Genomic DNA, 62,562 nt, shown 5'->3' with positions numbered 1-62,562 from the left:
CCCCGCCAGGCCGCAGCGCCCTAAACCTCTCCTGTCCAGGTATTGTCCTCATTGTCTGCCCGGATGTAAAGAGACAAAGTGTGAGTCCGGTTATACATGCCCCTAGATCAACACGCTTTGCATATATACAGTAGAAAGATTATCTAATTCGTTAAATAATACTTATTAGAGCTAAAGGCAAAGGTTCTCATTAGTAACTCGCAAAAAAAAGGTTATCATTAGTTGTTCAGTTTATGGCCGGATCGTTCATAAGAAAATCTTGGTAAGATTTAAGCAGCTATTGCAATATGTCAGTGTGTTTCGGCCTACTCGCCTCAATTGATTGTAACGCCACTAACGTTCTCAATCTATCAGAATTTTCATTCTTGTGATTAAGTCACTTTTTAATTTCTAACCGTTAGTGTACCTGAGTTCCATTCATTGCTCGCAAAAGAAAACTGAGGTCCATTCATGTTAATCAGTCGTTGGTAGATGGATCCGCATCTGGCTAGCTCTTTTCGCCTACCGAGGCCGGCCATGTGGTCTCGGCTCTCGAACCACTCGGTCGAGCGACAAACTCACATGCTCCCCACAAGCTCAATGCTCTAAAACGCGTTCCCAAATATTAATTGCCACTAAGATGAGGTTATGGTCGATCGAGGCATCCATATGGTCCACCATCACAACGGGCAGAGAGCCTGTTCATCTCAACACCATTTTAAAGCTGTGATTAGGGGATCTTTCGAGGGGTAATTAAGCTCCATCGCATGCTTCCTCTGGAGGCCTAACGTGCATTTGGTTTGAAATACTGGTTGTAAAGATTGGAGAAGCGTTGAACCCTTTGGTATCGGGCCGCTGTATATATTGATAAGTTGTCGTGGGTTACAAGTTTTGGGAGGTCGCTAGGAATCCTCAAGAGTTCGTACACGAGGAGGAAAGGAGATTACAAAGAGAGAAGGAGCCGGACAGAAGAAGAGATAGATGAGTTTGAAAGATAAACGAATAACTCTATCTAACTATCTAACACTGGTTACTTAAACTCTAGTGTTGTTGGGTCCAAAAGACACATGCATTACTAATCTGCAGACAAAGTTTTGCTGGAGGATTGAAGTTTATCGTGAGTTCGGAACATGAGTTCATGATCCCCTGCCGTGGAACTTGACACTAGTAGAAAAAGGGGCTTTTACCCCGGTTGGTAAGGGCCTTTTGTCCCGGTTTTCGAACCGGGACTAAAGGGTCGTTACTAAAGCCCTAACTCTTTAGTCCCGGTTCTTACATGAACCGGGACAGAAGGTCCTCCACGTGCCTCGTCCAAACATTATAGTGTGGCATGAAACCCTTGTAAAGCAGGTGGATGTGAAGGATTTTCCGGTCAGAGTAAGACTTCATATTCCCACATGTAGGGCATGGACAACACATAAAATCATTCTGCTTGTTTGCCTCAGCCACTTCGAGAAAATCATGCACGCCCTTAATGTACTCGGAGGTGTGTCTGTCACCGTACATCCATTGCCGGTTCATCTGCGTGCATTATATATAATTAAGTGTGTCAAAAACCATTACAGAACATCATGAATAGATAATTAAGTGACCAAATTAATAGAAGTTCATCATCACAATAAACCAAAGTACATACATAGTTCTCATCTAACAACATATATATAGCTCTCCGGAGCATCTAATTAATTAAACCATACATTGAACTATGTAAAACATTTCAATGCGAAAACAAATACGATCATAATCGCAACCACGGTAACAATTGATCCAACGGCATAATGATACCAAGCCTCGGTATGAATGGCATATTTTCTAATCTTTCTAATCTTCAAGCGCACTGCATCCATCTTGATCTTGTGATCATCGACGACATCCGCAACATGTAACTCCAATATCATCTTCTCCTCCTCAAATTTTTTTATTTTTTCCTTCAAGTAATTGTTTTCTTCTTCAACTAAATTTAACCTCTCGACAATAAGGTCGGTTGGAATTTCCGGTTCAACCACCTCCTAGATAAATAAAATCTATGTCACGTTGGTCGGCATATTTGTCATAAATAATAAATGAACCAAATAGTTATAAAAAGATAATATATACCACATCCGAATCATAGACAGGACGAGGGCAGACGGGGGCGGATACCAAAACCATCGCACTATGTAATAAGAAGGTATAATTAAAGTAACAAAATTAGACAAGTATCTATCTAAAGTAAGAATTTTTTTTCTTTCAGAAAGAAGATAAGAACAAGAGGCTCACCACGGTGGTGCTGGCGACGAGATCGGCGCGGGCGATCGACGGCGGTGAAGACGGGGACGGGACGTGACGGACCGCTAAACCTAGACAAATCTCGGGGAAAATGGAGCTCGGAGGTCGAGTTTCGAGAGGAGAAAGATTAACTAGTGTGGCTCAGACATTTCATCGAACACCTCATGTGCATAGGGGGTGAGCTAGAGCACCCAAATGCCCTCCCCTCGCCGGCCAGAAAAAACAGAGCACTGTAGAGTGCTCTGCTGTGGCGATGAGGTATATATAGGAAACACATTGGTCCCGGTTCGTGGCACCAACCGGGACTAAGGGGGGGCATTGGTCCCGGTTGGTGCCACGAACGGTACGCATGCTCCCGTTTAGTCCCGGTTGGTGGCACCAACCGGGACCAAAGGCCTTGTGCTGCCCCGCGTCAAAATTTTAGTCCCACCTCGCTAGTTGAGAGAGCTCGAGAGTGGTTTATAAGCGCTGCTGCGCCCACCCTCTCGGGCTCCTCTCAACTGCAGGCTTCCGGGCCTAACCCTTCTCTTTGCCTGTGGGGCCTATTGGGCCTTCTGCGGGCCTGAATCCTGGCCCATGGATGGGTTTCAAGTCGTATTCAGGCCGTGGTGGCCCAGTAGGTGACATAATTTTTTTCCCTGTTTTTTGTTTTCTCTTTTGCTTTATTTATTTTGTTTTGTTTCTACTTACAACAAAAAACTTATTTATTTTATTCCATTTTGTTTCTAATTACTTATGTATTTTACTTTATTTCTTTTGCTTTATTTATTTTATTAAGGTTTATTTATTTTATTTACTATAGTTTATTTTATTTAATTTTATTAAGGTTTATTTATTTTTATTTAGTTTATTAAGGTTTATTTATTTTATTTACTATAAAAAAAATGAACATAGATGCGCCTATAGAGAAAATTCAACCTAAATTCATAATAAATTTCTATGAAATTCAAAGAAATTTACTCTGGATTTAGGTCAAATTCCCTGTATAAGGGCATCTATTTTCACTTTGGGAGGAGCTCAACAAGGCAGAGAGGGACGGGCTTATAAACTGGTGTGAGCGCCCTTCGGTTGGCGAGGTGGGACTAAATTCTGACCGCAACTAGGACCAACCCTTTAGTCTCGGTTTGTGGTATGAACCGGGACTAAAGGGTGAGCCTCTGGTCCCGGTTCAAGCCACCAACCGGGACCAATGGTGGTTGGCCAGGAGCGAGGCCCATTGGTCCCGGTTTGTCCCACCAACCGGGACCAAAGGGGCCGGACGAACCAGGACCAATGCCCCCACGAGGCCCGGCAGGCCCCTGGCCGCACGAACCGGGACCAATGCTCACATTAGTCCCGGTTCGTGACTGAACCGGGACTAATGTGAATATTGCCCTGTGACCAAAGCCCAGTTTTCTACTAGTGCGATCAGGAGAACCTCGCTTGGTTCTGAAGTCTGAACTGATGAACTTTGCTGCGCACCTAGGACTGGAGAAGAGAACTTATCTTTCGACACCTAGGAACGCTGTGTTCGAGGAAGATGAAAACGTAATTGACAAAATGTTCATGCAAAAGCAAAACTCATATACTATCCACGAGTTTATCTTGTCCTTTCCAAAAAAATCTTGTTCGTTTCCACTAGCTATATCACATGCTCGACACTTGACACAATCCCCAACGACCCAGAACGTGCATGCAGGAAATGTTGCCGGGTGGGTTTTGTTGAGGCAACCCACATGTTCTCAATAATCAAGCGGAATGCCGGAAAAGGCCCCAAGATGGGATCTCACAAGAACAGAAGCTTGCGGCGGCGGAAAAGTATTTTTGGTGTGCCCTCTGGTATAGGGGGGATATTTGAGGATTTATAGTGCAAAGATTAGGGCTGGAGGGTCTACGAGGGGCCCATAAGCCAGGGGGCGCCCCCCCACAGCTTGTGACCTCCTCATAGGTCTTCTGGCCTCCTCTCCAAGTCTCGTGGGTTTCTTCTGGTCCATGAAAAATCACCATAAAGTTTTATATAATCAAGGATAAAACAGAAACTGGCACTGGGTTGTAGGTTAATAGGTTAGTCCCAAAAATAATATAAAATAGCATATTAATGCATATAAAACATCCAAAACAGATAATATAATAGCATGAAAGAATAAAAATTATACATACGTTGGAGACGTATCAAGCAACCCCAAAGCCGACCATCTGGTAGGAAGTGACCGAGATATTCTCATGGTTTGAGGAACTAAAACATATGCTAACATTCTGTGTTGTAATAGATGATTTCAGATGATATAATCATAAAGTAAAGCAGACAAGAATTGGGTCAATTCAATATGATCGTTCTTCTAACGTCTACCCTCAATGTTGTTTTAGCACTATCTATATACTTAACGATATTTTAAGATCCGGAAAACGTGATCATCAACAACACTTGAGCCAGTCTTAGAGGCGAGACCGGGAACCTATTGTTACCATTTATTACTTCACACATGCATAAGAGTTTTCCACTGAATCGCATATTCCAGGACCATAGCAGTTATAGCATGAAATATAAACTCTTAATTATGAATAGTTGAACTATAATAGTACAATATTATTGTCTCTAGGGGATATTTGGAACACTGGTGTCGACCGAGGCCGCTCGCACCCTAATTGCCGCACGGCTCTGGCCCCAAGCTCGCCGCCGGCCACCACCACAACCTCGTCGTCGACACAATTTCCTTCGGGCCAACCACCCCTCCCACCTCGGCGCCCACAACCCCAAGGTGAGCTAACTATGTATAGCCCCCCCCCCCCCCCGCCCCCCTTTTCCATTTATCTCAATATTTTTCTACATATGAAAAATCAATATATACATATGTCATGACATGATGGATATGGATAATATATATGCATCTATGGATTGTATGAAAAGTTTGGATAATTTTCCGCAAAAAAAGAATATCTTTTGATGGATATATATAGATTATATATAGATTTTATATATATGGACGTTTATGGATATATGTTTTTATTTCTTGTTTGTAAATGAATGCAATGCATGTATACTTTGAGAGAATACGTATAAAATTTTATATATGCATCAATGGATTGAATGCAATATGCACCATGTATGTTTATGAATATGATTGTTATATTTTGTTAATGTGTGGATCGATATGCGTGAAAATATTTGAAAATGCTTTATTTTTTGGTGATCGATGATTAATGACATGTGGTGTGCCAAGTATGCATGTCAAAATGCATCTTATAAATGCTAGTTTTGTTTACGTGTGCTTGATGGTGGTGTGCCAAATATGCATGTCAAACAGGATATGACGGCGTGCCAATTATGCATGTAGGAGTGCGCGGAAAAGTTTTCAAGTGGGTCATTGTTCAATATCGATCTGCTCTTTGAGGGCTTCCAACATTCAGGTAACAATCTCTCTCTCTCTCTCTCTCTCTCTCTCTCTCTCTCTCTCTCTCTCTCTCTCTCTCTCTTATTCTCTCTATCTCATATTCACTCGGGTGCAGAATAAGTTATTCTTCACCCGGGGTAATCTTACGATCGCTACCTAAATAAATTACGTTTAGAATATAAATAGTTACATGCATATTGATTCAATATGTAAAATTTGGTGTAAAAAACAAAAATATAGGTTATAAGACCAGAAAAATAACATTTTATGTATGTTTTACACTAAGTTTTTACATTCGTAATTTCACGTAACATAAAATATTTTTTACAGTGAGTACATATTTTCTTGCGTTCTCTTTTTATGTATGAAATAAGGCAAAATTTAGGAAACGTAAAAATACGGTGCATTGATGTCAAAATAGAGAAGGGTGAAGAATTATATATATATATATATATATATATATATATATATATATATATATATATATATCATCACCCAGGGTGCAGAATAAGTTATTCTTCACCTGAGGTAATCTTACGATCACTTCATAATTAAATTACATTTGGAATTCAAATAGTTACATTCCCTTTGATTCACTACGTAAAATTTGGTATAAGAAACTAAAAATATAGGTCATAAGACAAGAAAATTTGGAGTTCATGTATATTTTACACTACGTTTTTACGTTTGTAATTTTACATAACATAAAATATTTTTTACGGCGATTATATATTTTCTTACGGTCTCTTTTTACGTCAGAAATAAGACAAAACTTACGGAACGTAAAATTACGGTGCATTGGTGGTAAAATAGAGGGGGGTGAAGAATAACTATTCCTCACCCAGGGTGACGAATAGTCCCCTATTTGCATAAAGTTGTAATCATTTATGTTTAAATTTTAGTGCTTTTAATTACAATTTATATAATGTGTTTGTTTTGTGTTTGTTGCACAGATTGTCCCATGCAATGCTAGGCTAGAGTTCAATGAATTAACGGAAGAGAGTGTGCCATTTGTGTGTCTTTGGGTCACTTACATCATTGAACTGTAGAAAGGACTGATAAGGACCCGTATGGGAGGCGAAGGATGGGTTCTGTTCATTACACATAACGGTCTAACCGGTGGAGAGATGACATGTTTTTCCTTGACTGGACTAGTTCCCACAATGCATGTTGTCTATCTCGCCGATTCAAACGATGATGACCCACTTCAATCTTACGTCTTCAACAGAAGAATCGGGCTCAACCATGATGAGACTGGCCACCTCCTTGACATACAACAATGCATGTTGTTCATCTTTGCCAAGTGCCTACGACAAGTACTCGGCAAAGTTTCCGCCACATGGCACCCGCCATCTCCGTCCGGTGCGTCAAGTGTCTTTTTTTTTTGCCGAGTCCCCGTGTTTTGGTTCTCGGCAAACCTAGCTTTGCCGGCAGGATTCGGGCCGAGTACCTTGGGCCGAGAACAATACTGGGCAAAGGCATCGCTGAGTGGGAAACGGCTTTCGCCGAGTATTTTCGGCACTAGGTAAAGTTGTAAATTCCAGTAGTGATTGGTGGTGTTGATGATTTTCAATCACGTTGGCTTAATTTACAGTAGAAACCGATGAACTCTGATTATTCTTCCAACTCTAGTGGGTGCGAGATTGTATCGCGAATGGTTGTATGTATCTCCAAGTAACATGCATTAACTCATTAGTCATCACACGCATGAGAAAGTTATTGGAACTATTGTTGTACTCTAAACTAATTCATCAATCTTATCCTGTCAACGGCTTGTAGTTCATGGGATGCAGAAGCAAGTGGCACTTGGCAGGAAGTTGGGCGTATGAGTATCCTAATGGAGAAATGAGCACACATTCTGCTCTGTGAGTCCTTTTATTTTTTTGTAAGTACCAATTTCTGCTGTTTGCATATTTTCATATATTGTGAATCACACGGTCCATCACTTTCTTTTCTACCAACACTGTCCATCAAAATCAAAACAATCTTGATAGCCCAAATTCTGGAGTGCTGGAAATTAAATGGAGTAAGAACAAATTATCCGTGAGTTAATTGTTTCCTCTACAGTTTATGAATGCGAAGAAGGTTGCATGGAGTGAAAACTTATGTGCAAAGTTAGGCCAAAAGTATATGCAAAGTTTATATTATCGAATTGTTGCAGTCTCAATAAAGGGAACAAATCGAGCTGCAAAGGAAGTAGGATAGATCAGTTACAAAAAAAATAATACAAACTCCCAAAGACCATGATGACCCCTCCCCCCCCCCAACTGTATGAATTTTAGTTAAGGATGTAACCCTGCTTTCTATTGAATAAAGAGGTTCTTTAGGAGGTCCATAAAAAAGTAACTCACAAAGGCCTGCATATCCCACGTCCTTCTGCTGAAACCATGTCCATGGCACTGCATATTTATCTTCAGAGCGAACACACTTTCAGATAAGTGACATATACAGCTAGAACTAAGACTGGAGACCAAACAAGTTAAATGCTTGTCTAGTCAGGTCGAGTTGAACATAAACGCCACTCACAAGGAGCAACTATGTACGGAGGTTCAAAGCCCTGTGGTACAATTAAAGCTAACGCAAATTAGATATGCATCGATCATGCTATAGAATTGTTAAGCAGTTAACAAAGTTATATATTAAAAAAAGCATACCAGGAAGATAGAAGAATCAGATATTGTTGTGACAATCTCCTTTGCTAATCTACAGCTCATCCTGAATGTCGTGCATTGATAGCTGGAACAGAAAAGATTGCTGATTACATCTTGGTTGATTTGTAATCTCTCCGTTGATTTAAATCTGTTGCTTTCAACATGGAGTAATGGACACGATCTCCAACATGCAAGTTCATTAGCAATTTAAGTTTTAGTGGACATATTCAATTCCACCCATCTACATACGAAGTATATAATCTAAACATTTTGTAAGGCATCGGTGGAAAAAGTTTTAAAGCTGACTTTGCATTTCACAAGATACCAGTGGTGAAAGTTTGAGTCCAGAAGTACATTTTTTTCAGAACCATTGGGAGTAAGTACTAAGTTATTTTTAACTTCAGTAGTTATGCAACATGGAGTTGACTTCATGCAGACTAAAGGTAAATCAATACAAGTTCACAAAAAAGCCGAAAAAGTGAATAAACGGCTGTGTGCATCACTTGATGCAGAGGCCGGGGGTAATCCTCCTTTTGGAAAAAAAGGACTAAAGGTAGATACACGAGTTGCCAATTTCAGTTTATTCAGAAATTCTTCATTCTCACGCGTAAAAGGTGAATACTACAAAATCATTTAGACCTTTTTTTTGATGAGTTCTAGCCAAAATGTCCTAGCTACTCTGTTGAGCAGTACCCTAGTTACATTAGACTGAAGAAAATTTTATTCGAATGGAGTATAAATTAAGTGCCGTACAAGGTATGCATTAATTAAACACCTACCTTCTTCTTTCAATATAAACTAGTATTTGGAAGAAGTTGTATTATTACTAACTTATGGTAGCAAATAAATATACGAAGTACATTTTATGTATCCAATACCTGATAGTATAACATACATGGGCTACAGGTGATGTTACCTCGTTAATAATGTACCAATCCATACTTTCCAACCCTTGAAGCATATCAATAATTTTCTTCACCGTAGGCCTTTTTGTCCGCTCAGAATTTACGCAAATTAGACCAATCTGAATGCAGGTTTTTATTTGTTGGCAGTCTGCTTCCAGAGATGTATATCCTGGATCTTTTTCCAACCTATTTCTCCATATTTGAACTTCCTGTGAAATTCAACACATTGTGGATACATTACTATGCAATGGTATTGTTATATAATGTTCTGCAAATGGATCTTTTCATCTTGAAAGTTCAAAATCATTTGTATTACTCGCTTGATGAAGTCCTTGGAAGACCTTCTGATATCATGTGGGTACGGGTACTCCCTATGCCCCGTAATTACCTCCATGATTATGACACCCAAACCGAATATGTCTGCCATAGGTGTTATTACACCTCGTAGCAGGTATTCTGGTGCCATGTAACCACTGCAACGTAAAATGAGTTGGTGAATATGAACTGACTGTCAAGAGAAAAGTAAAGAAACCATTTCCATCGTTACCAAAGGGAGATAAATAAATGAGGGGGTTCACTTACAGTGTTCCACTAGCGACTTTAGTCTGCATAGTTTTTTCATCACACAGTCTTGAAAGACCAAAGTCAGTAATTTTTGGTACAAAATTTTCATCCAGCAATATGTTCGCAGGTTTTAGATCCAAATGAATAATGGGGACATTAGATCCCTCGTGAAGGTACATGAGACCAAAGGAAATGCCCTCAATTATTTTGCAACATGTGTGCCAATCAAGTACAGAAGACATGCCTGCAACCATATACATATACAAATTAAAGAAGATCATTCAACAGATGTTGTCTCAAATATCTTGTTTCTCTATGAAAATACAAGGGCAACTTCATTCTTCGTATACTCTCCTTTTTATTCATATATAAGAACAACAATTTTTAGTAACTAATAACGTGAAAGTGAATGGTGCCCATGGTGGCATGTAACCAGCGACTATGAGCTATCAGACCCATGAAAGTATAAATGGATGGAGATGGATCATCATAAATTACATACTTAAAGGATGCAGATTAATCTTACAGACCTGATGGTACCGGGATGGACATGTCTATATGCGCTTCTTAGTCTTGTAATGGCCCATAGTGATTTCAAGTTGGGAGAGGTGCGGCAGAAGCCGTGAACCTAACAAATGATATGTAGCTCATTTAGTGGTCCCGGCCATTTTTGGGAAGTGCTCCTGAGCGCTTTATGGTTTAGGAAGCTTCTGGGTGGTCTATTTTTTTACTCCCTCCGTCTCATAATGTAAGACGTTTTCTGACACTACGGAGGGAGTACTTTTTTGTGTTTTGCAACGGGCTTTTCTAGTTTTCTAATCTGCTCTTATCTTCTATCTTTCCATTTATATTTCCATTTTTTTTCTTTTTTGCTGTCGCTGAACTTTGCAGACATTCTTTCATCCTGTGAATTTTATTCAAATTTGTGAACTATTTTAGAATTGGTGAATTTTTTTCCGTTTGTGAACATTTTTTGAGTTCACAAACATTTTTGGAATCCATGAACATTTTTTTGCAATTTTATGACAATTTTGAATTCACAATTTTTTTTCCTAATCCATGAACATTGTTTTGAATTCTGAAACATTTTTTGAATTCATGATTTTCTAAATTCATGATCATTTTTCAAAGTTCAAACCATACATAGTGGAAAAAAGTACAGGAAAAAAAAACCGTACTAGGCTGTTGGAGCTACCCATCGAGTTGTAGCTGGTAGGATTGGGCGTTCGGTTTTTATGGTTAATACGGTTTGGCTTATTCGGATTTCTATAATTTTGGTTTTGAGGAAACGACAACCGAAATAATTACACAAAATTTAGACACCGAACCATATTAAGCAAAATATATCGGTTCGGTTTGTTCGGTTAACCCAAAAACCAAATTTATGTCCACCCATCAGTTTAAGTGTCATGACTAATGAATATCAGGGTGTGCATTGTTCCTCAATGCACAAAATAACTAGTTTCATGAGGCGTGCATACAGTGACGGAGCCAGCTTCAGAAGAATGGGTGTACAGAGTTACATATTAGTGTTATCTAGTTTCAGAGATATGGACTTTGTTTTTAGAACGTATCAAGAGATTAGAACTTGAAGAAGCCAGCGAAGTAATACTGCTTAGCGGCCGGCAGGCCGGATGTCGCGGCAACCATATATCAGTGTTTGTAACGCAAATATTAGTTAAATACGACTGTGGAGAAGCTATTGGCTTGGGCCGATGGGCAAAGTGGCGTGCTGGCTGCTGAGTTTGCACTCACGGGAAAGAACCCACTTACGGACTTATCGGTTTGTTCCGTGAACTAGTAAATGAGCACGTGCAATGCACGTTCATATTAGGAAAAAATTAACTGCATGTTGATATTAGGTAGGATATCAATTGCATGTTAATTATAAGATTAATATAGGAGAGAAGTCCACATTTCAATCTCGAACTAACCACCCGGTTTACTTTACAACCCTGAACTTTGAAACCAGTCAAATTACACCCCGAACTAACCACAAGATCCAATACTCAACCCTGGTCTTGGTTTTGCTTTGGTCAAGCGGTTTTGACCGCAGTCGATGCTGACTGTGGGCTGCACCACATCAGCAGCTAGGGCTGGGAGGAGAAAAAAACGCTTGTTCTCTGGTTCGTTCTATGCGACAACAAGCACCACCTTGCCCGCCGGCCCTGCCGCCCTGCCTTCATCCGCCGCAGCGAAAGGTGACCCTGGCGGTGCACCTCCGCCACCATCTCTCCTGCCCCCGATTTTATCAATCTTCCCTCACCCATCGCACCTTGTAGCACCAACAAACAACAGCAGCTAGCAATTAGCGGCGGCATCGGGCAGCCATTAGAAGATGTGCAACACGCAAACAGGAGAGGAGAGGGGCCCGCGAGGGGCAAGGAGGAACTCGCCGGCTGGGAGAAGAGGCGATCGTGGCCAGGGAGAGGAGGGCTCATCGCTCCCGCGATTGGGGCATCAGCTACCAGCGCAGATGTCGCCACAGAGCTCTAGCAGCAGGTGACGGTGGCGCTGCTCGGGTGGCGGCGCTGCTCGGGATGAATATGACAAGGCGATGCACGAGGTGGCTGGAGCTGGCCCGGCGGTGTTCATCGGCCGCGTCCAGCGACAGACGGTGGTGCATGGGGCGGCGGCTGTCGGCCATTGTGCTGCACGTAATCCGAGGTGCGGAGGTTGAGGAGGCACTGGCGGCGAGATGTGGGAGACAGCCGTTGGTGTTCTGCGGTGTCCGGCGACATGGCGACATGCCATGGGTGCGGCCAGAGCCGAGGCGGGCGGCGCCCGCTTGAGCTCTCTCTCTCTCTCTCTGGCGCGTCGTGGGGCATCGAGAGGAGACGAGGGGGTTATCAAAAAAAGAATTATATAAAAAAAGAGGAGGCGAGGGCAGTGGATGGGATTACAGGTGGGCTGTCGTTCTTTTTTTCATGAGAACAGGTGGGCTACTGTCGCGAGAGAACAAGCCAGAGTAATAACAAGCCCTTGTTTTTAATTTTAACTCATCCCACCCCTAGCAATGCACTGCATTCAAAACCGCTTGACTGAAGTGAAACCAAAACCAGGGTTGAGTTTTGGACCTTATGGTTAGTTTGGGGTGTATTTCGACTGGATTCGAAGTTCTGGGTTGTAAATTAAACCGCGTGGTTAGTTCGAGGTTGAAATGTGGACTTCTCTCTTAATATAGGCATTGATATTTGGTATGGTATCAATTGCACGCTCAACATATTGAGAGCTCACCATTGGAGCAATTTAGGTCGTTGTATTGACATGGTTTGATGACTGAGATTAATTGGATCTGCCCCTTTAGGCTTTTTTATATTGGTATAGATATAGATATGGTTTGTCAGAGGTGGAAACCAAACGCAACACAGAACACCGAATAGTGATCGACTTTCACACCAAATTGTACAAACGAACGCCGAATAAACTGAAAAAATCAGTTAATACTGTTCGATTTGGTTCGGTTTTTCGGGTTCAAAATGCCCACCCCAGCCTGTAGGCATTGATCGGTTGGTATTTTCCGACCTACAACACATCCAGCCATTGTATATGATGGTACCGGGATTTGTACAGAGAGCGGCGTCACATATTTTGAAAAGGAAAAAAATACTATTCATAAGTTTCAATAAATAATTACTCTTGCAAATATATTTTCTCTTGTTTTCCTCTCCTAACCCTAGGTGTCAAGGACAAACTCTCCCCTTCAGACTTCACCGGCGAGTTTGTGGATTCACCTCCCCTGTGCCTGTCGCTCCTGCGGCTGGTGGCGGAGGGGAATCCCGAGGCCTTCGCACCAGTTAGTGCGGTGCCTGTGCGGATGACGGCGGTTCTTCTTCGAGATTGTCTTCTGAAATTCGATCCTCCTCGAGTTCGTCCGTCTAGATGTAGTCGACTGAGCTCCGGCGTAGATTCATGTCGTCTTCTTAGGGCAGTGACGTTAGTGTTTCTCTTCATGTGGCGAGATTTGTTGTTAGATACTTCACATCGATGGAAGGGTCGACGGCGACGACTGCGGCTCTAGGGTGCCAGTCCTTAGGGGAACGTGCACAAAGACTTCCCGGCGGTCATCGACAAGGTCAAGCTGGCTCCGGCAAGGAAGTGACGACATCGGCGTGTTGGCGGCTCGTTCTGGCGGCAGTAGTGGTGGTTTGGTGGTCTCGGAATCTTGATATAATTTTTAAAACATTTGAGATGCTTTGTACTTCCAGTAAGCTTTTATAATATAGGTCTGGTCCTTTTTGCAAAAAAAAATGGTTAATCTCATTTGCATGGATATTTATAGATGTTGTTTACATGTATGTGGTTTGTAGCCTACGAAAAAAAGTCAAAATCTTGGCCCAAAAACAATAAAAGGAAGCCCCATTTTTATACACATATCTGTCGTTCTTATGTACACCACATACCAAAATGTATATTGCTGAAGATTTGTACGCACACACTACACATTTATATGCATATGCACACTTTTTTCAGAATTTTCTAAGGTATATAAACCAAGTTTCCGGCTAACAAAAATAAAGAGCTTTGTGGAGACCGGTCTCGAGAACACATTGTTGGATTTTTACATCGATATATAAGTGGCCTTTATTACGCTCCTATATTACATCTCTCTCTTTTCACCACAGATGAGGAATCAACGGTTTAATGTCACGGGGCACACTGTCCTCCAAAGTACCCAATCCTGACTCAACATGAAACATAGAGAAACGAGAACTATTCCATATATAAATGTCATACCTGATATGTAATTGTCAAGACTTCCATTGGGCATATATTCCAAGCAAAGCAAATGTTTCGTGTCTTGAGCAAAAACGAATTTATCTTCGTAAGGCCGATATATAAGTTCTGTTTCATAGCAGTAGCCCAATAGTCGCACTATATTTGGGTGATTCAGTGTCATAAGAAGATCACCCTCATTCTCAAATTGCTTCTGTGACTTCAGCGTTGACAGCACAAGCTTCTTCACTGCAACCATATTCCCATTTCGCAGCACGCCCTGCATAAAGTATCTTATTTATATGATATACTGTATATGGTTTTGCGGATCAATTATGGATACATATTTGAAGAAAAAATATATTCCTTAACTTTATACCTTATATACCACACCAAAACCACCACTACCAAGTCTGCGGGCATCAGAGAAATTGTCTGTGATGTCTTTCAAATGTTGTAACTGTAGGTGGTATGGATTGGATCCCATCTGCATAAAAAGCTTCTTGGGTTCATGAGGGATTGTGTTTATATATACCATTTACATAAAAAAGAAATAATCCCTTTCGCCCAAATTAATTGACACAGACTTTCTACCAAGGGACCTGATTGCTATTTGTATTTTTATTGAGGTGCTTTGTACCATTGTTTCATGATATTATATTCTGGAGCCCTTTTCGCAAAAAAAAACAATTCTGCGACAACTAATATGGATCGGAGGAGTAGTATATTATTCTGTAAATATTTGAACAACTTCAAATTATATGGAATGTTTCTTTGAAAACAGAGATTGATTCCTATAAAGAGAATTTTTCATCCTTTCAGTCAGAGCAAAGAGAATTTTTCATCCTTTGCAATTTTAATAATATAATTATTTTTCCCACAATATGTTGGTTGTTGCATGATATTACTTCCATCAGTCAGAGCAAAGATTATTCATTCATATTCTGGGATTTAATTTTTGGGGTTGGAGGTATTCTGGGATTTGGATTATTGATTATGTGGATCGCTGAGAACCTTAAAATCAGAAGAGAATCGTCTGCTCAACTCTAGTTCGACTTAGCAAGACCGGAAGACATTAACGAAACGACAACATGGAATGGCAAATAAGCAAAACACGTGCATTCTACTGATGGCATCGAAGCAAGATGTGCTTGTTTAGCGCCATGTATATACCAAACTGAAAGGTTTTCGTCGGTTTGAATGGCCATCTGATAATAGGCTTGGTGTTTTGTCATCTCGTTTTGTTTTCACCGGTTCTGGCAATTTTTAACTTCCTCTATTTTTGATCTTCGAGTGAACTTGTACTTCAACACAGATGTCTTGAATATTTCGTTTAATAATATGGCTGCATGCATCATTTTGATGCAGAGGCCGGGGGTATTGCTCCTTTTTTAAAAAAAATATAGAAAACCGAAAGTTTTTGGATGGGAAATAAGCAATTTTCTCGTACTGGTACAAATCCGCGACCCCATACTGCCTGACAATGAATCTGCTGATAAGAACAAAAATGGAACTTTCATTCACTACATCAGGACACGAGCTAGCTGTTAAGATTAGCATACGCAGCTATGGTATAGGACTGCAAATCGAGGCCTTTTACGGTACACCAAAATATTTTAAGCCGCCGGTTCATTATTCACCATAATTCAGGTAGTATATTCAGATGACATGGGCACTTTTGGCAGTTCATTATTGTAAATCGAGCGGCAGCGAGAGGGAGGCCGATGGTGCTGCCATTCATGCCGCTGGCATGGTGGTGTGGGGCCGCAATAGGTTGGGGATGACACGGTGGGTGGGCTGCCGTGGGCGCGGGCCTGGACGGGAGGGTGCGCGAGAACGGGTTGCTCTCCTTCGGTCACGCAGTCACGCTGCCGGGCACGTCGCCGCTGCAGAAGCGTGAGAACATGGTGCTGGTTCGCGCCGCTTTCGTTTCTCATGATTCCTGGTTGATAAGGTGCTAGCTTGCTTAAGCTAGGTTTCAGAATTGACGGCCAAACATCAGGAGCTATATTCTTACGCAGTGTGGTTGGGTGAGCAGTTTTTCGTAGTGCTACAGTTTTGCATGGCAAAGCTCCCGAATTCCAAGTATCTTATTTGTTGGTGTTGATGGAGTCGGCGAGCAGCAGCCGGTGTCGTCGTTGCTTCGTCTACCTTCGGCGACGGCTCAACAGGATGACCGGGCCTGCCTGCGCTTGTCGGCAGCGCAACTTGAGACTGTCCCATGGGAGATGAGGGCGTACAACGGCAATCGATTAATTCTGTTTCCCTGCTCGATTGATCGTAGGCCCTAAATAGATCGTTTGACGGCGAGAGTCAAAGCACAGACGAACATTAGCAAATGACCAAGCTATCCTCGGACCAATCTTTGAGTGGAACAATATCAGTCGTTGGATCAACTTAATACTACCTCTTAAATTCGGTCGTATGATGTACCGTAAAAAATCTCCTGCAAATCACATGGCTCAGCCAGCCATGCCGTAACATAGGCGACCAATAGCAGGCAGGGCCGTTCATCTACTGCGATTAATCGTGGACTAGTATAATGGCATACCATGAAGTAGTCATACAATTGATAATAAAATAAATTGGTACTCCCTCCGTTCCATAATATAATATTATGGGACGGAGGGAGTACAAAGTAAGCTAATAATTACTAGAGGTTACAAAGGCCTCCAAAGATGTTTGTGGTTAATCACCATGCAATTATTTTGGCTGATGATGATCGATGTGATGTACATACCTGGAGAATTGAGTCTTTGGACTCATCAGGAGGTTGTGATGTTATTCTTTTAATGTCAGCTTCTAGTTCCTCCAGTTCACGGACAATATGCTCTATACAGGGCCTTCTTTTCCTGTCCACATCCACACATCTTAATGCTATCGTAATACATGTACGCACTCGTAGGATGTCTATGTCTTGTGATGGATACTCGGATGTTGTGTGCATCCTTCCCTTCCAGTTTTCGCTTACCTGCATGCAAAATTTGGACAATTAATCTCCCGTATAATGACAGTGCACCAAGATAATGTGCAAAAATAAACAAGTAGAATTGGGAGAAGTCGTATATGCTCATGGAATATATAGATGTTTTTTCTCACGAGCTCAATAAACTTTGTGGGACTGGGAGACACTTGAACATAACGGCGGTAGCCCATGTTTCCTGCCATCACTGCTATGATGGTGCTCCCCAAACTGAATACGTCAAACTTGTTTGATACAATACATTTGTCTATGTATTCCGGTGGCATGTAACCGCTGCATGATATCATAATAAGCATAACATATTGACACGGTTAGTGCAAACACAAATAAAATTTGGTTTAAAAACATCACAAGAACAAACAGCCCACTTAAACCATGCATGATAAATGTCAACTTACAATGTTCCTCTCATCGTCTCTGTTTGATACTCTTCTTCTGTTGAAGCAACACATGTCGCCAAACCAAAATATGTAATTTTGGGTGTCATGTTGTTATCCAGCAATATATGAGAAGGCTTTAAGTCCAGATGGAAAATTGGTTTTTCCTGTCCATTGTGAAGGTGATTTAAGCCCTCACATGTCCCTTGAATGATTTTATAACATGTGGTCCAATCAAGTACACTAGATTCATCTGCCATTACAAGGAAAAGAAAAACAGAAAAATGTGTGGACGCCTCAGAACCATTCATCTTTGAAATGCAAACTAGTAGTACTAGTAATACATACCAAATTGTTGGTCATGATATAATTACCTCCAATATGCTTCTCGAGGCTTCCCCCCTGCATATACTCGAAGCAGAGAAGTCGCTCCTGTATGCTCGCTAGGACAAGTTCCCCTTCGTATTCCATGCATTTCTTGTGTGTATCATGGCAGTAGCCAATTAACCGTATGATATTTTTGTGTCGGATCTTGTTCAATTTGCGGAGTTCATTGCGGAAATCCTTATCATCAAGTCCTTGCATAGAATGAAGCCGCTTCACGGCAATCTCTTCCCCATTAAGCACCGCCTTTTAAGATCACTTGTTAGCACGACTGAGCTAGCCAGTGGTGGTATATATATTTTTATTATTGCCAAACTTGAGATATAAAAAATAGAACAGTCAGTGTCATACTACCTTGTAAACATCTCCACGCCCGCCCCTGCCTACTATTTGATCCTCTGAGAAGTTGTTTGTAATGGCTTCAAGCTGATGGAGTCTAAAACACGTACTGTCCATCTCCCCAACCACGCTTAACCGATACGATGATCTTAAATCTTCCTGAGAAAGGAAAACAGCCTGAGCTGATAGAACAGGCGTCACATTATAACATAGTAACCATCCTCTCCAATCTCCATTCCTCTGCTCTCCAGATCAAGGAGCAGCGTGGAATATGGCTAGCATGCACCAATGGCTGCCTAAACTTTGCAGACGGGCAGCTATTAACTTCTTAGGGCATCTTTAAAGCTGACCCGCAAACCACCCGCATTCGTCCGAACCCCGTGAGCCCTCTAACGCCGACATGTATTGGTTCGCGGGGCGGTCCGGACACGATTTCTCCCGTAAACCGAAGACAAAAGTAGGGAAGGTTTGCGGGAGTCTGGATCGATCCTAAACCCGTTTCTGACCGACCTGGCCCACCACAAACCGCTCCCCCCTCATGCGCATTTCGGTCAGCGCCGCTACAGAGCGTTAGTGCCCGCATTCATGCCCGGCCAGAGCGGACGCGACCCCTCACTAGCGCCAGCATTGAAGCGGCGCACTGGTCGAGAGAGCGCTACCCGCGCCTCTTCCCGATGCAGGCCACTACTGCACGTTCAAATGACACGACGGCCGCCCGTCCGTCCGTCTGCCGCCCGCATTGATGGCATGCGGTTGCCGAGGCATCTTCTCCGGCGCCACACGTCTGTCCCTCGGTCGTCCACCATTGCTATAAAAGCCGGTACTCCGTCCATAGCCGCTGTCATCCACCTCCGATCCCTCTTCACACCACTCCCACCATGGACCCCTCCCCCGCCAAAGCTCTCCGGGACGGGCTAACGTCGGACCAGAAGATGGAGATGGCCGCAATTGCTTGCGGGCGGCTGGCCTGCAGGCAACCAGAGGACGATGACGACCTAATGGCCACCGCCGCCGATGACCCGACGCCGCCCTCATCCTCCGCGACACCCTCCTCCTCCTCCGTGCCACTCTCGCCGGTGCATTGCACTTTAACCATCGGCGAGCCCCATGCCCATTACATGGACATGGTGCGGGAGGAGCGGGAGGAGGCGTTCTGGGAGGCACTAGCCAACAGCGGCTACAACCACCACGTCCTTCAGGAGCACCTGTGGGCAAAGGAGCAGCTCGGCGCCGGACACGGACCTAGCGAAGCAGGAGTCGCTGCTCCAGTCCTACCGCTCTGCCCGCGACATTTGCCTTGCTCGCTGGCGATACCGGTAGCGGGTGGCGGAGGTGGCGGCCGCGTCCAACGAGTGCGACGATGATGCGGGTGAGGCACTGTTCGGCGAGACCGATGACGAGGAGGATAACGCCGAGGCCGCGCCCCGCCACGACGACCACGAAGCCGGCACGACCGCCAGCGTCACTGGCAGCGAGGAAGAGTAGTGCACGGGGGGTCACCGCCGTTTGGGTCCCAAGAAGGCCTTCGCTCCCCCCTCCCGTCGATGCCAAGCTTGGTGGGCTCGACATCGTTGGCCGATTAGCCCATTGGCGGTGACGTGGAGGCGGACAGCTTCGCTTTCCGAGGCTCCGGAGGCAGAGCTGGAGAGTGTCGAGGCGGAGCTGGAAAAGACGTAGCTTCGGTTCATTGGGTTCATGGTCGGACATGGGGAAAGGGCACCGCGACCATTTAGATTCGGTATTTATTATGCCTTTAGTGCCGGACTAGCACAACTTTGTTGTAAACGTAATGAAATATGTCATGTTTATATGAAATCCAGACGTGTTTGCATGAATTTTGTCTGGTTTGTCGAAAAGGAGTTTGAAATGTATGCGGCTACGATTGGATGACGTCCTCTCACATCCGTATCCGCGGACTGGCCCCTCTGTCCACCGACGGATGTTGGAAAAAAATTGCAGGTTGCCGTTGGAGATGCCCTTAGAAAAGATTGAAACTATGCCGACCTATAAAACTAGATTTGGTAACTTGTTTGATCCTTACATAGGAAGGCGGCCAACTATTTTCCGTTCGTCCCTAGTTTATATATTTTCATTTTGGTTGCATTTCAACGATTTTTTTTGAAAGGGGGGGCCTCCCCGGCCTCTGCATGAAAACGATGCATACGGCCAACTTATTAAATAAATAAATAGGTTCAACAAGGTCTTAAAGTCTGAAAAGGATCACCCGGGAAACCCATTTCTGTTTCAAAAATGCTTGCAACATTGGGGATGGAATCGGGGAGCCACTCCCTGGTCGACGATCTAAAAGAAATAAGGGGAATTTGAGGATTTTCCCAACTTTGCTTGCACTTCTAGGAATTGCCCTTGTTTTCATTAACATTGATCTTTTACCACACCTTTGATATAAGCTTGATGATTTGCCCCTGGCAAGATGGGCCCACTGTAAAATGTGCAAACTGCTCCTGCCCTGCTCAGTCCACACCCCGAGCAATGCTACATCCACGAAGACTTACGTTGAGTTTTACGTAAATCTAAAGCGGGGAACCCTTTTTCTTAATCACAAGTTGACAACTGTCAATTTACGTAACCCTTAACGTAGGTGTATTATTATTCGTCGACACCCCGACCGAGCACATCTGGGCGGGAAGACCTGAGGCGAAGATGGAGCTCCCGCCGCCGCTGTTGCTCCGGCGGAGGTGGCTGTGTCTCTGCTTCCGCTGGCCTTGTTGCTCGCCCGGCGCGGATGAGGCGACGGCGAGGTAGCACGCGGCGGCCCGGCTCGACATACAGCCACCGGTCTGCTCATGGAGCACCTGCTTGGGGAGAGGAGCAGAAGCCGGACGGACGGAGGCACCTCGAGCGGACGTGTGCCTGGGCGTGCTTGTGTGCGTGAGTGCTCTGTGTGTGTTGTGTGCGTGCGCGATGTGTGCTAGGCTAGGCGTACGTTAGTGCTCTGCGTGCGTTGTGTGCTTGCGTGCTCTAGCACCTGCGCGTGAGTGCGTGCTCTGTGCGTGTGCTGTGTGTGCGCGTGCTCTAGCACCTGGGCATCTGGCTGTTGCTGTTGCTACTGCTGCATGCACCGAAAAGGACGCCGCTGTCCGAGCTCGCTCCCCTCGCCGAGCTCGCCATGGACAGCCACCACCGTTCCGGGCTCGGAGCGTGGACGACACCCTACATTCAGCAGCTCGCTAGAGATGCTCGGCAAGGCCGGTGTGGCCGAGGCCACGCGTCCATGAAGATGCACACGCGTCTATTGATGCTTGTGGTGCACAGCACGGTCCGCGCCGCCATGGGTGGCCGGTGTAGGAAGTGCGGCGCCTTCCTCAGAGAGCTCGACTGTTCTACTGGTGTTGCGCTTCGCCCGAGGATTTCGCCCATGGACGAACGCTGGAGCTGCGCCTCAGCACGTGTCATTGTAGAGGAGAGAGGAGGAGCAGCATCAGCTCGTAGCCCGCACCGTAGCATGTGGGGAGGAGCAGCAGTGGCTTACGTCGGAGCGTGGGAAGAGGAGCAGCAGCAGCACAGCACGCCAGCAAGTGGGCTGCGGGACGAACAGATAAGGAAGAAGAGCATTTGGGTCATCCAAATTGTAGTGTAATCTCAAACCGGATAGAAAGGGCAAATCATCAGTTTTAGCAAACTGGTGGCAAATGATCAATTACAAGGAAAAGAAGGGCAAATCCTAGAAGTGCAAGCAAAGGTAGGGCAAATCCTCAAATTCCCCAAGAAATTAAGCATTAAGCAAGATGACTAACCTGGCAAAACGCTGAAGGAGATCAATCGACTTGTTGTTTGCTCTTTGGAGATGTGGATCACACCCCGCAGCAGCAACCAAGCTTATACACCATAGTTTAGATCCGGCTGGCGGGCAGGTAAGGTAAACGCCTCGTTGGTTGCACGAAATAAAACGTATAGTACTAGCCAAACAACGTTGACTTGGGCCCAATCATATAGAGAGGGGTCCGTATTGTGCGGAAGGCGCATGTGAGGCCCACATGTTTAGCCAATATAAGATCATCTCCAATAGAAATACTGTTCAGAACTTCCAAGCAGGAAAACTAAACACTACAATACCACACCCTGGCCATTCGGGCGTCGGCACACGCCGCCGGCTCCCCTATTGTACTTGTGTTATTATATTGGCATAGGTTACATCATGTGTCCATCCCTCATATTATATAAGAGGTCTAGGGTATAGGTGTCTTATGAGGACACGACTACATACCCTGTCTACAAATAGTTTAAATCCACGTCCAACTGTGATCTACCTTGTACAAATATATTCGACACAATTTCAACATGTTGTTTATCTGATTGTTGCTCGTTCCTTAACAATTATTGAAGCACAGTTGCGGACGGGGACTCATTACAAGCTTAATCTTAGTCATATCTTCAAGTTCGTTGAATCGGTACATCAAATCCTCAAACAAAGCCAACGTAACCCTATGGTTGTAACCACCTGCAAACTACAATGATTTACCTACCATAAGACCCGGACGCAGCTGTTACAAACCATTGGTTGCATTTGTGTTTAAAGTTTGAAAGAAATCACAGCCATCGAGGTGTAGCAGCCTGGGAAGTGTGAGGACAAACGGAAAGAGACGGGCTCGGAACGAGGAAGTTGTGAAGGACAACGAATTAGTTAGCCAAAACCAATGGAGCAAAGCTAGATCAACGCCCTAAAAATGATAAATCCATATAAGTTGATAGAAAACTCATTAATTTCTAACCAGGTGACTGACACGTCAGCATAGTGGTCGGGGCACACGGATGCGGCACGAGTAAAGTCTGTTTTAAACCTTAAACTCGTAGAGCTCGTTGGAATCGAACAGCAACGTCTGAATCCCTGAAATTGATACCCTGACCTTTATAATCCCGGTCAAAATCCATCCTGGACAAGTTTGGCGCACCGGGAAAAGATCCATCCCGCACGGGAACACATTCTACTCTCACTGGCACCCCTGCCCCACATACCATGTCCATCTCTTATCCCGGTCCCCTTCCTCCTCTCTCTCTCTCTCTCTCTCTCTCTCTCTCTCTCTCTCTCTCGTGAAATCGGAGATTGCGGCTGTACCTATGGAATCCATGGATGTCCGCATGGAGGGCGCTTGGTTCTGGCATTTTTCATCCTCACGGCCTGCAAAGAAAAAAAAGCCCATGCGGGGTCATCCATGGAGGCCCAATCCAGCTCGTTTAACTCGTCTTATAAACGATCTTAAACTAAAGCCTGGCTCGACTCGTTATTCTTCGAGTTCGAGTCGATTCGAACCAAGTCACGAGCTACTCGTTTAGATCGTGAGCTTCGAGCTTTTTTTTCCAGCCCTAGGTACCTACTTGCCGGCGACCTCGGTCATGGCGATGGACGGCAGGATGTGCGCGACCTCAAGACGCCGAATCGTCGCTGCGTACTCTTTGTTGAACACTATCTAGTATGATGGAGTGAATTGCACGTACCGTCGTGGTACTCGTGGGTTAGGTCCAAAACAGTCCTGGAGCTCGCTAACTGCCTCGCTACAATCCTGCTACTCGCGAAATAGGTCCATCGACGGTCCTGAGCCGGCTCGCTGTACGTACGCGTGCACTCAATTAAAAAAAAGGCCCGTATCCAGCCACATAAGCACAGCCAGACGAGGGTCGAATCAGTTTTTCCTGGACCGAGCGAGACCAGGTCAATTCCCCTGTTCGATCCCCAATTCGTTTGAAATCCCTAGCCTACAACCATGGACGGCGGCAGCGGGGGGAGTGAGTAGCTCCGTCTCCGGCGTCGGCACCGGCGAGCGTTGCATCCTGTGCGGGCGGAGGCTTAGCTATCCCAGTCGTGGCCCGCGACGGCCGGAGCAGGAGCGCCGGTTGCTGTGCAGGCGGAGGCGGAGCCGTCCCAGCCGTGGCCCGCGGCGGCGACTACACCATCGGCGTGCACGGGAGAGCATTCCCGCAGGAGGTGTGGCGCCGTGGAGATCCATGTCTCCGCCCGGAGAGTTGTCGTGTCCTCCTGGCTTACACGCCTGGGATGGACGCGCTGGAGGTGAGCTAGTGCGAGCGCCTGCTGCTAGCTAATGCCGTCGGCGAGCGGAGGGTCGATGTGGCATTGTCGGCTCTACTTGCGGCACTGGAGAAAGAGGGTGTGCTGCTAAGCTACTGTCGGCTCAGTACTGCCGTGGGCGTGTGCTGCTTAGGTACTGCCGAGTGCCGACAGTGCGTGGGAGACGGACTCGTCAAGGGCGTACTGAAGGAGCTCCACGGCGAGCTGATTGCCATCGAGCCGCCCTCTGGTAGGCGGGAGCTGCAGGTCAATGCATGGTTACGTGCCGCCGGCAACTCTGGAGATCACTGAATTTTTTTGAAGTTCAGAACTTTGGCTTGTGTAATGGCGCTGTTGTTAGTTATACTCTTGTTTGAGATGGTGTTAGCTGGAAGATCTGGTCTATGTGTAATCTTTAGGTAATTGCATAGTTGTGATCTGGGCTATGTTGTGTAAGATGGATGAGATTTGTAATCTGAACAAAATATTTCTATGTGATATATGATGTGTTGTGATCTCGTCATATTGGTGCCATTTGCCATCTATGGGCATGTGATGTGCTTTGTCATTTGAACATTACATGGATTATATGATCATCTGATGTACCATTTGGTCATCGCTGTGCACTGATTTAGACATGAAGTTGCAATGTTAATAAAAACAGGGCAATATGTGAACATGGACAGTATTTATATGAACAGTGCATGGGTTATTTGGACATGTGTTGTACCATTTGGCCATTGCTTTTCACTTTCTACAGGATTTAGACATTAACTTGTAATGTTCGTAGAAACTGGGCAATATGTGAACTGAACAGTACATGGATAATATGTGTATGAACAGTACATGGATTATTTGGTCATGTGTTGTACCATTTGCCAAGGGAAATTTGCATTTTTCAGCATATCACAGGAAATTTCAGGAAATAAAAAAATCATACTTTTGCAAATAACATGTCACTGCATCCTTCCTGAAAGACAGTAGTCATTACAGCCAGGGCATCATGATCATGAGCAAAACATGATCATAAACACATTTTAGAAAATAAATATAGTCTCCTGAGCACATCTCACAAAATAAACATAGTTTCAACTACATGGTAATCCAAAATAAACTGAAATTGGCAGATCACATGAACTAAACTACTCCCTCAGATAATCAAACATACTAACTTTTCTTGGCATCTTAAATTGAGTGTTTTGCGGACTGAGAAGAGTTCTTTTGTTGGAAGTGCCTTGTTGACTGTTTGCTTGCTCCATCTGCTCTTCTTTTTGCAGCCATGCCCTGTACCTCTCCTCATCAACTCTTAACCTCATTGCTTCCATATCATCTAGCTTTCTTTTCTCCACAATGGTTTGCCTTGCTGTAGAAGAATGAGCCCTACTAACCTCCTCTTCTCTTGCTGTAGCAGCTTGAGCCCTATTAACCTGTGTTACGACAGGACCCTCCCAAGCCTTTTTCGTTGCTTGCTCCTTTTGGTGTTGATATTCTTTAAATCTCTGCTGCCTTTCCTGCTCATCTTGCTGCATGAAAATAAAGTTCATTTCCTCCCTTGCATATGCTTCTTCTGCCTCTCTCTTCTTGAATTCTTTTTTTTCTTCTGCCTTCTTTTGCTTTGCCTCTGCTGCTTCTCTTTTTTTTGCTTGCATAGCTAACCTTTTTGCCTCTGCACGTGCAAATTTCTCCTCTTGAGCTTTCCTTTTTTTCTTCAGCAGCTATTTTTCTTGCCTCAGCTTCTAATTTTTTCTGCTCCAACATTGCTTTTTTTTTCTCTTCAGCAACTTTCCTCTTTTCTTGCAGCTCTTGTTTTCTCTGCTCAGCTGCTAGCATTAGTTTATTCTCTTCTTCTTTAAGCTTTGCCATGGCTGCATCAAATTTGGCTTGATCCGCTACGTCCCTTGTCTCGGCTCCTGCTTTCAATTTGGCCAAAGCTAACACCTCTCTCTTCCTATGAACATTTCCATGGATTGTGGCAGTTGTCTCGTGCACTCGGGGCTGCATTTGGACATTTCCTTGAATGAAAGCATTTTCTGGTAAAGCAGTTGGTTGCACAATCGGTCTCTGGCTTGATTGTGTCTGCAATGTTAAATATTGCATTTCAGCAATGCATGTTGTATAGATAAATATTACAGAAATGACACTAGAAAGCACATACAAACAAACCTCAGCTATCAATGTAGAAATGGCCTCTGCTTCATATGTAGTACGTTCTGGTTGACTCATACCCATAGTTTGCATATTTTGCTCCTATATTAATCATGACAGTTGCTATTAATTATATATGTGGGAAATGATACATGAAATTAAATAACTAATGAGAAATGGCACATACTATTATATACATTACCTGAGTTAGGACTGGATCCTCATTTTCTGAATCAGAGGAAACCGGTGGCTCAGCTCTAACTACCTTGCCCTTTTTCTTTGGTTTCAAACCAAGCTTAAAATCAGTGCATCCTCCGATATTGTGGCCCGCAGCACCACAATAGCTGCAATGGATAACAGCCCCTCCTCTACCCATTTTTCGCCCTGCCCTTCCCTCTTTCTCTTCTGGTTGTTGTCTCCTATTTTTATTTCTCCTTCCTTTCTTTTTCAGAATTGGTGGAGGAAGTATTTCTCTTCCATACATTCTCTGCCACTCAGCCACATCTTTGCATGGCATGATAATATGCTCATATGCTTTTAAATATGTTTGAATGGAGTAGCATGACTGCACCATTTCTTCTGGAGGTATTTGGTCATGCCTACAAGCAGCCACTCCATGACAACATGGTATTCCAGTCAAATCCCATCTCTTGCAGCTACAAGTCCTCAACCTGATGTCCACTTCAAAATCTGCACCTCTGTCATTAACTTGGAATATCCCAAGTCCTGCTGGGTCAGCCGTGCATGTATTAGCAGCTTCCACATGCCTTTGAGGTCTTTTCCTAATTTTTGGACATACGGTGCCATGCCACTTCCCTGCTTCTTCCTTCTTGGAATAAACTCTCGCCATTATCTGCCCCTTTATGGTCTGCACCATGCTTAAGAAGGGCATTTCTCTTGCTTCTAATATGTACTTATTGAAGACCTCACAATTGTTATTCAGTAGCACATCGCACTTAGGGAATTCTCTTTGATCAGCTCTAACCCAAGTTTTCGGATCTAACTCATCCAATCAGTCATGAGCTTCTTTATTTAAAATCAACATATGGTCCATGTTGGCCCTAAATTGACCTGTTGTAGTACTTCTTGCGCATCTCCATAGTTGGTTCTTCAAGATTTCACCTTTAAAGTTTTTTGTGAAATTCTGCCACAAATGCCTAACACAAAATCTGTACTCTGAGTCACTAAACAGTTCCTTAACAGCCCTAATTAATCCCTGGTTGAGATAAAGCAATGTAAGCATGCCGAATTGATTTGAAAAATAAGATGCATGAACAAAATACATGAGACATATGATCTTACTTTCTGCTTGTCTGACATAATGCTCCATCGGGAGGTGTTGACAATGCCTAGGTCTTCTTTCAATGCAGTCAAGAACCACCTCCAACTTTTTGTATTCTCAACTTCAACAACACCAAAAGCTATTGGAAAGATGCAGTCATTGGGGTCCATTCCAATAGCTGTCAAGAGAATGCCACTAAATTGGGTCTTCAAATGGGTTCCATCAACAAAAAGTACTGGCCTACAAGCAGATAGAAACCCCCTCTTGCATGCATCAAATGAGAAATAACATTTCTGAAACTGACCATCATCGGCAAGCTCAACAAAGAAAGTGATGCCTGGATTGGATCTCCTCAACTCATGCCCATAGTCCCATAACTTATTGTATTGTGCAATTTCATCTCCATAGATTATGTTGTGTGCAATTTTCCTAGCTCTCCCATGTTTTCCCCTCTTCACTTTCATGTTCCATTCTTGTTGCACTAGTGACCCAAAACCCTGAAGTGTAATCTTCTCATCAGCTCTGATCTTCTCCACATACTTATGAGCTATATATCTGGCTGTAAAAGCTTTTACTTGCCACTTTTTGCAGCAAGTGTGTTCATCTTTGAATGTCTTGATCATGATGGATTGTGTCCTGTTGTCATATGATGCATACAAGTACCAAGGGCATCCATCATTGCATTTCGCTCCAAGCCTAGTTTTGTCATTCTTCGGAAAGGTTATGTTCAACCTCTCCTTGCAACTGTACTCCCTAATTGCTTTCCTCAACTGATCAATAGATGTGAAGACCTGACCCAAATGAAACTTGGGCGCATTCATATCTGCATCTGTAAAATGCTTGAAATTGAATTTCATGTCTTCTTCATCTGAATCTGGAAGCTCCAGTTTATCATCTTCAGAAATGTCATCTTCTACAATTTCTTTACTTTTCCCTTTGCATTCCTTCTCTGCACCATTCTGCTTCCTATCAATGAACAAATCAGCATCACCATCCTCTAGATCATAGTCACTGTCTACTAGTGATGCAACGTAATCAGAGTCACATGATTCATCATCACTACACACATCATCTTCTTCCTTTGCTTTTCCTCTCCCTTTGCATGTACTCGTCCCTTCTATTCTACTCTCATCAGCATGACTAGGTGACACAATGCTCTGCTCCAAAACACTCTCATGCTCCTGGTCTGTACCGCAATTCATAGGGCTGATAACATTGGGCAACTCAGTGGTGGGGTTTGCAATAACATCATCCTGTGTTTCTGCAGCAATTTTATCATCATGCACAAGATAAAACATGAGAAACCTATGTCCCTCTCTAACCATAGCCCTGATGCACGTTGTGTCGCTGTCCTTTGATAACAACCGCAGACCATCTTCATTGATTTGCATACCGGGCAGCAAAAAGTATATGTTAATTCTGCCCCTTCTTTCATAACCCAATGCCTTAATTAAATCGCCAAACATGGCCATACATATTACATCAGCTTCACAGTAATCATATGAAACCTTCCTACCATTAACATAGGACCTATTGCCTCCTGTCCCCATGAAAACTCCATCATAAATGAACTCCATAGTGAAGTAATCAGTCTCTTGTGGTGTCAAACACAAAAAAGGAAATTCAATTTTTCAGTTCATCCATACAAAAACCCTACGGTTGTGTCCAAACCCTAAGCAAATCAGTGCCGAATTGAACTAAACTGATGACCAGAAGAATTCCAACGATCGAAATCAACATAATTCCCCTACTCACAACTCTAAAGAAGAAGTAATGGGATGAATCAAACACACCGTATTTGGGTACGGGACCCCTGTTGTGCCGCTGGACGGGAGCCATCACCGCCGGTGACGACGCACAGTTGATATGTCGTCGCCACCGTCTCCGATCACCTCCTTCACTCTCCCTCAATGATCGTTGCGTCGCCGCCGATCGCTGCCGATCTCAACCGCCACCGCCCTGTTCATCCCAGTTCGAAGGCTGTAATGCGGGCAGGTTTGTACTGAAAGGGAGGGGCCGCATTGCAAAGAACTGATTCGGCCCTCGTCTGGCTGTGCTTACGTGGCTGGATACGTGCCTTTTTTTAATTGAGTGCACGCATACGTACAGTGAGCCGGCCCAGGACCGTCGATGGACCTATTTCGCGAGTAGCAGGATCGTAGCGAGGCAGTTAGCGAGCTCCAGGACTGTTTTGGACCTAACCCACCAGTACCAGGACGGTACGTGCAATTCACTCAGTATGATGCATTGCTGACTCGAACGATGCGGCGGGTTAGGCAGGGTGCTTTCACGTAGAGGTTGGCTTTGAATTTTTGAAGTAGGCAAGCAGGTGGATGGATTTTTCAGAAGCTAGCTCACGTACATAGCAACTTACACGCCACTAGCTTGATGGATCTGTACTGGCGGAACTCGAGGAAAAACACGCTCTGAACATGTTGACCGGCACGTGGAGCAAGGCGGGCGACTGAGAGCTGCCGTTCATTGGACGCGCGAAAATGCTGTGCAGACGATGGATCGATCGCACGACAGTTGGACGATGCCACATCCAGCCGTCCACTGGACTTCGATGATATACATGGACGGCCTGATGTGCAGCGTCGTGCACAAATCGTCCGCGCATCGTCGTCTGCGTAGCAACGCTCCCTATGCAAATGGCCAGCGGCACGACACAGGCTGGACCGGCACGCACACCTGACCAATGGCATGACACACACGGGAGAAGTTGGGGCATGCTGTGGTGAACATCGTTGCTCGGGCAGCTCGACGCAAGAGTAGCAGGGAAGAAGATGGATACGATGTGTAGGGCCGCTGAGTAAGTGAGAGAACCTAGTAATCCCGGTCAGGATTGCTTTTTTTTCAGTGCCACAAACAGGACTAGGATGGATGTAGGGTTGATATTGACCGGGATCCCGGAGGTTAGGGTACAGATTTCAGGGATTCAGACGTGGGGGTTCGATTTGGACGAGCTTTATGAATTTAAGGTTTAAAACAGACTTTACTCGATCCGGCACCCCTGTGTGACGATTAGGTACCGTAGCGGGCGCGGCTGAGGCAACACGGCGGTGACCTATTGAATCATGGGGATCTGATCTCAAAAAAAAAAAGGATCTGCCACGGTGCACCGGACGATGACTCGATCTCCTGGGGTGAAATCTCTGCACGATAAGACCATCTCCAACTGAAGATCATTTAGAGCTAGAAAATGCCTCTATATAATACTGTTTGTGCTCCTGACTTGTACTCCCTAGCTATATTGTTACCCTGTGATGATCGTACTTTGATATTATTGTCTCCGGCCACCATCATCCCACGCTATTAAATGCGTCTATATAATATGTGCTCCTGACTTGTACTCCCTAACTATATTGTGTTTGAACAAGTTGCCGCTCGCTGCATGTTTAAAAAATGAATGAATAATACTACTCTTTATGCTGTTGTGACCTGTGAATCAACTATGGAACAGTTCTTCCGGGGGTTCAAAAGGGGCGATGGAACAGGTTCTGATATGGCAATTGTAACCATGAGTATTATCGAAGCTTTAGTGGAAATTTTTGGATGCAAAAGCAAATGAATACGAGGATCCTGATTTCGTATAATATTTTTACCACCAACGAATACCAGGATATATCTCGCCTTGTGTGTAAGCGGTTATTTTTTTTAGCGAAGGCTTCAACTAATACCAGGATATATCTCGCCTTGAGTCACATTAAGTCAATATATATATATATATATATATATATATATATATATATATATATATATATATATATATATATATATATATATATATATATATATATATACTTTGTGATTGAACTGAATGCTCTCTATTCTTTGTTGTAGATTAGAAGGATCCATGGTTTCACTGGGTGGTGGCCGGATTCAAAGATATCGAAGAATTGTAGAGCTTTTGGAATACAAGGATCCTGCTTTGAGAATTCCCGTATGCTGGACAGGGGAACCTCGTCTCTCGCGCCCCCTCCTACCAAATCCTCGTCGCCTCGTGAGGTTGCCTGTGCCTGCTGATGAAGGGGACGGCTGTGCCTGCCGAGTGCGCTTTTGGAGGGGCAGTGGTTGACTGCATTCACACGGTCTTAGTGTTTATGGTAGAATTATGGAGATGCTTCCACGGGACAGGTATTATGTGGATGGTCTCACATTTTTAAAAAAAAAAGCTGAAATCTATTGTTTCCAGTCTCACCAACGTGAGACCTATAGGGGAACAAACAGAACGAAATGAGCGACATCAAATCGATGCTGCAAGAATTTGATGATGCACAAGTCGTTCATGAGAACAAAGAGACAGAGAGTAACGGAGAAGTGCTTTTTTTCTGAAAAGAAAAATGTACCTCCGGCCTTTGCATCTGGGCGATGCATGTATCCATTTGATTAATTATTCATAAAGCCCTTACAAGGTAATACATCGGTAAGCCTGAAGCCACCATCTTGACAATACCTGTCGCTACTCCTATCACCGTGAAGAAGGGGTGCCGAATGTCCGAGCCTAATACCAAACAGACATCGCACCAACACCTAACATCTAAGGCCGGATGCCCCATCCAAGCCACAATACCTGCACTGGATTACACACCGGTCCGACGCACATTCAGTGGGCATCACATGCGCACGCTGGAAGGGCCGCCACCTCCTTCATCCATCGAGCCATCCTCAGATCAGATACTGACGCATAGACCTTGCTACACCTCTCTGTCATCGGCGCAACCACGGCGCCAGACAGCATCGTCCTCCTGCACGAGTACATCACCACCCATCGGACGCCGAGTCTCCACTGCGCCACGCCGCCGAGATCCGCCGCCATCGTTGTGTAGGATGAAGCACTGCTCCACCACCTACTGACGCCCAACCACCAAACCGCCCACATGTCCGTCCAGCCGATGAATGTCTTCAAAGATGATGCCCCCACGGGGGTGCGACGAAGACGTCGCCATCATCCGATCAAGGAGGCCCATCAATGCCTCCAACGAGGGCTACGACGCCCACCTGCGGCACCATCAATCGTAGCCTCCTCCAGATCGGATGTTTCCCTCGAAAATAATGGAGCGAGGGACGCCCCCACCATCGCCTCCAACGAGGAAAATGACACCCACGGGCGCCACCGACGATGGTAGCATCCTCACCCACTACAGCAGCTAGGCCACCATCTCCTCCTTCACTTGATCCGTCGTCGGGAAGCCATTACAGTCCGAATACAAGGTTCTGTGGAGGATTTGAGGTAGGAGAAGGGGGATTTGGGGGAAGAAGATGAACAGTAGAGCAAGGAGGAGGGGAACAGAGAAGGGGTAGGTTCGCCAGATTACAATACCATGAAGGCACCGCTCACTCTCTCGGCCTCAGTGCCCTCTCAAAGCTCCCATGTTGCTGCACCGAAATCCTTTCTTTTCCACTTGGGCTTGGACGGGCAGGTTTGAGCTCCAACTGATGCAAGTAGATCTTGGATATGCCGCCACCGCCGCATGCCGGGCGGCGCCTTCTGACGGTAATAAGATAGAGGGCTGAGGCGAAGGGTCGGGGAATGCGGGAGGGTGTTGAATCGGGCCAGCCGCCCGACCAAGTTTTTTTCCCCTGTTGGAGTATTTGCCCATACGCTTAAACGGCGAAGAAATAGAAAAAGAACTTCCACCTCTCTTTTCTTCATATAAGATTCCCACTTGTGGGGCATCTGTTTAAGATAATGCAGCATCTGAAAAGTAGACAAACGGACAGGAAAAGACATCGGCATGGGGCACCCGAACAATGCTAAAGGCGGCCGCCATGAAAATACCCAAACACACACGTGCAAGAGACCAAACAGTAGAGAGCAAAGAGCAGACAAGCCAAGCCACACCAACCCCGGTGCCACTGCCACCGTTTAGCTAAGGTAAGCTAACATCATGGCTTCGCAGGAGCTGCAAGCTGTTGCCACCGTCCCGGCTCCTGTGGCCGGAGCCGGCGTCGCACACGGCTTCGAGTTCCACGAGGCCAGATGCCATCCAGCTCGGATTCAGCAACGGGACTCTGACCTCGATGGCGCTCGTCCAGTGTTACTCCGGGTTGGCGACGGTGGTAGCAGCGTCGCCGGTGCCGACAACGAGTGTTTTGGCCGGTGCCGCCTTGGTGCCATCGAGGTGTTCGTGGAGGTTGGCACCGGCAAGAACGATGCTGGTGATGCCCCCCAGAGCATGAAATTGTGACGACCGAGGCGGACGGAGATCGTCGGGACGACGAGCGCGGCGGGGATCGAGGCGACGGGGGAAGAGACGATGGCGCCGGCGGTTTGGGCGTCGGACATAGCGGCAGACGACGTCGCAGCGACGGCGCGGATGGAACAGCACGCGGCGGCAGCGGAGCAAGCCGAGGCGGCGGTCGCGGAAGATGGCACGCGGAGCAACAGCGATCGGAAGCGGTGGCGGCGTACGGGCAAAGCTAGCTAGCAAGCAGCTGGATGGATTCCTAGCGCGTACGTGAAGTAGCTCTGATACCAAGTTAAAACACAGGTTTAAGGTTTTGCATGGGTGGTTGACATCCAGCCTCACGTCTCAATATATAGACGATCACAATTACAATTACATATGTATACAAATACGTGTACAAGGACAATATATTAGACCCTACTTTACACGAGATACTCAAATGTGCCTACAACCCGGTCGACTTTCAACTCCGACTCCTCACTTGCCATGTCCCAGACGACCGACAAGCCAAAGTCGGACATATGTGGCACCCAATTGGCATCAAAAAGTATGTTCCTAGGCTTGATGTCCCAGTTGATGATCCGGGGGTTGGCATGACAGTGCATGAGCTCGAGGAGCACAGCGATGGGCATCTTCCAGGACCCCATGACCGGCGATATCATTTTGTTTCCGTGAAGGAACTGTTTGCACGGAGAGGAAAAAAGGCCTTCCGCTATTCTCCAACTTCAGCACCAACGGCACGCAGCAATGACTTCGACCAGTGGAACACTTCACATTCCACATTTCCACTCGCATGTACTCCGTCCATTCTTAAATATAAGTCTTTTTAGTGGTTTCATTATATAGAGACTACATTCGGATGTACATAGACATCTTTTAGAGTATATGTTCACTCACTTTGCTCCTTATGTAGTTTATAGTGAAATCTTTTAAAAGATTTATATTTAGGAACGGAGCGGGTATTTTTAATCCTTAGGATTGGATGACACGACTTCCCAGCCGTAGCAGCAGGTACACGGGGAAGGAATTAAATGTAGGTTTGGCTATTTTGGTTTGGATCAGCATCTCTCGGTGTGCAAATAGACCCAGGCTCCAAAATTCCAGCAAAAAAAAAAATTCTAACCACAGAACTAGAGAGTTAAATACTCCATCAACGAAGAGTACGATGGACCAAAATACGCTGTTCAATCCCTCCCTCTTCCTAACCTCTTCCTAACAGAACAAAATCATCGTATATGGCAGAATAGCTCCTCCCATCGTCTAAAGAGGACACGGCTCGCCTACCGTGGAGCATAATCTCGGTCGTTCTTATCACATGAAACTCACTCGACGAACACCAAAACAGCCCAGTCCACGTACGCATGCAGGGGCGTGCCAAATCCCTCTTGCCTGCTAGTATTGCCGAGTAAGAGTCCGGCAACGCACTGCCATGATCACTGCTACTCCAACAATATCATCGTTACGCCAGACCAATCACTGCTACTCCAAATACAGCATCATCCTTCTTTTTCCGGGTTAGATCAACATCAAAAGTACCAACTTGATACCAGATCTAACTCCTCAAATTATAATCTAAAATCGCAACTTCCGAAAGAAAACGAGATAACACAGATATTGGACGGGCCTCCTATACCCTATGAATTTTGCCTTATGTTCTTGAAAGAGAATCTACACAAACAAAGTGGGCCTGTTTGCTCGGGTGAAGAAGCAAAACCGAGACTACAGAGGTGTGTCCGTCCCAAGCTCTGTCCTAAACCGCCCGCACCAATAGATTACCAGAAGCGGGCATCACTGATCGGGTGATTGGAGCACTGGACTTGGACGTGAAGCTTTCAAAGGTTGGTGTCAAAGCCCTCTTCCAACACCTCAGAACCCTAATCAAGGAAGAGAACACAAAATGAGTAGTGAGCCCCATCATCAGTGTACGAACAGGATTGAATTCATTAATGTGAACAGAGTTCAGTGAGATTGTAGTGTACCAGATCAGAATTGTAGCTTGCCGATGAGACACTGCTGGCACGTGGTGAGTTTGGTAACTAGTCAACTAAACCTGGCTCGTCTCTGCAGATCAACTCATGCGCCATCTCCAGGTTGGCCACGATGTCTGATATGGCCGGACGGTCCTTCCCTTTCAACTTCACGCAGCACCCTGCAGTCTGCGCGACATGCTCCAGCGCTTGCAGCTGCCCTGCCGTTAGCTCCGGCACCGGTCGCCTGTCCAGCAGATCTTTAAAATTACCGGCCTCAATGATGGGGAGCGCGAAGGATGCCAATTCTGCGTTCACACCCAGCTCCTCCTCCCCTTGGAAAAATGGCTTGTTCCCTGTCAGAACCTCGAGCATCACCACGCCCAGGTTGTACACGTCGCTCGTCGGCTTCAGAATTCCTGTGTGCACGTACTCAGGGTCGATGTACCCCATTGTGCCTATAACGTAGGTCTCCAACTCCGACTCCTCACTCTCCAAGTGAAAGGCCACCGAAATGTCAAAGTCGGACAGATGAGGAACCCAATTGGCATAAAAAAGTATGTTACTAGACTTAATGTCGTGGTGGATGATCGGGGGGTTGGCATGACAGTGCAGGTGCTTGATGGCGCGTGGCACGCCGAGGAGCACAGCGATGCGCATCTTCCAGGACTCCCTCACCGGCTACAGGGGGAGGAGCCTTGCTGAAGGTGCAGGTGCTCGAAAAGTGTACGATTCCCGATGTACTCCAAGATGATCAGCCTCTCCATCTCCTTTATCCTCCTGGTTAGCAGGCGCTTCTCCTTTCTCACACACGATCCAAGGAGGCGGACAATGAGTTTGTGTCAGAGCCGTCGTGGAATGTGGAGCTCCGGCTCAAATCGCTCTAGCTCGAAGTCCCGTTGTGTCTGCCTGAAGCGCTTCATGGCCACCACTTGCCCATCGTGAAGCCTGCCCCTGTACGGGGTTGCAGAGTTGCCATCACCAATCACGGTGTCAAGGGCGAAGTTATTGGTGGCAGCCACCATCTCAGCGAACGTGAAATCCTGGGTCGGATGCGGCAGTACCTCCTGAGCCATCACCGTAGACTTTTGAGAAAGAGACCACAAATGAGCAGTGAGCACGTATCCCTTCGTTAGTCGTCCCGGAACACGTATTTATCAATTTCTACATCATTTTCTGTGCACTCCGGTACAAAGCAAGGCCTCGCGGATTCTGTCACTTGGTCATGGGAGACTAATGGGCAATTTTCTGTGTGCTCCGCCTATGCCGCCATGTTTGCCGGAAGGGAGGTGGTGCCAACAGCGGATTTTACGTGGAAATATAGAACCCCGCTACAAAGCCGTTTCTTCAACTGGCTGGCAATGAGAAATAGGTGTTGGACGTCCGACCGTCTCGCTCGGCGCGGACTACCTCATCATGACACGTGCCCTTTCTGCGATCAAGAAGAAGAAAACCATCGATCATATTCCAGTGGCATGTGTGTTCGCAAGAACGGTGTGGAGAGCGCTTTGTTCAGCATTGGGCAAGCAGGAATGGACGCCTACGGCACAAGACACACCGAAGAAATGGTGCGTGGAGAGATCGGCAGGGGTGAACAAGCCTAAGCAAGTAAGAACAATCTTCACTCTCGTGCTATGGGAGCTTTGGAAGCATAGGAACGCGGTAGTCTTCGATGGCACTTCTCTTCTCCGTCTTTAGAGGTGGTAGTCACGAGGATAGTGGCCAAGGGTAGAGCGTGGCAGCAGGCGCATCTGTTAAAGGCAGAATTAGATACCGTGTTTGAGTTGTTAATAGGGTGGGCGAGACGCGAGTGATTCATTATGTAAACCCAATGTAGAGTGCCGATGTTGTAGTGTCTAACACGCTGTAACATCGATGGTGATTTGGGTTCTTCACCCTCCCCTTTCTATAAGATATGATACGCACACTCGTGCGTATTTAAGAAAAAAGATCTACATCATATTTCTCTGGAACCGGCGTTCAATTTCTATTAAAGTTGACACATACCTGCAGCAGCTGGGACGAGTTTGGAAGTGAATGCGGCGGTTCACCCCTCACGGATTCACCTTGTACGAGGACGTTGTAGATTCGTTCAAGGCGCCGTGTTAAGCCGATGTGGCTGATCACCGGGAAGAGGATGAGGTAGGACTTAGGAGTCGATCTTGCTCTGCACCTCCTTGAACCTCTCGGCCGTCCAGGCGGCCATGACGAATTGGTACGCCGCACTCCTCCCCTGGCATGACATGACAAGCTCATGGGCGTCCCACAGCGTGTCGCCCAGCCCGGTCAGCGGCTGCGCCACCTCTGGTTCCTGCACGTGTGGCAGCAGCTGCGCGATCACGAGGACCCGACGAGCGAGCTGCTTGCACTCACTCCTGTTCTGACGAGCCGTCATCGCGGCCTGCACGATCATGGAGATGAGCCCGCCGACGTCCGCGCCGAAGAGCTGCGCCATCGCCGCTGCCTGACCCAGCCCTGTCCACAGCGTCATGGTGGCAGCATGATCTCCACCAACGTGAATTCCTGGGTTTCGTGTGGCAGTACCCCTTGTGCCACCTCTGTACACCTCTGTGCAATTACTCTTCATCATGGAACTACTGGTATGTCGGTTAATACCTCTAATTTTATCTTGCATTTTTTTAATGAGGAGATTATTTATAATGCAAATCAATTAGGAGTTTCACTGATAGTGAAATTTCAAATTCCGTTAATGATATCTTGGATCTAGAGGCAGAGCAGGCTTTAGAGATGATTCGTAACTTAGCAGCGGTTAAACCCATGAATGATTCTGATTTTGATGCTTTAGGGATCAGGGTGCTCGATAATTTTTGTGCGGATCTTGTACCTCCCCTACCTGAGTCTGAGGAGGAGGATGATACATCTGAGAATGTTGTGGTTAGACCTTCTGAGCCTGGTGGTGAGGACCGGCTGGAGAGTCACAACATTCCTAAACGCAAGTGGAAGCGGAAGATCTACCCGGCTTCCGCAGTGCGTAGGAGTGCTAGGACCCGTACGGCTAAAAAATTTCATGACAAAGTATGAAAGGAATCTTTTGGAATAGCAGAGGTCTGAGAGACTTGGCTAAAAGAAGGTTTCTTGCATAGGCGTCTATCGAGCATAGGTTGGATTTTATCGCATTGTCGGAAACTGGTAGAGACAATTTTTCGCCACAATTTCTAAATACTTTATCGGGAGGTATTGATTTTGACTGGCATTGTCTGCCGTCGAGAGGGGGATCGGGTGGCATCTTACTCGGAGTTAGATGTGATTCGCTTGAAGTCCGAAGTGTGGTGATGGGAGACTTTGCAGTTAAGTTTCGGGTGCGGTCGAAGGCCGATGGGTTTAACTGGGCTCTGGTGGCGGTATATGGTGCCGCACAGCCCGAACTCAAACCTGAGTTCTTGGCTGATCTGGTTAGGATTTGCGGCTCTGAGCAGCTTCCAATCCTGGTGGGGGTTGATTTCAACATCATCAGAAGGCGTGAGGAGAAGAACAATGATATCTTTGTCGGGAGATGGTCGTTCATGTTTAATACCATCATTGAAAGCTTGGATCTAAGAGAGATAGAACTTTCGGGGAGAGAGTTCACCTGGGCTAACGCATTGCCAAATCCAACGTTTGAAAAGTTGGATCGAGTGCTGGCTAGCGTCGAATGGGAATAAAAGTTTCCCTTCGTAACAGTTCAGGCACTTTCCCGCGGTATTTCTGACCACACGCCTTTATTTCTAGATTTTGGTGAGGCCACCCACTTGAGAAACAAGAACTCGTTTCTGTTCGAGCTTGCTTGGTTTGAACGAGATAGCTTCTTTGGTCTCGTAGCCAGAGAATGGGCTAAGGATGCAGGAGGTAGGACTGCGCTTGAGCGTTGGCAGAATAAGATCAGGCACTTGAGAAGTTTCCTACGTGGGTGGGCTAAGCATCTTAGTGGGATTTATAAGGTCGAAAAGGAACGACTCCTTGCCCTTATTCAGTCCCTAGATGTAAAAGCAGAAACCACGGTTCTGCCGGCCTCGGAGCTTCATGCCAAGCTTGACGCAGAGATGAGATTGAAAGAGTTTCTTCGTGAAGAGGAATTAAAGTGGGCGCTGCGGGCCAAGGTCCGGCAAGTAGTCCAAGAGGACGTGAACACTCAATTCTTTCACATGATCGCTAATGACAAACATAGAAAGAAGAGGATCTTTCAGCTTGAACAAGACGAAAGTACGATTTTAGGACAGGAGAACCTAAAATTATACATTACCGAGTATTACAAGCAGTTGTTTGGGCCTTCAGAGGATAACTGTGTTTCTCTGGATGAGTCTAGGATTGAGGATGTTCCTCAACTTACTGCTGTTGAGAATGATATTCTGGCTGCTCCTTTTTCTGAGAAAGAGGTGTTTGAGGCCATATCGCAGATGAAAAACAATAAGGCTCCCGGCCCGGATGGATTCCCGGCCGAATTCTATAAGAAGTGCTGGCATATTATTAAGGGGGATTTGTTGCCTTTGTTCCATGATTTATTCACTGGACACCTTCAGCTTTTTCAACTCAATTTTGGAACGATAACCCTGCTTCCTAAGAAAACAGAGGTTGTGAGAATTGAGCAATTCAGGCCCATCTGTCTTCGTAATGTTAGTTTGAAAAATTTTACCAAGGTCGGGACTAATAGGCTCACGCAGATTGCGCATTTTGTGGTGCAGCATACCCAAACTTCTTTCATGCCGGACAGGAACATCCTAGAAGGGGTTGTGGTCCTTCATGAAACGCTCCACGAGATCCACACGAAAAAACTAGATGGAGTTGTTTTCAAGGTGGATTTCGAGAAAACGTACGATAAAGTCAAATGGCCTTTCCTTCAACAGGCCTTACGCATGAAGGGTTTCGATGAAGCCTGGCGACGCCAGGTACAATCTTTCACGCAAAAAGGGAGTGTTGAAATTAAAGTGAATGATGACATAGGTCATTATTTCTAGACACACAAGGGCCTAAGACAAGGTTATCCAATGTCTCCTATTCTGTTCAACATTGTGATTGATATGTTGGCAATTCTGATAGGCAGGGCAAAGGAGGCCGGTCAGGTGGGTGGCTTGGTGCCTCATCTAGTTGATGGAGGTGTGTCCATCCTGCAGTATGCTGATGATACGATCATCTTTATGGAGCACGACTTGGCAAAAGCGAGAAATATGAAGCTGGTGTTATGCTTATTTGAACAATTGACCGGATTGAAGATTAACTTTCATAAAAGCGAGTTGTTCTGTTTTGGTAGAGCCAAGGAGGAACAAGAGGCTTATCGGCAATTGTTTGGATATGAATTGGGGACATTACCTTTCTCGTACTTAGGTATACCCATTCACCATCGTAAGCTGACAAACAGAGAATGGAAGTATATCGAGGATCGGTTTGAGAAGAAACTGAGTTGCTGGAAGGGCAAACTCATGTCATATGGAGGCCGATTGATTCTGATTAATTCGGTGCTCACGAGTATGCCAATGTTTCTCTTATCTTTTTTCGAAGTCCCAGTTGGTGTTAGGAAAAGGCTGGACTTCTATCGATCCCGATTCTTCTGGCAAAGTGATGAACTAAAGAGAAAATACAGACTTGCCAAATGGGATATCATCTGTCGACCAAAGGACCAGGGGGGCCTTGGTATTGAGAATCTTGAAGTCAAAAACAGATGTCTTCTCAGTAAGTGGCTGTATAAATTATCAGGTGAAACTGAGGCCACGTGGGCGCAGATTCTACGTAGTAAGTATCTGCAGTCCAAGACTTTGTCCCAGGTGACAGTGAGACCGACTGACTCGCCTTTTTGGAAGGGACTTATGAGAGTCAAAACAGCCTTCTTTAATAGGACAAAGTTTATAGTCGGTAATGGCACCACCATTCGCTTCTGGGAGGATACTTGGCTTGGTGAAACGCCGCTGGCGCTTCAGTATCCGTCCCTGTATAGTATTGTTCAACGACGTGATGCTTTTGTTGCAACGATTTTGCAGTCCATTCCCCTTAATATTCAGTTTAGGAGGACGCTTGTTGGCAACCGGTGGGAAGCGTGGCTCCATTTGGTGAGTAGACTGATGGAGGTTCAGCTATCTCATCAGTCTGATCAGTTGTGCTGGAAACTTACTAGGTATGAAGAGTTCACAGTTAAATCGATGTATATCGATGTCATTAACTCTAGTGCCATTCCTAGTTCCAAATATGTTTGGAAAGTCAAAGTTCCTTTGAAAATTAAAGTGTTTATGTGGTTTGTACATAAACAAGTCATTCTAACAAAGGATAACTTGGTAAAGCGCAACTGGACAGGATCTACTAGGTGTAGTTTCTGTGATCGGGATGAAACTATCAAGCACTTATTCTTTGATTGCCCGTTGGCCAAAGTGTTGTGGCACACGGTGCACATTGCCTTTAACATTTCTCCTCCGAATTCTGTCAGTACGTTATTTGGAGCGTGGCTTGTTGGGATAGAGTCCGAAACAGCTAGACACATTCGCGTAGGAGTATGTGCTTTGTTGTGGGCGATTTGGAACTGCAGAAATGATTTGGCTTTTAACAAAACAACAAATATTCATTTTTACGGGTTATTTTCCATGCCACTGCGCTGATCCGTATGTGGTTGTTACTCACTCGGACGGAGGCCAGGGAGCGTTTGGTTACTGGATCTATCCGCTGGGAGATGATAGCTCGGGATATCTTCAACCGGTTTGGCTGGCGGTCATGTAATAGGATAGGCGATTGGTTTACCTATCTTTGTTATGCTAGCCGGTTGTGGCCTCTTGGCATTTGTGTTTGGCGTTGTGGCTCTTCATGAGCTTGCCTTTACTTTGATTTGAGACCGTAAGACCTTGTTGAACCTTTTTATTTATCTATAAAGGTGGTTGTATGCATCGTTTTGATGCAGAGGCTGGGGAGTCCCCTCTTTTTAAAAAAAAAGTATTGAAGTTGTACATACCTGCCGGAAAGTGGAGACAGTTCAACTCTGGTAGAGTTATTTGGGACAAGGACATTGTAGATTCGTTCAAGGCGGCGTGTGATGCCGATGTGGCTGATCACGGGAAAGACAATGAGGTAGGAGTTGATCTTGCTTTGCACCTTCCTGAACCTTTCGGCCATCCTGTTTCGGCCATACTGTTTGAACATGATATCATTCATTAATGTAACAGAGTTCAATCAGTTTCTGGTGTACTACCAGACTGGACTGGTAGCCTGCCGATGACACGCCGTTGGCATGTGTGCTCTTTATGTATGGATCGTCTTGATGCTTTATTCTGAGTTAATAAAATCCATCCTTTGTCGAAAAATGTGGCGACTCGTCAACTCAACCTGGCTGGTCTCTGCAAATTAACTCGTGCGCAATCTCAAGGTTGGCAACTATGTCCGTTATGGCTGGCTGGTCGTCCCCATGCAATTTCCATGCAACTGCCATGGCGTTGGCTCCCGTACAGATCGCCTGTTTAGCATCTCCTCCATATTACCAGCCTCCATGATGGGAAGTGCGAAGGAGAATGCCTTTTTCCCCGGTACACGTCACCGGTCACTCGCTGGCTTTAGATGACCTGTGTGGAGGTACTCAAGGTCGATGTACCCAATTGTGCCTCTAACAATGACATCCCAACCACGACACCTCACTCGCCATGTCCCTGACGACCGATAAGCCAAAAGCTGAAGGCCTCCTTTGGTTCATAGGATAGAAATTTTATAGGAATAGAAAAATTATAGGAAGTGAGATGACATACATCCTGATTTTTATAGAGAAAGAGATGTTATTTGGTACATTGGATAGGAATTTTTCCATTGAGTCTAGCCTAATGTTTTTTTTCCTCCAAAATGTGAAGGGTTGATTCTTATCCTACATAGGAATAGGAATCCATTCCTATAAACCAAAGGGCTTTAAAGGAATTTTTCCTTTGCAAATCCTATCCTATAGAGTTCCTACAAAATTCCTACAAACCAAAGGAGACCAAAACATGCGGCACCCAACTGACATCGAAAAGGCTGCAAGGTTATGGGCCAAGGCTGATTGAGATGGCCTATGGTTTCGAGCAGGCTACCAAAGGGAGAAGGCCACCCATGTTCAAGCCCTAGCTAAATATAACTTCTTCTTGGCCGTGTGCATCTTAGTTATGCAGAGACCGGGTGTAATGCTTAAATCTTTTAAGTAATAAAGTGCCCCTTTTCGGGAAAAAAATATAACTTCTTCAGTAGAGAGAATGTAACACTAGGGCCCAAAAAAGGCTCCACATACACTTTTCTCTCTTCATTTCAAATAATAAATCTGCAAGTATTACTTCTTGGGCCAGCAATTAAGTCTTAACATCGCGAAGTCCTATGGTCGTTTACTCGTTTCTTCTCACACCAGCACAGTTTTGAATCTTTTTTACTTCGATAAAATTAAGGAGCATCAGTCCCCTAATTCATTTCAACTGAAATTGATAAGATAAGCAGATCCATAAACAGTTCAAGGGGAACTCTACTCCAGGCTTTCTGCCGCACCCAACTGTGCCCGAAGACCTGCCGATCCGACCTAATTATTACAGTTTCTGAGTTTCAGGCTTTCAGCATACAAAACTGCAGCTCTACAAAGAAACAGAAAACGGGACAAACTGCCCAGCCAACATCGACCCATACACTGATACACAGTACACTATATCAGGCTTCTAAACTACGGCCACACTACCTTACAGCGACATAGCTATACCATCACACGGACACACTAAATTTATACTAGATCCGAAAATCAAATTTTAATCTAAAATCCCGACTTCCCATGATGAATATAACGAAATATCAACGATCTAGGATGGGGCCTACCACATGAATGACTTTGAAAGAGAAACTACACAAACAAAGTGGGCCTGCTGTGCTGTGCTGTGCCGTGCCCATGACATGCGCAAATCCAGGATTAAAAAAAAGGAAAGTAATTACCGAAAAGAGACATAGGCTAGAAACAGAGTAACTACCACAAGAAAAGGGCTAAAACAAACAAATTCCAATGGTGATTATCAACCCAATGTGTTTCTTTAACAAACCGGGGGAAGAAACGAAGCAGGATCTGATCCTTCCGGGACATAGAATTAAAGGCAAAAATGCAGACTGTCTAAACGAGTGGCTTGACACCCATCTGTTACGCTTGTGTCTCTTTTTTGTGATCTCTTACTCTGATATTTATATGTTACCTAGGGCTGGTACTGGATAAACCATTCTTGCATCTTGCTTCATTTGTATACACGTACTCTATTTAATTAATATATGAAAATACCGTTGAACCGACAAGACAACCTGACCCAAAAACAGTTCAAGGGGAACTCTACCTCCAGGTTTTCAGCCGCAGCTAACTCTGCATTATGGTTTCAGCACACAAAACTGCAACTCAGCGAAAAACCAAGGCAAAAGCAGGCCAAACTGCCAGCATCAATCAATCCATGCGCAGTGCATCCTACAGCAGACTTCTCTAAACTAGAGCGACATATATAGTTGGACATCATCATTTCTCTTTCCTAAAGAAACTGCTTGCATTGAGAGGAAGAAAGACCTCAGCCGTTCTCCAACCTCTGCATGAGTGGCCCCAGCCACGACATCGATGGAACATTTCACTCACATGTATTTCCAAATGAGTTAAACATAGGTTTGGCTATTTCGGATTGGATCAGCATCACGTTGTACAAATGGATCCAGGCTCCGAAATTCAGAAAAAAAAAATCCAACAAACGAACTAGAGAGCTAATTAAATACTCAATCAACAAATCCAGGCCCTCCGTTCCTAAATATAAGTCCCTTTAGAGATTCCAACACGGACTACATACGAAGCAAGATGAGTGAATCTACACTCTAAAATATGTCTATATACATCCGTATGTAATCAGTGTTGAAATCTCTAAAAGGACGGAGGGAGTATATTACAAAAAGAAAGTGCTGAAAAAACAGAGTCAGTGCTTACCATCAACCCCATGTTCCTTTCCTAAGAAGCCACTGGGAAAATCAAAGTAGGGTTGGTTGTGAAGAAGCAAACTATAGTGGGATTGGTTGTGAAGAAGCTAACAAGCGCCCATTGATTTACCAAAAGCGGGCATTACCTATGTGCAGTAACGGGATGCTCATCGGGTGATTGAAACACATGACGGTCACCTGTGACCCGTTGCGGAGCCTGCTACAGTATGAATGGCTTTGAAAGAGAAGCTACACAAACAAAGTGGGACTACTGTGACTATGTGCAACTCAAGGCAAAAAAAAAAAAAAAACAAAGTGAGGTGGTGACCATCAAGCGGGTGTGTTCCTTTCCTAATAAACTGCTGGGGAAAGCATAGTAGGGTGGGTGGTGAGGAAGCCAACTGAAACTACACTGGGAGGTCCATCCCAAGCTCTTCCAAAACTGCCAGCAACAACAAGCGTTATAATGCTCCTTCATCAGTGTATTAAGAGAACCACCTTCTGAGGACGCCTTCAACGATTGTTGTCAACGCCCCTCCTCCAGCACCTCAGATTCCTAATTAAGAGACCACAAAGTGAGTAGTGAGCCCCCTTCATCACCGTATGAACATGGTTGAATTTATGTGAACAGAGTTCAATTATTAGTTTGTAGTGTATACCAGCTCGGAATGGTAGCCTGCCCATGACGAGCTCCTGGAGTGTGGTGAGTCCGATGGGAGGTCAACTTGTTCGACGAAGGGCCACAAACATGGCTCGTCAACTGAACCGTGCTCATCTCTGCAGATCAACTCGTACGCCATCTCGAGGTTGGCAACGATGTCTGATATGGCCGGCCGGTCCTTCGCATCCAACTTCCCGCAACAGCATGCAATCTGCGCCACACGTTTCATCGCCTGCAGCTGCCAAGGCGTTGGCTCCGGTACAGGTCGCCTGTCTAACAACTCCTCAATATTACCGACTTCAATGATGGGGAGTGCGAAGTCTGTCAAAGGTACATTTGTCCCATCATTCATAAAAAAAGAATATGCACTTTTCCCTGTCAGAACCTCGAGCATCACCACGCCCAGGCTGTACACGTCGCTTGCCGGCTTCAGAAGACCATAAAAGGCGTACTCAGGGGCGAAGTACCCAAATGTGCCTACAACCCGGTCGACTTTCAATTCCGACTCCTCACTTGCAATGTCCCAGACGACCGACAAGCCAAAGTCTGACACACGCGGCACCCAATTGGCGTCAAAAAGGATGTTAGCCGATTTGATGTCCCGGTGGATGATTGGCGGGTTGGCATGACAGTGTAAGTGCTCGATGGCGCGTGACACGCCGAGGAGCACAGCGATGCGCATCTTCCAGGACCCCGTCACCGGCGACATCGTGGAGGGGCCATGATCAGAATGCATCTGGTCGAAGAGCGTACCGTTCTCCATGTACTCGTAGACAATGAACCTCTGTAGCTCTTCCAACTCTTCGGGTTCTTCTGGCTCCTTTCTCCACCAGGTCAGCTGGCGCTTTTTTTTCTTTTGCGGGGTGGCTAGCAGACGCTTGGGCTTGCTCACAGTCACACACGATCCAAGGAGGCTGATGATGTGTTTGTGCCGGAGCCGTGATAGGATGTCGAGCTCCGTGCAAAACTCCTCTAAATATTGCGACTGCGAGTTGTTTAAGCTCTTGATGGCCACCGCTCGCCCATCGTAAAGCCTGCCCATGTACACCTTTCCGGACCCGCCTTCACCGATCACGGTGTTAGGGGCGAAGTTATTGGTGGCAGCCACGATCTCCGCCAACGTGAATTCCTGGGTTCCGTGCGGCAGTACCTCCTGAGCAAGCTCTGTAGACTCCTGAAAAAGAGACCACAACAAATGATACCATAAATGAGCAGTGAGAGCGTGTGCTCCCTAACTGTATAAATTTCTGTTTTGTCTTGTCAGGGAGCCGCACGATCAATTTACCTCCAGCTGCAACGACTGTGGAAATGAAGACGGTTCATCTCTAGTGGAGTCATCTGGGACGAGGACATTGTAGATTCTCTCAAGGCGGCGTGTGATGCCGATGTGGCTGATCACCGGGAAGAGGATGAGGTAGGAGTCTATCTTGCTCTGCACCTCCCTGAACTTTTCGGCTGTCCTGCCAGCCATGATGAACTGATACGCCGCGCTCCTCCCTTGGCACGACACGACGAGCTCGTGGGCGTCCCGGAGCGTGTCACCCAGCCCGGCCAGCGGCTGCGCCGCCTCTGGCTCCTGCACGTGCGGCAGCAGCTGCGCGATCATGAGGGCCCGACGCGCGAGCTGCTCGCACTCGGACCTGTTCTGCCGGGCCGTCATCGCGGCCTGCACGATCATGGAGATGAGGCCCCCGACGTCCGCGCCGACCAGCTGCGCCACGGTCGCCGCCTGACCCAGCCCTGTCCACAGCGCCATGGCAGCCTTCACAAAGAGCCAGGCTCGAAGGATGGATGGCTCCTTTGTTGCCGTCAAACTTCTGCAATGGAGATGGAACAGGTCAGTACAGTACAAACTGGGAAGACGCAAGGACACAGCGTCTGCAACACACACGCACGCCGGCAGCACACACACACAGCAAGCGTCACGCACGCCGGCAACACACACGCAAGCGGGCACGGCAGCACGCCGTCCGCACGCACACACACACAGCGTTCAGGTCGTTGCGCCTGCTTCCCCTCTGCCTTCACGCGGCTGATTCCACTTGGCTGGACCGCCGCGCCCCTAAATCTACCGCACCGGCGCGCCCCCAGCCAAGATCCGCCGGACTCCTGTTACCCCAAATCCACCGAACCACCGCGTTCCTACCTAGCCGCACTCACGCACATTCTGCTGGATCCCCAGCGACACAGGACAGAGGGGGGAAGAGAGTGAGATTGGAGACTGACCTCTGCCACCGCCGCCGACGTGCCGCCACAAGCCCACAAGAGTGAGGAGAGGTACCCGCCCTTCGAGGGTCAAGCCGTTGAGACCGTGCTCAGCGGGTCAGGTGTGGCTTCCTGGAAACTCCGTGAAGACTGCTGCTGCTCCCACGCGGCGACCGGCGACTGACCATCCAAGGACACGCGGTCTCTGCCCTTCTCTCTACTGTGCTGCGCTGCGCCAGTCTCACGCGGCCCACCGCCCAACCCCCCAAAGACTCTCTTTCTCTCCCGTCACTTATTTATGAACACTGCCCCTCAAAAAAATATATATGAACACTGAATATCCCGCGAAAGTCTGATTTTCAGGCATGACAAATCAATTTTTTTTCATGGCAAATTATGTTCTTCGAGGATGACATGTTCAGTCGCGAGCATGATAAATCTGCCTCGGTTCCAGACAATTGTCGTGCTTGCGAAAATTTGTCATCCTCGCACCAATATAAATTGCGATAAAAAACATATTATTTGCCATGCCTAAAGAGGACCCGCCGTCAGATTTTTAACATTTTCACTTACTTATTTCTCAAGCAGCAGCGTAGGGAAAGTAGCTCAGGCTGCAAAATAATAATAATAATAAGATGACAGGAAACAGATGAAAGAGGAGGAACTTGTTGAAAGTTCACAAGATTTTGCTCGGAGTCTACAAATTTTTGTTGAAAGTTGGGAACAAAAATCAGACATCTAATATTGTCGATTTTATTTGATAATTCGTTCTTTCAAAATCTGTCTATCCAAATTCATATAAGTTTTAAAAATACACGAGGAGGAGATAAAAAGATGCATAGTTTTATTTCTTACGTCAAACCTGCAATTTTAGAGCATCTACAACCGAAATAGCCTAATTCGGGTCTCTATACGCCCGCAGATACGCTGGGCAGGTCCTCATTTGGGCTTCTCCACAATCACACTCCTCAAATTTTGATACCCAAATCTTGGTCTGGCAGAAACTTTCAATCAGAATTCTGATAGGAAGTGTTTCCCAAAAAGGAAAGTGGAATCTATAAGGATGAAAAAGAAAGACTACTCAAAATCATTAATGACTTAGATTTAAAGGCCGAGGTCCATGTGTTGGGAACGGCGGACCAAAGGGCCAAGAGTGAGGCTTACGAGAAGTTACAAAAACTACTTAGAGAAGATGAGATGAAGTGGGCACTCAGAGCAAATGTTAGGCAAGTAATTTAGGGTGATAATAATATCCGGTTTTTTCGGTTTGATTGCCAATTGGAAACATAGGAAGAATAGAATTATCCATTTGGAGCAAGATGAGGGTACAATTTTAGAGCACGAGAACTTAAAATTGTACATCACTAAGTACTATAAGAAACTTTTTGGGCCACCTGAGCAGAATCATGTGATGCTCGATGAGCACATGATTAGTGATTTGCCACAGCTGGGGTCGGATGAAAACGAGATTTTGTCCGCCCCGTTCACTGAGAAGGAGGTTTTTGAGGCTATTGCGCAAATGAAAAACAACAAAGCGCCATGTCCCTGATGGCTTCCCAACAGAATTTTACAAGCGTTGTTGAGAAATTGTCAAAGGAGACCTTTTACTAATGTTCCATGATTTGTATAATGGCCAGCTAAATTACCATGCATGCTTACCAACTGAAGTTGTCATAAAAAAACATTCCATTTGTGATGGGAAAAATCCAAACATTCACGACTTACCGGGGTCCTAACATGTTGACCGAATTTTTTTTCCATGCTTACCAACTAAATTGCCGCCTCGCATCAACTAAAGTTGCCAGAAAAAACATTCAATTTGACATGCGCAAAATCTGAACGTTCCGGACTTATCGTGGTCCTAAGATATTGACCCAGCTACCGGCCAGGAAAGCCCTTAGGTACGTAGTACGTACGTATGTATTTCATAAGACATTCAGTTGGTAGCGAGAGGACAACTTTGGGACCGGTGTGTGCACGCACGAAGAATCCCGCAACGCTGCTGTTGTCACCAACGGGGACGCTGAAAGGAGTGCCAGCTGGTTTCCCATATGGACCATATTTTCCCACATTGGTGACAAGGGTGAGCGATGATACAACAATCTGTCCTTCATACGTAGCTGTTGTTCCAGAAACTTCCTTGACACTCTCTAATTGGTCAAGGAGGATCTGCAGGGAGATAAATCACCGAGTAAGGAAGTACCTTTGTGCACAAATGGATCACACCAGGGGAATATAATTGCATTCATGGGACAAAATATCGCCACCCCATGGACCAGCGGTAAGAGACACACCAGCTTCCTCAATGTAGGAAAATGCAAGCGAATCAACTACATCACTGCTGTGAATTGTCACGCTTTCTAGACGCACCGGTCTTTCTGCGCTGAAAGCTGTCCCTCCATCTCCACCCCATGGTCCAATCTTCGCACTAGCCTTCTGCTCGCATCCCATGGAACAACATATATGCATGTTCCATAGTAAAAGTTAAAATGATGTGGGTTTTCTAAATACTTTGCATCCAAACGGAGCATAAGATCGTAAAATAAACTTCCTCATGTATACACACTGCCTGGCTCCTGTGCCTCGATTCCTTGGGTTAGAGGAACACTCTTGACATAGGAAGGAAGATCCATTACAGTATGATATGTGGGTGGTGACATTTTTCCAATCTTAACTTCTAGTTCCTCTAGTTCATGGACGATGTCCTTGATACATGGCCTTTTGTTTCTGTCCTTGTCCACACACCTTAATGCAATCTCAACACATGAAGTCACTCCTAGGATGTCTATTTCCTGTGAGGAATATCCAGGATTTGCCTGCAACTTTTTGGTCCAGTTTTCACTTACCTGCATGCACAATTGGAGCATAAAACTCCCTATCCATACACTAGATAGTTTGCAGCGAAAAAAATGCCAAAAAGACTTATATGTGTTAATGGTATAAATAGAGATTTTTTTTTCTTTTCCTTCTTGCCAGGAGAGAAGAGTTTTCCTTACAAGCTCAATAAACTGTTCGGGAGACATTTCGGAACAACGGAAGTAGCTCATATTTCCAGACAACATTTTTATAATTATGACGCCCAAACTGAAAACGTCAAATTTCTCTGATATCAAGCCACTGTCAATGTACTCCGGTGGCATGAACCCGCTGCATTGATATGGTTAATTGGTAAAATACATGGAAAAGTTTGTTCAGAATCCCTTGAGAAAATTAACGGCTTAGATGATCCATCAACTTACAGTGTTCCATCGCGCATCTCTGTTTGTCGCGTTTTTGTTGAACCTACAAGTCTTGAGAAACCAAGATCCGCAATTTTGGGCGTCATACTTTTATCCAGCAAAATATTACCAGGCTTTAAGTCCAGATGGAAAATAGGTTTTTCCTGGGAGCTGTGAAGGTGATTTAGTCCGTCACAAGTCCCTTTGATAATCTTGTAACATGTGGGCCACTCAAGTCCGCAAGATTCATCTGCAATTGGCAGAAAAAAATACATATAAAATAAGCTATTGCATCATTCATCTTGATAGGAAAACTAATACATGTTGCCAGTTGTCATTTTAGTCGTATCAAGATGAAACAACTACTCCGTTTTATGTTAAATATAAGTTGCAGGCAAATCCTGGAGGGTGAACTTTATTGTACCAAAGAATCAGACTCCGGTCCCTTGCATATAAGATACTTATATTGACACTGATATATGTTACCTTGAATGTGTTTATCAAGGCTTCCGCCCTGCATATATTCGAAGCAGAGCACTCGCTCCATTGCTTTAGCGAAGACAAGTTTCCCCTTGTGCTCCACGTATTTGTGCCAAGTTTCATAGCAGTAGCCAATTAACCGCACAATATTCTTGTGGCGTACCATGATAAGGTTACGATATTCATTGTCAGATTGCTTATCATCCAGCCCTTGCAAGGGATGCAGTTTCTTCACGGCAGTATCTTCCCCATCATGCACCGCCTAACAAAAATCGGCCACTTTTCATTTTATAGACCCTGATTACTAATTGAGAGTCAGAACTCAGAACTAAACACAGAAAATACAGTAGTTAGTCCATACCCTGTAAACATCTCCGGATCCACCGCTGCCAACTTTCTGATCCTCTGCAAAGTTGTTTGTAATAGTTTCGATCAAGTGGAATGTAAAATCCATGCCGTGGTTGTGTCCCACCCAGCAGGCTTACGGAACGATCTTCTGCTTCCTGACAGCAAAAGTAGTTATTGGAATGCAGCATGGTTCAACTGCTCGGCAGCTAGAAACAGGAAAGACTGAAACTATGCCATCGCATCTATAGGATGTGTTAGGTTACAAAAAGGCAATGGAAAGTAACGTGTACCTAGTAAACCGTCAATGGGTAAGAACCGATTCTGTTCGGTTCATGAATGTAACCCTATTACCATAATAAATTGATAATACTACACCGTATGGCTCACCAACAGTATGATGGTTACAGGAGATGGTTGTCTTCAAACTGTTGAAGAACAGATCTAATAAGAAAGCATTGCATGGAAAAAACATATGAAATTATATAATACTCCCTCTGTCTCAAAATATAAGAACGTTTTTAACACCAGGGACGGAGGGAGTAGTAGACAAACAGATCTGACAAAATGCTCCATCTCCTACGGTGCTTATTTTTTATTTCCTTTTTGAACCGGGCTAAACCCCTTTCCAAATACAGCAGAGCAGAGCTCACAGCTCAGTACAGGAGATGGGGAACTGGGGATGGGGAGAATCTCCTACCGTGCTTCCCGTTGAAATATGCTGCTTACTCATGGCCCATGCTGAGACATTGGGAGGAGCTTGGTGCTGCTCGGATGGGGGCGGATATGGATCTACAGCGATTCGAGATGGAGATGGATAGAGATGGGTGGGTGGGGGGCACCGGCCAGCCCTGCTGCTCTACGGATGGAAAGGATATGGACCACCGGCGCTTTGGGATCGAGAGAGAGGGCCGGCGCCCGGCAGCGCTCTCTGAAGATTTCAAATCGAAGACGTTCATACTACTCTAGTAGTTTCATCACATAAGAAGTGCTACAATAGACCATTACACCGCAAGCACACACGGCGGCAAGCACGCGTCCACACTCCACAGTCCACACACGCCGGCATCACAGCCAGCAAGCACGACGGCCGCACGCACGCACACAGCCATCAGATACCCGTGCTTTCTGCCTCCTCATGCGGCTTCCTCTCCCCTCAGATCCTCGCGACCGCCGCGCCCCCCAATCCGCCCGACCTCCCCTACGAAATCCACCCGAGCCTGTGCCACAGATTCGCCGGACTAACGCGCCCCTAAACACAACACAACCCACCATCGGGACACAGAGAAGAGAGAGGTGGGAGGCCGCGGGGTGAGAGAGTTGGATTGGAGGCTAACCTCTGTCGCCCTTGTTCGCCAGCTGCCGCCACAAGTCACGGATGCATGAGTGAGGAGAGGTAGCGTCAGTGCGCAGCGGTCTGTCAAGCAGTGGAACCCGGCCGCTTTTTGGTCGCGGTTTGCGGGATGACGGTGGCTTCCTGGAAACTACCTGGGAGGTGGAGCTCCCACGCGGGTGCCGGTGCGGTGACCCAGACCGACCGCGGTCACCGTCCATTCCCCAAAGTTTCCTTTTATCCACGGATTCCGCTGCGGCGCAGCAGAATTTGAACCAAAGGGTGAACCCAGCAGAATCCGATTTCAGAAATCCGCTGTCAAAATCTGAACCAAAAGCGGTTGCAGCCCAGGACGTGTTTTCCAAAACCTGATTCCGCTGCGGGCCAAAATCTGAAAAAGCTGTATCAGCTGGTTTGCCAAATGACCTACATCTTTTTCCTATCAGATTTTTCACAGCTGTTTTTCCACAGCTGCTTTTAGAAATCCATAGCCGAACCAAACAGGGCCTTAAGCACGGTACGGTAGGGAAGTAGCCGTAGTACTTTTCTTTTCTGCGAATAAAGGTCCTTCTTTACGCCAGCAAACACAGAAAATTAAAACAACAGGAGAAAATTGTATTTTTTATGGTTGAAGATTCGGAACAAAACTCTAAGAAAATTGTATTTTTTAAAATTCTATTTGACAATTCATTCTTCCAAGTATGACTGTCCAATTCATGGGAACTTTAAAAATATGTTTTTTTACCATTTATGCCATTACCTCAGTTTTGCCACTGGAAATTTCACATGCTAAAAATGTCATTGTTGCTCCCGTAGGTGCATACTACAAAATAGCTCTAGACACCGTTACTTTCAGCTCAGAACCCGTTTACCGTGTTAGGGCATCTCCAACCTCAAGCCGCAAATTTCCTTCGACATTCGTCCGCGGACATTGATGCGGGAGCCGGCCATCCAACGCTTGATCAACCATATTTAGAAACTGAATCGCGCTTAGAGTGTAATTTAAAAATCTTACAAAGATTCATGAGGCCCCTTCTCACTTCTAGAGACAAGTTATAAGTGCACCACATAATAAGATTCAATCATACTAAAATGGTTCAGTCTTACAAAATTTTCGCATCATATGTATTCTTGGCAGTACCAATTTACCTGCTATTTTCAATCATGATAGTGGACAAACAAGGAAGGCTTGAACATATGATCTCGAAGATTTTCTATGAGAACCTGAAGGACCCAAAATATAACATCAGCTAGTTAATCAAAGAGGCCTGAATAGAATATGCCATGGGTGGCCTTGAGAAACTGGAAAAGGCTATCTGCAAATCTATTTCCCCATCGACCCCTTCCACAGCAGTTGCTATAGCACTGCCTTGTTCTGCTACCTTTTCCATTCTTGAAATTGCATCACAGAGGAATGGCAGTGTCCAACATGGCAATGACCACACTACAGGAAGATTCCTAACTTTGCCTGTACATGAAAGCCATATGAGCAAAAACAAATCAAAAAGACAAGATAGAAGAGGTTCATAAGAATGACAACAGATGTCAATATAAAACATGCTGGAAATTTCTTAACAGGACATTTTTTGTACTTCGAATTACATTATTCCTCTTGCAGTTATTGTCTTTGATTATTAGCCAAGACGTTAACATTACTCATCATGATATGTCCCCAGTTCAAATTGACTCACATGATTTATTTTCTCAAATATACAGTATCGTATCATAGGTTTATGGTCACTGTAACTTTGATTATTGAGAAAATACAGTCCTAGGATTATGAGAGCATGCTAACTTGAACTGTTTAATGTGTTCATGCTAACTTAACTGGCTCTCACCCATTATCAGACATGAGCTATCGATTAGTGCACAAAACTAATTAAGAATGATCTTACTGAAGGTAAGACTATCAAGGGATACTACTAATTTGGGTAATGAAGAAAAATAAAAAGTAGACCTTGGACCATCTTCTGCGGTGCCTCAGTGGATGATGAGCTGGACATCACAAAAACTGGTCCCACGTCAACATTCGATTCATCAGGCTTGAGACCCTCTGCTATCACTCGATCCGATATGACCTGCAAAAAAACACACAAATCCTTCATAAAACACACGGCTCATCAATAGAATACCTGATGCTGATCATTAATCCCATCAAATTCCTACAGAAAACCCCCAAACCTAAATTGTTTTACTTTTTGTTATATGTTTTGTTTAAACCCAGTCACTCTTTCCAGTTTGTCCTAAATACCGAAGCATGCTTGTCTCATACTTAGTATCCCAAGAAAAATTCAAGAGTAAGATTAGTCTTGATTTAGCCAAGAATCAAATGACATAAATATCAACATGTTCACTTTGAAACTCAAAGTAATGGGTGCAAAGGAGGCTAACGCAGATCATAATGAAAAGATGCATGAGAAGGACCTCTTGACATATATGAGGATATACCATAGGTTGCAAACAAAGTAGGAATGGACTGATAGTTTCTACAATCATCCTCAAAGAGGAACAAACTTGGTAGAGTAAACAATGAATTTATGATCTTCAGTCTTTACAACCTTAAAATATATTGATCTAAATATTCATAGACTGAAAGCCAAGTAGATTCCCTGAGACAAAATAAATAAAACATAGTAGGCGCAGTGAGTGGACAAACACATTAGCATGGTCAAAAGGAACATCAACATTTTAACATGCCTACTGTAATATCATGCAAACAAGAAATCACCTCAGATACTTATCCCTTTTCAGGAGAAGAAATGCATCAAACACCTGAGTTGTACAAACAAAAATACAAAATTAGCAACAACCGGTACTTCATTCCACTAGTAGAAAACAGGGCTTTGGTTCGGCCAGAAAAGAGCATTAATCCCGGTTGCATTACGAACCGGGACTAATGTGAGCATTAGTCCCGGTTCGAGCGGCTAGGGCACCGTACATGCATTAGTCCCGGTTCAAATGGGACCTTTAGTCCCGGTTGGTGCCACGAACCGGGACTAAAGGGTGAGATGCCCATTAGTATCGGTTCGTGGCACCAACCGGTACTAAAGGTTAGACCTTTAGTCCCGGTTCGAGCCACCAACCGGTACTAATGGGGTTTGAGGCATTAGTACCGGTTCATGGCACGAACCGGCACTAAAGGTCCCATTTTCAAACTCTACCCCCCCTAGATCGCCTTTTCAGTTTTGTAAAAAGCAAAAGAAAATGATAAAAACTTCAAAAATTAAAATCCTTCCAGGTGAAGTTATGTTACTACATGTACTAGTTAGGAAAATTAAAAAACTTAAATTTCGACATGTTTTGCAAAAAGTGTAGGGAAAATCCTCAAATTTTTGGAATCCTCAAATTCTAAAAGGAAAAAAAGTTATGCTCAAATTTCAGTTTTTTTTGAATTTTTGTTAAATCTGGTCAAACTATGGTCAAACTACTTATTCAAGAAGTATTAGTGTTACTAAATAATTATTCAAGAATATTAGTGTTACTAAATAATTATTTCAGTTTTTTGAATTTTGGTCAAATCTGGTCAAACTGTGGTCAAACAATGATCAAACTAATTATTCAAGAAATATTAGTGTTACTAAATAATTATTTCAGTTTTTTTGAATTTTGGTCAAATCCGGTCAAACTGTGGTCAAACTATGGTCAAACTACTTATTCAAGAAATATCACTGTTACTAAATAATTATTGTTTTTTAGAACAATAGTTTCAAACTCAAACAGTGAAATGTGTGACTTCATGCGCAAGCTAAATTCCTGAGGGTTAATAGGATTGACATCTTACTATTGTCAGGAAAACAACAAGTGCAGACTTGGAAACGAGGGAGAATAGAACCCGGAAGTTAAGCGTGCTCAGGCTGGAGTAGTGAGAGGATGGGTGACCGTTCGGGAAGTTAGATGATTTGGAATGATGAGGGGTGATTAGAGATTAGAGGTTAAATTGAGCAGTGATTAGAGATTAGAGGTTAAAATAATTCAGAAATTTGAAAATAAAAAAATTCAAAAAGAAAATCATAAAATTTCCTTTAGTACCGGTTGGTGTTACCAACCGGGACTAAAGGTGGACCTCCAGGCAGCGGCCACGTGGAGGGCCTTTAGTCCCGGTTCGTGTAAGAACCGGGACTAAAGGGGGACGCTTTAGTAACGACCCTTTAGTCCCGGTTCCAGAACCGGGACTAAAGGCCCTTTTTCTACTAGTGTTCACAATCACAGCCTGCATCATTAACTCTTGCTAGTCCTTAGAGCTAAAAGTACATATATTAGATTGGGAAGATCACATTGAGTTAATCCAAAATAATCAATGAACTATAAGAAAACAAATTCCTTGGGCAAAATGTACAGATAGTTTTAGAACTGACCAACAACCAACTAATGGGAAATCTAAGATTATGACATGGTTTCAGAAGAAAATTTCTGTACAACAACCTTCTAGTACATGAAAAAGTTCCTAACATGTTAAGGTTTTCTTGTATGCTCTTCCACTAATATGCCTTTCTGGACATACTAATGAGAAAATTCAGAGGGAAAACACCGCAAACCACAAGCTCACTTTTGTTTTGGTTTTCTTAGTGTTGCACATGTTCGTACCATGCATGCACAACAATTCCAAACATGTTACCAATCAAGATCACTTGTGTTGTCATCTCTTCCTGAAACTCACACTGATGGCTCGCCTCCTCAGCTACACATGCCATGTCAGGTTTCAGTGAGTACATGTAAATGAAGAAAAGGCCAAGAGCAAAGAAAGAAGTGAACAAATGGCATTTCTTGAAGACACTTTTAACAAGGAACATGAAGGTATAGATGTAGAAAGAAGTTTTGGGTCTATCCTCACAAATAACCTGCAACAATTATTTAGAGTTGTTGTTTTTAGCAAGCACTATATCATTGGTCCAACTTTTCAAATTTTCTTTTGCATCTGTATCAGCCACCAAAGAACAATCCGAAAAGGTAACATGAATGCACACCAGGCAATAAATCATGAATTGCACAGAAAAATAAATGAGGGAACAACTTTTGTGCATGCATTCATGAGTGGAGCAAAGAATGTCCATTGCTCCATAGTTATCCGCAGAACCTAAGAAGCATGAACTGGAAACCAATCTGGCAGGCTCTAAAACCAGATGTCGATAGGACACACTGTAATCCTTGTAAAAGAACAAATCTTATTTTCTGCTACCCAATTTGATGCTATATTTGTCTCCTGACCAACGGTGGAAAAGAGCAAGGTACCCAATAAAGCATGGAAGGAAAAAAAACTACTTTGCAGGGACCAAGGACATGCCTAGAATCTATACCTATCCATCTCCTTGATAGTAAGAACGCAAGAGCAGAATACGCTATCAACCAAGACAAAGCACCAGAAATATATTCTCTACGAACGACCAAGTAAACAGGCAAACAGATGAGAGCTCACCCTGCATAGACGCGAATGGCCGAGCCATGAGAACGACAACCGCAAGGCCCACAAATGAGTAGCAGATAACATCACAAGTGCCATGGATCTGTAAAGCATAACACCTATTAAAAAAGTAAGAAATTCTAGGAAATGGCAACAGAGAATTAATAAAAATAAACTGCCAGCTTTCAGCAGCTAAAGGTCCATCCTAAATATATCATTATCTAACCACATGAGTAATTGCTAGGATGTTTCACACACAACTTGCGATAAAATCATACCTACCCTACCTTTACTACATGCTCTCACTTCACTGCTTCATATACTGGACACTAAACTATTCAAAGATCTAGCATAAATATTGGCATTCAATAGTATGCATCTCAGATTTGATTGCAAATAATTTTATCTTCCATCTCTTTAATGGATTTTCAACAACAAAGTTATATCCTGTTATATGCCTCAAAAAGCAAAAATGAACAAATAATTTTCTGAACGCAAGCACATCCAGATTAGAAAAAAGAAATGATGCATCGTATAACAGTATCAATGTGCTTCAATATCACTGAAAAAAATATCTTCCATCGCTTGATTTGCCCAGCAGTGAAAGCCATTCAAGATACAATATGTCTGAATCAACCAAATCATAGCAATAATCCAGTTCAATGTGGGAATATACCCGCGGAGAAGAATGAAGATCCAAATATAAATGACAATCTCAAATTATCCAAATATCTTTCTTGAAACACATAAACTGAACAGGAAATCTAATCCCACCTCTCACGGAGTCACATGAAGTGGAGCAACCAATCCATATATAGAAGTATTGGACAACAAAGAGCAAACTATTAGCATTACTCAGTAGATACATGGTACATCCTTGATAACCGAAGTTTCATCAGTATAACCTGTACATCAATAGGAACAAAATACAGAGTAGCTCTCAGTAACTCATAGAAACAAATCAACCGGTGAAAGCAAGAAACACTAAAATATCTGTGCAAAGGTGCAACTAAACAGAATTACTCTGGGTGAAATAAGAAGATGCATTACTAATACAGATAGCACATTCATCATGTCATTTTTACAAATCATGGTGGACATGCTTCCAAAACATTAGTAGTGATGCTTCAAAAGAGAATCACTAAAGCATCTAATTAGTCTCGCCAACGCAGTAGACAGCGAGATAGAAAAATGCCGGATAAGAGACGGCGAAAAGTTCCAGGGAATCATTCACAAGGATCGACAAAGTAAATGGGTATTAAAGTTGCAATTGTAGTTCAATGCAAATTTTTTTTAAATTTTTTAGTGTTTAAGTACACTTCAGGGCTCTTGCCACTAATTTTCAGCATGCAAGAACTTACATCACCATCCGTCATGGCACCCCAATGAGTATCAAGAATTCGATTCATGGAGAAGCTTTCATAAGATTCACTGGATAAACATCGCCCTAGTAATAGCAACATAATACTCCCTCCGTTCCCAAATATATGTCTTTCTAGAGATTCCACCAAGTGACTACATACGGAGTAAAATGAGTGAATTTACATTCTAAAATATGTCTACATACATCCGTATGTTGTATTTCATTTGAAATGTCCAAAAAGACTTATATTTAGGAACAGAGGGAGTAGTATATAAAACGAGCAACCTATCACTTGCCTTGTCGTGATAAGGAGATATGTGGAAGAAATTCAACAGGGGGTATTTAAAGAGGACAACGACTACAGGTACCGCAACAAAACTCTGCTACAAACTTGCAGGTCGAACGCGTCGCCATTGACGTCGTCTCCTTGTAGCTGGGCAGCTAAACCCCGTCCTTCTCTTCAAAGTTATCTGACCTCGCTTGGCAAACTGGCCAGCCATCCGTCCCATCTAATGTGCAAACAACAGGGAGCAGATCGGATGAGATCTCACAAATAAAATGACCAATTCGATTTGGGCAATCGGCTTGTACCTTGACGACGGGGACCTGGCCGCCGAACATGAGGACATTGCCCATCTGGAGCAGGAGACGGAAGGTGTCACGGATGTTGTTGGCGTTGAACTCCTTGAACCTCCCGGCGCAGTCCCGCCCTGGAGAACGAAGGCCTGGCGGCCGGAGTAGTAGCGCCGGGCGACGGCCACGAGGCGCGCCCTTGGTCTCGCCGAGATGGACACGGACGGTCGCGCCGTTGGTCCGCGGCGCTCGAGAGGGAGGAGGAGGCGCTCGAGGCGAAGGGAGGCGGAAGACGTGGGGTGAGAGGGTTTCCCTAGAGAACTTTTCCACTCTTTTCCTTTTTTTTATCCCTTTTACTTTTCTGGCCAACCCACGCATTCGACGTGGCAAGCGCTAGGAGGCGCCATTCACGCGACTGTTAATGGGTTTAATTACATGGTTCTGCAAGTTGTAGTAATTCTTTTGACCAGTCCAGATCACACACACCAGATATAATACATGGTTGTGCAAGTTCAGATCACACACCACACACGCACACACCAGATATTAGTGCAATATTAGTATTAGTAATTGTTTCAAGTTTGCATCTAGAATATTAGTTGGTGTTGTGCAATTTAGTCAGCTGATTATATGTGTTGGCGCAGATAAATTGGGTGGTGTGCAATGTCACAATCTGATAAGGGGATGCCTCAAGTTGGCATGTTCTTTAAAAGTTCACAGGAGGCTTGGATGTTTTGGAGAGCATATGGTGGTCGTGTTGGCTTTCATGTGAGGAAAAGGTACAACAATGTGAGCAAATTTGATGGTAAGGTAACCTCTTGCAGATTTGTTTGTGCCAATGAAGGTCATCGCAAAAAGGGGCAAAGATAATTCATTCAGAAGTGCTTTAGAGCTCAAACAAGAACCGATTGCAAAGCTCGGATGAGTCTTACATTGGATCGA

The 62,562-nt window shown here is 44.9% G+C and overlaps 4 protein-coding genes and 2 pseudogenes across 7 annotated transcripts; all 6 read right to left on the bottom strand.

Moving 5' to 3' along the window:
• Positions 1-7,914: 7,914 nt before the first annotated feature.
• On the bottom strand, positions 7,915-22,397 carry LOC123051052 (G-type lectin S-receptor-like serine/threonine-protein kinase At1g11300). Its single transcript, XM_044473809.1, has 13 exons — positions 22,293-22,397; positions 18,553-18,696; positions 18,189-18,444; positions 17,836-18,067; positions 17,554-17,710; positions 17,195-17,425; positions 14,834-14,941; positions 14,476-14,734; positions 9,757-9,982; positions 9,491-9,647; positions 9,186-9,383; positions 8,273-8,354; positions 7,915-8,175 (listed from the first exon to the last, which is right to left on the bottom strand). Exons 2-12 carry the CDS (start codon positions 18,652-18,654, stop codon positions 8,322-8,324), a joined length of 1,959 nt encoding a protein of 652 aa, XP_044329744.1. The 5' UTR covers positions 18,655-18,696; positions 22,293-22,397; the 3' UTR covers positions 7,915-8,175; positions 8,273-8,321.
• A 3,161-nt stretch (positions 22,398-25,558) lies between these two features.
• LOC123051053 (uncharacterized) lies at positions 25,559-29,970 on the bottom strand. The gene is made up of 4 exons (XM_044473810.1): positions 28,007-29,970; positions 26,907-27,920; positions 26,723-26,806; positions 25,559-26,635 (listed from the first exon to the last, which is right to left on the bottom strand). The coding sequence occupies exons 1-2, from the start codon at positions 29,561-29,563 to the stop codon at positions 27,717-27,719; spliced, it is 1,761 nt and encodes a 586-aa protein (XP_044329745.1). The 5' UTR covers positions 29,564-29,970; the 3' UTR covers positions 25,559-26,635; positions 26,723-26,806; positions 26,907-27,716.
• A 6,243-nt stretch (positions 29,971-36,213) lies between these two features.
• On the bottom strand, positions 36,214-38,635 carry LOC123051058 (putative serine/threonine-protein kinase-like protein CCR3; annotated as a pseudogene).
• A 5,882-nt stretch (positions 38,636-44,517) lies between these two features.
• On the bottom strand, positions 44,518-49,155 carry LOC123051054 (probable receptor-like serine/threonine-protein kinase At4g34500). The gene is made up of 4 exons (XM_044473812.1): positions 48,932-49,155; positions 47,991-48,522; positions 46,704-47,879; positions 44,518-46,600 (listed from the first exon to the last, which is right to left on the bottom strand). The coding sequence occupies exons 2-4, from the start codon at positions 48,459-48,461 to the stop codon at positions 46,571-46,573; spliced, it is 1,677 nt and encodes a 558-aa protein (XP_044329747.1). The 5' UTR covers positions 48,462-48,522; positions 48,932-49,155; the 3' UTR covers positions 44,518-46,570.
• A 2,276-nt stretch (positions 49,156-51,431) lies between these two features.
• Positions 51,432-54,471, bottom strand: LOC123051060 (cysteine-rich receptor-like protein kinase 41). Of its 4 annotated transcripts, XM_044473817.1 has the most exons (7): positions 54,291-54,471; positions 53,247-53,381; positions 52,970-53,111; positions 52,615-52,870; positions 52,150-52,378; positions 51,907-52,057; positions 51,432-51,756 (listed from the first exon to the last, which is right to left on the bottom strand). In XM_044473817.1, exons 3-7 carry the CDS (start codon positions 53,060-53,062, stop codon positions 51,463-51,465), a joined length of 1,023 nt encoding a protein of 340 aa, XP_044329752.1. In that variant the 5' UTR covers positions 53,063-53,111; positions 53,247-53,381; positions 54,291-54,471; the 3' UTR covers positions 51,432-51,462. The 4 variants fall into 4 exon arrangements, with proteins under 4 accessions (XP_044329752.1, XP_044329751.1, XP_044329750.1 ...); XM_044473816.1 differs by having other exon boundaries at positions 52,970-53,381; XM_044473815.1 differs by lacking the exon at positions 53,247-53,381 and having other exon boundaries at positions 54,291-54,470.
• Positions 54,472-55,448: 977 nt separating this feature from the next.
• Positions 55,449-61,998, bottom strand: LOC123055477 (uncharacterized; annotated as a pseudogene).
• Between the last annotated feature and the right edge of the window lie 564 nt (positions 61,999-62,562).

The sequence above is a fragment of the Triticum aestivum genome, chromosome 2D (genome assembly GCF_018294505.1).
Source record: "Triticum aestivum cultivar Chinese Spring chromosome 2D, IWGSC CS RefSeq v2.1, whole genome shotgun sequence".
NCBI classification, from domain to species: domain Eukaryota; kingdom Viridiplantae; phylum Streptophyta; class Magnoliopsida; order Poales; family Poaceae; genus Triticum; species Triticum aestivum.
This window is presented reverse-complemented; position numbering and strand designations above follow the sequence as displayed.

Coding starts and splice junctions, on each gene's coding strand:
- LOC123051052 (XM_044473809.1), bottom strand. CDS start 18,654: ATGGACAGTACGTGTTTTAGACTCCATCAGCTTGAAGCCATTACAAAC. Junction 14,735..14,833: donor GTTTTGGTGTGGTATATAAG/GTATAAAGTTAA, acceptor TACTTTATGCAG/GGCGTGCTGCGAAATGGGAA. Junction 9,983..14,475: donor TCTTGACAATTACATATCAG/GTATGACATTTA, acceptor ATATGGTTGCAG/GCATGTCTTCTGTACTTGAT.
- LOC123051053 (XM_044473810.1), bottom strand. CDS start 29,563: ATGGAGTTCATTTATGATGGAGTTTTCATGGGGACAGGAGGCAATAGG. Junction 27,921..28,006: donor TTATGTCAGACAAGCAGAAA/GTAAGATCATAT, acceptor TATCTCAACCAG/GGATTAATTAGGGCTGTTAA.
- LOC123051054 (XM_044473812.1), bottom strand. CDS start 48,461: ATGGCGCTGTGGACAGGGCTGGGTCAGGCGGCGACCGTGGCGCAGCTG. Junction 47,880..47,990: donor CACAGTCGTTGCAGCTGGAG/GTAAATTGATCG, acceptor TCTCTTTTTCAG/GAGTCTACAGAGCTTGCTCA. Junction 46,601..46,703: donor CAGGCTACCATTCCGAGCTG/GTATACACTACA, acceptor TCTCTTAATTAG/GAATCTGAGGTGCTGGAGGA.
- LOC123051060 (XM_044473816.1), bottom strand. CDS start 53,062: ATGGATTTTACATTCCACTTGATCGAAACTATTACAAACAACTTTGCA. Junction 52,871..52,969: donor GATCCGGAGATGTTTACAGG/GTATGGACTAAC, acceptor GATTTTTGTTAG/GCGGTGCATGATGGGGAAGA. Junction 52,058..52,149: donor GAGATGCGCGATGGAACACT/GTAAGTTGATGG, acceptor ATATCAATGCAG/CGGGTTCATGCCACCGGAGT.